This window comes from Macaca mulatta, chromosome 8 (genome assembly GCF_049350105.2).
Source record: "Macaca mulatta isolate MMU2019108-1 chromosome 8, T2T-MMU8v2.0, whole genome shotgun sequence".
NCBI lineage: Eukaryota > Metazoa > Chordata > Mammalia > Primates > Cercopithecidae > Macaca > Macaca mulatta.
This window is the reverse complement of record NC_133413.1, coordinates 94,692,997-94,765,085: the sequence shown is the minus strand read 5'-3', so window position 1 is coordinate 94,765,085 and position 72,089 is coordinate 94,692,997. Positions and strand designations below refer to the sequence as shown.

Sequence of the window (72,089 nt, the reverse complement as noted above, 5' to 3'; positions counted from 1 at the left end):
ACCTGCCCATGTAAGTAATCAAAACCTTTCATGGACTCTTAGCACTCAGATCTACATTTTCTCAGTTGGCCTCATATATTATACCATCTTTCTCTGTCAACAGCAAAAGTATCTTTCTTTGGTCGCATTCTTTCATAATTTTTTCTTTTTTTCTTTGATGGAGTCTCACTCTGTTGCTCAGACTGTGGTACAATCTCAGTTCAATGCAACCACCACCTCCTCGGTTCAAGTGATTCTCCGGCCTCAGCCTCCTAAGTAGCTGGGATTGCAGGTATGCACCGCCATGCCCACCTAATTTTTTTGCATTTTTAGTAGAGGTAGGGTTTCACCAGGTTGGCCAGACTGGTCTCAAACTCCTGACACAAATGAACCGGCGGCCTCAGCCTTCCAAAGTGCTGGGATTACAGGTGTGAGCCACTGTGCCCCCTTCATACTTTTTAATTTTGCTGTGGTGTTACTAGCTTCTTGCTCGGAAACATATCCTTTGATTTAGCAAGAAAACTATACAAATAACATCATAACCAAAAGGGGTAATTCTAAAGGTAGAAATTTGGGGTTATTAGTCATTGAATAAGAGTGATAATTTCATGTATGTGCTAAAGTTTTTCAACTCTAGGTTAGAGCAAACAAGTGGCTTCTAGGAAGATTGCTGGGGTGCTTATGTGGATCACATACATGAGATGTCTAGCATAAAAATTATATTCATAGATGTGTATTTTTGTATGTATATACAACCTTCCTGCTCACTAAATAGAATTATTGAATGACTTTAAGACAATTGTTAAAAACCAAAAGCAATAGAATTTGCATCTTAATTTTGTTAGTATCACACAGAGATATATTGAAATTATTGATAACATTTGCTGTAGACAATGTTAATCATTTAAATAATTTTGTGGTTATTAAATAACTTGTGGATATCAAGTTATTTAATGGATAACTATCTCCATTTGCAAAGTTTGCTCACATTTCATATATTATAATTCTAAATCAACACAACCAATGCAGCAGTATGCTATGCACATAATATTGAAATTGCAGGTAATTTAGTCAATGAAGCACAAGCGCTAAGCATAAAGTGTAAACTACATGCCGTTAGAACCCACAAGTTCAAAGCCAATTCTAGGTAACTAGGTCATCCAGGATAAAAGACACTTGTATTAATTGGAAGGATAAAGGGTAAGTGGCTGTGGCAAAAGGACACATAAAAATGCAGTGGCTTAAAAAAGATGAAAGTTTACTTTCCTTTCATATAAGAGTTAGGCATGTCTAGGTTGGTGGGCATGTCTGCTTCACATTATCGTGAGACCCAGTAGATTTCTCTTTCTCTATTTAGTCCACCCATTCATCGGCGTTGTCCAAGTCTCCTGGCTGTAAGCTTTATCCCTGACACTTCTGTATTCCAGCTCGGAGGAAGAGAAAGAGAAAAGAAGACGTCCTGGGCCAGCAATTTCCTTTTAAGCATGTGAGGCGGAAATCATACACATTCTTTGTGCTCACATCCCAGTAGAGAAAACCTGATCATATAGCCACAGTTTAGAGGTGTAAATGCTGAGCTTTTTTCTAAACTTTGTTTTATAAGGTGAAAAGCTGATCCGAAGCCTTTGGCTTAAGAAATTGAATGCAATGGGTATGGTAGTGCCTATCCCGTTGTTGTTGTTTGAGAAATTAACTAAATAAAATAATTTCTCCTTATGAAAGGCATGTTGTGATCATTCACTAAATTTTAGGCTTCCTTCTTTCTCCAGATGTTTCCATCAAGCCAAGTGATCTAGGATTTGTTTGGCAAATTGGTGATTGGTGATATTTTCTAGAGATACAATGACTCAAAGTCCTTTTGAGCACAAAGAGAAAGATGCCTATAAGTAAGTCAGGATTGGTAAGCAAAGGCTTCACTGCACAATGCCATAAATTTCTGCTGAGAAATAATTATTCCATCCTATGTGGAACCAGGTTATAGTCTCCAAATTGAAGAGGAATTTGATTTGGTATTCAAAGGTCACGGAATGTGACAGATTATTGCTAGGTAATATGGTCTAGAAAGCATGATATTAGTACTGAGCAAATGTATTTGCAGAAAATTCAAGAAAAACACAAAACATAAGAGGAGATCTGTCTTCTCAGGTAGAATAGTTAGACTGATTTATTATGGAAAGTCTTAGACTGTAACTATTTTGTGTTTTGGCAAACATCAATTCTAATTGAGGATCTATACAAAGTACTCAGTGCTTTTCTCTTAGGCATTTCACCTACCTGTGAAGATCTTCAAGAATATTATTTGTCGAATCAATGAAAGGTATTCATTTTCTGGGTTTATTTCCCCTCCTTTTTGCTAAATTGTTATGCTACGGCATAGGAGAATGATGATTTAGGCCGGGCGTGGTGGCTCACACCTGTAATCCCAGCACTTTGGGAGGCCGAGACAGGCGGATCACGAGGTCAGGATATCAAGACCATCTTGGCTAACACTGTGAAACCTCGTCTCTACTGAAAAAAAAGAAATACAAAAAATTAGCCGGGCATGGTGGCAGGTGCCTGTAGTCCCAGCTACCAGGAGGCTGAGGCAGGAGAATGGCATGAACCCGGGATGTGGAGCTTGCAGTGAGCTGAGTTTGCGCCACTGCACTCCAGCCTGGGCAACAGAATGAGACTCCATCTCAAAAAAAAAAAAAAAAAAAAAAAAAAAGGAGAGTGATGATTCCAAATCTATACCTATATGCACAGGAATTTACAATACTTACACATTTTAGCATCATGTCCTAAATATAATTCAGTATGCAAGGCATATTCAAAACCCAGTCCAAATGCTAAAAATAAATTCCTGTCAGCAATTTATTTCCTATCACACCATCAGTGTTTTCTCTCTTTTGTCAACAAACTATTTTAGCACATGACATTTTCTGTATCATTTATGTGAAGTTTAGTCTGTAATATTTATCCTTATGTCTTGTCTCCTCATCTAAGTGATGAATTAGTTGCCAAGCAGGGATGTGGCTTATGCTTCTTTTTCTAGACAGCACATGGGGGTTTTAAGCCCTATGTGCTTTACAGACTCTGAAGGAAACTTTTCAAGCATGCAACCTTTTTTTTTTTATTATATTTTTCCCTGTTATGTCTTAGACAAATATATATTTGTTTGTATTTAGGGAAATGAATTACAAATAGTTACACAATATTAATCAAAAAATTAACATGGCTAAATATAAAATGTTTTAAAATACCCATCTACAGAAGGTTTCCATCCAGAAATGTTCTAAAATGTGTTGATAATTATCTTGCAGATTCTATAAATCTCTTCAAACGGCCAGAAAATGAAAAGCCAGGTAAGGTAAGTGATAATCTGGGAAATTAATAGTGTTTCTGACAAGTAATGAGAACCAGAAAAAGTTATTAAAGGCTAAGATTTCCCATATATTGACAATGGTTAGCACTGGCATAATGTTTGCCATGCCCAAGCACTGTCCCTAAAACAAGTACTGAGGGGTAAATGCTAAATATCCCCACTTTGGAGATGAGAAAACTGAGGCACAGAGAAGTCAAGTCACCTCTCCCAGGATTCAAAGTCAAGATTTCAACTGAGACATTCTAGTTTAAATTCTAGCTTAATTTAAGGAAGAATCTACTCTGGCCAACACCCTTATATGCAATCTGTGTAATGTCATAGTGCTAATGCTGACTACTATTTGTTGAATGTTACTATCCTGTGACAGGCACACGAATGTTAGTATTTGAGGATTCGTGGGTGTTTGTGCTTTCAGTCCTCCCTGTGGCACCCCTCTTAGCTCCCAGGTCTTTCATTTCATAGATTTGGTTAATACTGAAAGTGGAAACAAAAGGCAATAAATAAGGTTAAGATAAAATTGATTAATTTGACAAATGACTCCAGGATAAGAAGAATAAATTCAGAAAGCAAAAAAGAGGAGTGGGATTGTGAGATGAGAAGCCAACAGGAAATGGAGGGGAGTTGGCAGTTGAGAATTTAGGAGATAGTTCAGAGATAGAGGGCCAGGCTGCTATACTCTTTTCCTTTAGGCCTTCTAGACCCAAGAGGGGCCCCAGATTTTGCACCGAAGGAGGCCTCATGCTTAAAAAAAACTTTGTTGATCAGAGGCATAAAATATTATTAAGGGAAAATGAAATATGCAGAATAACACAGAATAATTATGAACTACCTGTTCAACCTAGCAAACAATATTTTGTTATATAGGATCTATGGTATGGGATATGAGACATATTGACTATATCTATAGTATTTCAGCTAATTATTTTGGATTAGACAGGGTAGTTCTAGATTCTAATAGCTCAGGATCACCAAATGTTAAAAAGTCCTGGAAAATGTTGCACATTTACCTGGTGCTTGCTTGACATTTCCTCTAATATCATTTAAGTGCTCACAGATTTATCACTTATCCTATGTAAAAGAAATGCTCTCTTTTTTTATTTGAATTTCACCTTTGCCTCTTACATGTTTCATATCTGCATTTGTTTCAATGTGACATATTGCAATAAGCTTATTGCTAATAAAATTGACACATTTTCTGTTGTGAGTCCGCAAACAAGTAGAAAAGCCTCCCTCTTCAACATTTGTCTCATTGTCCAGTGCTATAAAAAAATGCTTATGGTCCTGGCTATTATAGAAATCCTTAGGAAGACGATAAAAAAGAGAACCATTTTTAGGAATGCAGTTACTATTGCCTAAAGATTTCAAAAGAAAATATGGCTGGAAGAGGTGTTCTATGTTTAGTCAATAAAATTACAATGGTTAAGTTTAACATGATCAGAAAATGAATTATTTTTCTCATTTATTCTTCATTCCATGGTTAAGATGGCATTCTGTGGAGACAGGAAGCACAGTAACAACTTTGGAGAGAGTTATTGGAAGCCAATATACCAAGACACCGTGATGGATGATCCAGAATCATGGGTAAAGATGTAACCAGTGTTAAGTAAACGTTATCAGGGAATTGTAGAGATAAGAAGGTCCATATTATTTCAATATGAATAGGTTCCAAAGAGCCACGACATTGTAAGTAATAATAGTGTTGTTAACTTTTTCTTGTGGGGGTAAATATGCAGTTCTCTAGTAATAATACATTTGAAAATAAAGAACAGGAAGAGATGGTTTCCGGACCTAAAAAGATGCCTGGAGGATCTTTGCATGCCCTGACTGAACAGTAAACAATTATGTAATCCTTGATTTTCCATCTGCTAGTCTAATTTGTTATTGATATATAGTAATACTTCATATAGGCCCATGAGTTTTGTGTTACTGATTTTAATTAAATTTTTTTTTTTTTTTTTTTTTTTTTTTTTTTTTTTTTTTTTTTGAGACGGAGTCTCGCGCTGTGTCACCCAGGCTGGAGTGCAGTGGCGCGATCTCGGCTCACTGCAAGCTCCGCCTCCCAGGTTCACGCCATTCTCCTGCCTCAGCCTCCGAGTAGCTGGGACTACAGGCGCCCGCCACCACGCCCGGCTAGTTTTTGTATTTTTAGTAGAGACGGGGTTTCACCGTGTTAGCCAGGATGGTCTCGATCTCCTGACCTCGTGATCCACCCGCCTCGGCCTCCCAAAGTGCTGGGATTACAGGCTTGAGCCACCGCGCCCGGCCTAAAATGTTTACATTGGCAGAGACCCACCAGAAGTATTTCTCCAGGTCCCTGCCTACCCTTCAGGATGCACTGCCCTTTGGAATATTGAGAGAGACAAAGGATTTTAGAAAGTTTTTGTTGCATATCATGAAAGGACTTTCCTTTTGGTACCTTTTCAAGAAATTTTATTCATGATTTAAATAATTTTTCTGCAGGTCAGATTGATATATCCTGTACAAACAATACCAGTTTTACAAATGAGAAAGTTCAGAGGAAAAAAAGATTTTCTAGAGATTGCTCAACACTAAAGAATGAAGCTAAGGTTTGTGTCCAGATTTATCTGATTCCAGAAGTCTTTGTCTCCACCATACTGAACACACCTTATTCTTCTTCTGATGAGTAATTCAGGCTACCCAGTTTTGGTGAAAGTGACCTTTTGCTTTACTATGATACCAAAACAATCTCACATTAATTTGATTGCTTACATGTTACTCACTAACAGAGAATAAAATCACTAGGATCGTTAGGTCGGATATCTTCAGCACTTGTCTTGTAAACCAATGAGCATTTGTTGCTGTAGGTTTCATTGGGTGCCCATATTCTCTAGAGTCCTACCATCATCTTGCAATGACGTAAGTTTCTCTGCGCAAATATTGAGGATTCGGGTCTGGACACATTTCTCTTATGTTAGGTTTCTGAGTTCTCAGGCAATTCTGACTATGTAGACATCTATTGACCTTTCGTTTAGGCAGCTTGACAGTATAGCCATCTATTGTCTTTTCTATTTATCTAATTTATCTAAAATTATCTTAATTTTAACATAGCCAGGACCTGCCCATATATGATTGGATAAATATGTGTTGAATAAATAAAAGAATGAATGAATAAATAAATCAGTCAAGTTACATCACTATCTGAATAATTTTTGGTCAATATTCTAACACACAGTAGAGAGCTATATAGATCTATGTTTTATAGATTAGATAGATTATATAGATCTCTACTATGGTTTATTTATTAAAATATTTAAAGTATTAAGTATTTCCTTATCCTTAATAAGTGCTTAAACATTGATAAAATAAAGCAAAATTAAAAAGTCTAATACAATCTAATATAAATTTTGCTAGAAAAGGAATAGATTTTTTAAAAAATTGAAATAGTTTTATTTCAGAGAATCCAGATTCTAGGTCATGGGTTCTGGCTTTCATATGTTAATGAATCATTTTACTTTTCAAAGGTATTTGTGGGTAAGTCTGGGAGCAAGGCTAAAACCCCAGTTGATCCAGAACTCAAGCTGATCAATGAGAAAACACAATGAACTTCCAGCAATGTGAACATTGTTTCTACCAGGTATTGATTATCTAATTTATAATTTAAAAAAAGAATGTCTTTGCTCTTATTAAAGGCTGTATTTCTTCTAGTATTAGGAGGGGAGTGCAGTAGAATGAATAAGCTCTGCACTGGAGGTTTACACTTAGAAGTTGGTAAAATAAAACACATGCTCTCCTTAGTATGAATCTCTTTAGGTCAAGGCTATTTTTATCCACACTGGTAAAATTGTGAGACAGCTTGTCACGGTCTACAGTTAATATTTTCAGGTGCTTTAAAAACATTATATCTTATTATAATGCATTCAATGCTGGGAATATGATTATCACCCATTAGTCACTCAAATAAAAATGTTCAATGAATGAATTGATTAAATGATGGATAAAACATTTTGAAACTGGCTTCATAACAGTCACTTTATTGATTTCTTTGTACTATGCAACCTTTAAATATTAATTATCCAGGATGCTTAGGTAGATGACTAATTAAAATGATAAAACTGTTCTATCATTTTGCTTTTTAATTACTTGAAATTATTTTGATGCAATTCCTATCTCACTTTGTATATTTCTTCATATATTATGAAGGCCAAATTCATATTCAAGAAGTTGAAAATAATTTCTGGCTAATGAGTAGAGACAGTATTCTTGCTATACAAAATATTGGTTCTGAATGATTTATTTACCTGATTTAATGCCATCCTGATAACAGATATGTACTTTCTCAGTTAACTGCTGTTGGGGAAATGTATTAGAGAAACATGTTTTCCTGACTCAAACATTTCTCCACAAAAGTAACAGATAATGAACACAGTTTTATGATTAAATAAGCATTAAACCAGAATGTGATATGCATCATAAGCAATCTGCTAAGAGGTTGCAAAGACAGAAAGAAACCTAACCGTTTTATACAGGCAAGCCCTCAAGAAAGAAGATTTGACAGCACCATTTTGTCACACACAGTTCATCCTAGATTCACCTGATAATTGAGATAATCATCTATGTTACCTAATGAGCTTTATCCAGAGGTAAAACAAACTTCTCAAATCTTTATGAAAAAGGTAGCTTTACAAGAGCAAGGTGCCCACCGAAGCTAAACTTGGCTGATAGGGATGCTATCTCCCTTGATATATACATTTCAAAGAGAATGCTTCCAGATTCTTGAGAAAGACATTCCTGGGTCATAAAGCTGACAAAAGTCCTGTCTACTTTCAAAAGGATTTATATACATTTCAAATAGAGTGGAAAGTACTTACAAGTTTTCTGAAGTATGTTCTCTAAGAAAAAGGAGGGGAGGGACATCTCTTTCCTCATTTTCAACAGGGAGATGAAGCTTCTTATTTATTCTTTAAAAAATAATTAGGTTGTTTTTTGCAGGGACATGTGCGAAGCTGGAAACCATCATTCTCAGCAAACTAACACAGGAACAGAAAACTAAACACCGCATGGTCTCACTCATAAGTGGGAGTTGAACAATAAGAACACATAGACACAGGGAGGGGAACATCATACACTGGGGCCTGTCAGGGGGTGGGGGTTAGGGGAGGGATAGCGTTAGGAGAAACACCTAATGTAGATGATGGGTTGATGGGTGCAGCAAACTACCATGGCACATGTATACCTATGTAATAAACCTGCATGTTCTGCATGTGTATCCCAGAACCTAAAGTTCTGGGATAATAATTAGATTTATTGAGGTATAATTTGCATAGAATAAAGTTCACTCATCTTTAATTGTACAGTTCAATGAATTTTGACAGTGTATATATATATTCAGGTCACCATCATTACAATGTAGATGTAGACTAGTTCTATCAATCCAAGTAGACCCCTCTGCAATTCCCCCCCTTCCCCTAACCCCACCTCACCTCCCTGGCAGTTTTGCCTGCTTTAGGTCTTTTTTTTTTTTTTAAGCTGTATTGAGATATAATTGACAAATAAAAATTGAATATATTTAGAGTGTACAACCTGATGTTTTGATATAAGTATGCATTGTGAAACAATCACCACAATCAAGCTAATTAACCTATTTATTATCTCACATAGCTACCTTTGTGTGTGTTTGTGTCTGTGTTAAGCTTCTTATTTTTCGTGTATTTGTTGTTAAAATTTTACTTGTCCTTATACTGGTCATATGTTGTGTTCTTTCAGAATTACCTTGCAGATGGCTATAAACTTGGAAAATAATGAATGCTATCATTTCTCTCTTGGAATTTCCTCATTTCTCTGTTTATTTCCTATTTATTATCTACTGATATTTAATTAGAATGCTTGGTAGCTTTGAGAGTAATAATAAGCTGTTGATTTGGGTTCAATTTGATTACTTTCTCTGACCCATACTTTTTAAACTTAGAATGCATACATTTAATGTGAGATCCCAGTTTCTACAATCTTTTTTCAATTTATTTAAATTACATTATTATTCTTACTTTCTAAATTTTCAGATACATTGTTTTTATAATGTACACGTTTTGAAGTATGTATACATTATGGAATGACAAAATCTAGCTAATTAATACATGCATTACCTCACATAGTTCTCATTTTTGTGATGAGAACATGACATCCACTCTATTAATATTTATCAACACTACAGTGTATTAACTATAGTCACCATGTTGTATAACAGATGTCTTGACCTTATTCCTCCTACCTAACTAAAATTTTGCATTCCTTGACCAACATCTCCTCAAACCCTCTTCTCCAACTGACAGGACCTCTGGTAAATAGCTTTCTACCTTCTATTTCTATGAGATTAACTTTCTTAGATTCCATACATATAAATGAGGTCACCTGGTATTTGTCTTTCTGTACCAGGCTTATTTCAGTTAACATAAAAAACTCCAAATTCATCTGCGTTGCTACAATGATAAGATTTCCTTCTTTTCATGGCTGAATAGTATTCCACTGTGTATTTATACAACAATTTTTCTTTATTCATTCATTGATGGACACTTAGGTTGATTCCATATCTTGGCTGTTGTGAATATCAATGCAAGAAATAAATGGGAGTGCAGATATTTCTTCACCATACTGATTTCATTTCTGTTGAATATATACCCAGAAGTGGGATTGCTGGATCATATGGTAATTCTACTTTTAAGGAACCCATATACTGGTTTTCATAACAGTCATACTAATTGATATTCCTACCAGCACTGTGCAGGCATTCCCTTTCCTTCATATCCTCAAATCTTCACGTGTGATCGTTTGTCTTTAGCCATTCTAACAGGTAATATCTCATGGCAATTTTAATTTGCATTTCCCTAATGATTAGTGATGTTGAGCATTTTTTAATATACCTGTTGGCCATTTGGATGTCTTCTTTTGAAAAATGTCTATTCAGGTCCTTTGCCCATTTTTAAAATTAGGTTGTTGTCTTGCTTTTGAGGTCTTTATATGGTTTAGATATATCAGATGTATAGTTTGCAAATATTTTCTTTCATTCTGTAGATTGTCTCTTCACCTTGCTAATTGTTTTCTTTGCTGTGTAGAAGCTTTTCAGTTTGATGTACTCAAATTTATCTATTTTTGCTTTTGCTGCCTATGCTTTGGGATCATATAAAAAAAAGATTGCCCAGATCAATATCAATCTCAAAAATGAGATTTTAAATGGTTAATATGAATATAGCAATTTCTTAGGCAGGATTCTAAGCACTTTACATCTAGTAATACATTTAATCTACAAAGTGTATAATATTATTGTCATTCTTTTTTTTACAGAAAAAAAAAACAGACACAGAGGGTTTAAGCCATTTTTCTAAGCTCACCTTAGCTAGCTAGCAGCAGCACTAGAAATTTGATTTTGAGCTCTACTTTTTAACAACTACTACAGTACACCCATCTTGTAGGCTGAAGTGATGAGAAGGTATATTAGATAGTCCACTTTGTGCAATGTTCAGCATATACTGAACACTCAATGAATTCTAGCCATTGATGCTATTTTGTGGTTGTTGCTGTTGTCAGTCTAAAACTGCCTTCTTCAGACTTGCAGGCCAGTCTTCACCCATGTTCTCCACTAATTAAAAAAAAACAAACTTTTATGTAATCTGCTCTACTGGCAATATTAATGCATAAATGTGGAATCTTAGGGTTGAGCTATTCTGAATTTTTGGTATTACAATTTATTTATCTTAAAAAAGTTAGCAAGGATTATACGTCAAATCTCTTCTAGACATAGAGATCGAGCATAGTTGGGGATTTTCTAATTCTAATTTTTCATTTGTTCATTAATTAATGCATCAATTCAGTCAACAGCTAACTAAGGAATGCCTCCTAAATACTAGTCACTATGCTAGGTGCTTGTACAGAAGTTCATGCTTTAAAAATTTGAAGGAATTAATGAGTATTAGGAGTTCAAGGCCCAAAGAGGCTGAAACCTATTATTACAGCTTAATTTTAAAACACAATTGGCATGAACTACATAGGAGAGTCAAAAGCTTTTGAATCTGACACTGTCATCTTTTTCTAAGTGATTTATCCAGAGATTTGTCACCATTTTCTTGAGGCAAGATAGATTTGAAATGACCTAAGGTGTTCATTAATGCTTTTCATTATTATTATTTTTTTTTTGGTCTCGACTAATTGCTTTAGAATACCTCTCCAGCTTGAATATTCTTACAGTTACTATTTCAGGATTCTCTGATAAAAATTTGACCTCCCCTTAGGAAACTCAAAATCTGCAAAAGCAAAATGTTGAGCTTATAAATGGTAAAATCAAGAAGTCAGACATAGTAAAAATGTTAAAACTTTGAATAATTAATCATAATGATAATTATACTCCAGCAATAACATACCTTGAACGTTTCTCATTTGCAACTCACCTCAAGACCAATTTTTGCAACATTCATCAGTGGTAAATGGAGGTGTGAGGGAGGGCCGTTGGGTAAGTACGACAGGATTTGGGCAGTTTGGTTACAAATTTTAGCTCTGCCTCTTAGTCATTGTGATTTTTGGACAATTTATTCAGCCTCTTTAAATCTGTTTCTGAATCTGGAAAATGGGTTGATATTTTTATGTATTTCAAAATTTAATTGTACTAGCAAGATGATGTAGATAATTATTAAACTGTAAGTATTAACTAATTTATAACTACAATAAATTGTGGGTTCAATAAAATTCATTTGTAATTCCCTAAGACAGTATATTTGTAAAATTCATTTGTAATTCCCTAAGACAGTATATTTGTCTTTTCATTTATTTCCATACAGCAGTCATAATTATCTTGTTGAATTAAATCAGATAAAAAAAAAATACCTCCCCATCTTGATGTGTGAATCCTTACATAGGCTGCATTATTTGCCCTCTTACTTTATTTCTTTCTCCTCTCTTTGGTTTCTCTGTTCAGGTCACATGGGCTCAGGACTTTCTTGCTGCTCTTGGAACAGGAGAGGTACACTCCTGCTCCAAAGCCTATGCACCTGATGTTATCTCTCTTAGAACACCCTTTGACCTATGCACTGCAAAGTTTGCTCCTCACCTCCTTCAGGTCTTAACTCATATGTCATTTTCTTTTTAGTGCCATCTCTAACCATTCTGTTAAAAATTGTGGTTCACCTTCCAATAGTTTCTACTCCTCTTGGCTTTGGTTTTCCTCATAACATTTATCAACATTTAGTATTAGGCTATAATTTATTTATTTATGTTGTTTATTGTTTGTCTCCACCACTAGAATATAAACACCATGAGGGCAGGAGTTTGTGTCTATTTTGCTCAATTTTGTGAGCCCACTTCCAAAACAAGTCTAGTATAAAAAAGACACTTAATAAGCATATAACAGTATAAACTGTTGGAGCCAAAAAAAAGAAATTATTAAGTGTGAATAAAAGACATGGAGGATCAGAATATATAGAAAGGCATTGTGATGAGGGAGACTTGAGTTATACTATGGTATGGTTTGTGTAAGACAAACCAATGGGAAATAAACCGCTTGGGAAGAATCATAAAGTTATTTTAGATCACCTTTGATATTTTTTTTTTCCTTTTTTTAAAAAAATTTACTTTAAGTTCTGGGATACATGCGGAGAATGTGCAGGTTTGTTACACAGGTATACATGTGTCATAGTGGTTTGCTGCACCCATCAACTCATCATCTAGGTTTTAAGCCCCACACGCATTAGGTATTTGTCCTAATGCTCTCCCTCCCCTTGCCCCCCAACCCCTGACATGCCCCGGTGTGTGATGTCCCCCTCCCTGTGTCCATGTGTTCTCATTGTTTAACTCCCACTTATGAGTGAAAATATATGGTCTTTGGTTTTCTGTTCCTGTGTTAGTTTGCTGAGAATGATGGCTTCCAGCTTCATCCATGTTTCTGAAAAGGACATGAACTCATTCTTTTTTATGGCTTCATAGTATTCCATGAGATCACCCTTGATTATCTTAATTGTTTACCAGTTATTTTAGGTAACAGATAACTATGTATTTAATCAGCAAAACAGATATTATCATTGGTCTTTGCTAGTTTGCTATATTATGCTTATGATTCCATCCTTTATACTTTCTATCAACCAGAAGTGTCTTATGGTTTGTAAATATAATACTAAAAAGCAGTGTTGCCAAATACCAAGATATAACCTGAGAAATTCTATACATTTATATGTATCAGATGAGTTCCAATTTTGAATTAAGCAGAGACCACATGACTTAAGGACTCTATAATTTTTTTTACCATGTCTATTTAAATTAACTTAAATTAACATTAAATTATATTACAATAAAAAATCCACAGGAAGGGTACTCTTTGCATTTTTCAAATAAAATGAGTTTATTTTGAGTCAGTGGAGGTTCTATTTTGCGGTGCTCCAGTGTATACAAAAATTTCTTGAGTGTTGTTCCTCCCATACTATGAAAAATAGTTATCAATTGTGCCATACCCCATCTCACTTTCAGAAGTATTTATGTCTAAAGGAAAAGTATGACCCATGCAAACGATCTCTTTTAACCAAATATATGGTGTAGGATATAAAAATGTAATACTGTGCTTTTTACTTGACCTAATTTTATTTCCTTGTTTACATCTTAGGTATTGGATGCATTAAATGAAATACTGTTATTGGTCTGAGACAGTTTCATTGCTATTAGCTATACTCTGCGTGTTATCCAGTAATTTATGTTCTCTGTGGCATTGCCAAATGATCCTTGCATTTGATAAACTGTATTAAGTATTACATTCTTATTGAATTAGAAGTAATTGCATCTGTTTCAGTTCTTGAGACCACATTCTGAATCATTTGTGGATTTATTTTTATTGTTGTAAAATCAAGGTTTTAGCTAAATAAATTAGTGGTAAGCCCAGAAATGTTTATGAAGAGTTTATAACATTAAGGAGTTGAGAGAGTTTTACAAATTATTTTCAATATTAATTCTTTTCAATCTTTCATATTAATGTGCAACCTGAAAAATATTTTTCTCATTTTGTGAATTAATCAGCTTTATGGAGTGCCTATAAAATTACTTTGTCTAAAATATATTAAATTCTTTTATTATAGAATGAATCACAATCTTTTGCCCTTGTCTGTGAAAGCAGAAATTATATCTAACTTAATCTCCTATCACAGAGTATTTGGCAGTGCTAAGTCCATAGTAGGTGTTCAGTAAATAGTTTTGACTAAGTAATAATCACACAAACAAAATTTTCTCTGTTTGCTATTTAGAAAGGAATTGCAGTACTAAAAACATTAATTGAAAAATGTTATCTTGAAGAAACTTAGTCTCATAATAGTTATAAATATTTTAAACTCTTGATTTTTCCTAAGATATTCTCAAATGTTCTCTTTTCATTTTCATGAGTTCTGATAATCAGTTCAACTCAGCATAGGCAAATCACCACGTGAGTAGATTAGAAGCAGAAAAGGCAAATGTGTTTTTGGGGTGCATGGATCCCTTTAGTGATTCATGTCACTTAGAGCTAGTCTGGAATTATACATTGCTTTTCCTCAGAAAGTCCTAGTTTAGATCTCTTGTGCTGGTGTCTAAATAAATTTTAGTATTTTTACTCCAAAATAGGCCCTGAATGAGATAATAAAATGCATAGCTTCCCTACCTATGACACCCTATTCCTATGATCAGCAGTTTGTCACTTGATTTTCCAAGTTCCCACCCCATGAATACCTAACAATGTGTAAGGATATTTAGAAAGCTTAACCTAGTAAAATAAATTATAATATTAAGTATACATAAGTAAAAAAAGTCATGCAAATTACCATTCCTTAATTCATTCAATAAGTGGGCCCACATAGCAGTGCCTGAGATCTGCTTCATGTAGTGTAAGGGAACATTCCGAAGCCTCAGTCCCAATGTACCAGATGCTTCTTATCAAGCACCATCAGCAACAATGCTATTAACATCATAATGAAGGACAAGCATGACAACACATTAGATATCAAAAGAATGGCTTATATATTTTCTCTCACCAAATTAGAGAAATTGCCAAACATCAAAACTGGCATTGAAAACTCTGCTTATTTCAGCGGAGGCTAGATATTATGCCTACTCTGCTTTTTCATACTTTATAAAATATTCTCAGTACATAACTATCTGGGCATGTGTACAAGTTTAAAATGTTATGATCATGTCTTTAAAATAATTTCTCTTTTTTTCTGTTACAATTTTGATTTGTGCCTAATACAAATGACTTTATTAATGGCCTTTTGATATTCAAAACTTTATTTTGTCCAAGCAATCAGAATAACAAATATAATTATTTGAACCAATTAATCTCATTTCAGGAGAACGAAATTGTAAACCGTGAAACTATAAGCCTAGTTTCAATTTTCTATGTATTTGATTTTCATGAGGACATAAGGATCATTTACAATCTGATGCATTTTTAAAAAGTTGTGTACCCTAACGGATAGAGGATGAGTTTTAAATTCACATAGATCTAGGCTTGAATCCCAAGTGAGTCGATTACTAGATTTGTGAGTTGGGCAAGTTATTTGCTCTTTTTTTTTTTTTTTTTTTTTTTTTTTTTTTTTTTTTTTTTTTTTTTAGCTTAATTCTTCTTGTTTGTAAAATAAAAATAACAATGCTCCCTTTCAGGAGGTTACAAGATTAGGTCAGATGGTACATTCAATAAGTCCAGCACAGCACATAGTACATAATAAGGGCTTAACCTTCTCCTTGGTTTTTCCCAACAAAATTATCAGTGTGCTGAGGGAAAGAATTGTAATTACTCTTGGTAACATCTCTTTCTTCCTCTTCTACTCTGCTCTATAAAAAGTGCCACATATATGACACCTAATAAATATATGCTACCTTCACTTAATAGATTCCAGGATATGATGATAAAGCTTAACATTTTTAGGCTTTTTCTGATTGTACGACTTTTTAAAATTTTCATATTATCATTTTTTTCATGTCTGAATATTTTTATTATTGGAGGAAGTAAATAAAGCTCTAATATTTGTTTTAACGGAATGCAGTTAAGTTGCAATCAACTTCATGTAACACTTTAACCTGTAGAACTACTGTGGTGGAAGTATTAAAACAAACACACACACAAAAGCAGCTGACATGGAGAAAAGTTAAGTGGGAAACAAGAGCTGTACACAAAGGGCATTTCAAAGTTTTTTGGAGGACTATTCTTCTATTAACCTCTCATATTTGAAAAATAGAAGAATATGAGTCAAATTGGGGACTAAATAATTGTTACTAATTTTTTCTTTAAAACTTTGGCGATGTTATTACTCTTTTCTAATGTATGGCCAAGGTAAAATATCTTTTGACTTTCTGTGCTGCAGTTTCCTCTAGATCTATCATAATGAGTGTAATATGCTCAATAAATTGCTTTGACATACATATTATATAGCCCTTATTGTTTTCTTTGGTTAAACAGATGTGGCTAAATAAACAAAAATGATCACTTAGGAAGCATAAAAATTATCAAGAAATACATTATATTAAAACTGGATGGTAAATTTCTGAGAGCATCAATTAGTTTTATGGATTTTTTATAAACACTTTAAAATACTAATTTTTTATATTTGTCGAGTGAGGTTATTAATACTGAATGATCAATATCAATACAAAAACATCTAGACATCTTTGCTGAAGTTGCAAATAGTTTAATTGACAATGTTAATTTAAGTAAATAGATAATAAAAACAGATGAAAGTGCAATAATCAAGCACATTCGTATTTTTTCTGTATTGGTTCACTTAACCAATGAAGGGAAAGTTGGGTTTTACCTCTGACTCAGGTATGTTAAGCATTAGACATGGAGAAGTCAAGTCAGTAGAAAGGTCAAGTAAAGAGGCAAAGCAGGATAAGGACTGACAAATATTTCAGATTTAGCAAATAGAACGTGATGAGCACTCTTGACAAGACAAAAAAATTAAAAAAAAAAATAAATAAAAAATAAAAAAATAGAGGGCAGAGCAAGATGGCCAAATAGGAACAGCTCCAGTCTCCAGCTCCCAGTGTGAGTGACACAGAAGACGGGTGATTTCTGCATTTTCAACTGAGGTACCGGGTTCATCTCACTAGGGAGTGCCAGACAATTGGTGCTGGTCAGCTGCTGCAGCCCGACCAGCAAGAGCTGAAGCAAGGTGAGGCATCGCCTCACCTAGGAGTGCAAGGGGGAAGGGAATCCCTTTTCCTAGCCAGGGGAACTGAGACACACAACACCTGGAAAATCGGGTAACTCCCACCCCAATACTGCGCTTTACCAAGGGTCTTAGCAAACGGCACACCTGGAGATTATATCCCACACCTGGCCGGGAGGATCCCACGCTGACGGAGCCTCCCTCATAGCTAGCACAGCAGTCTGCGATCTAACCGCAAGGCAGCAGCGAGGCTGGGGGAGGGGGGCCCGCCATTACTGAGGCTTAAGTAGGTAAACAAAGCCGCTGGGAAGCTCGAACTGGGTGGAGCCCACAGCAGCTCAAGGAGGCCTGCCTGTCTCTGTAGATTCCACCTCTGGGGACAGGCCACAGCTAAACAGAAAAAAAAATAAGCAGCAGAAACCTCTGCAGACACAAACGACCCTATCTGACAGCTTTGAAGAGAGCAGTGGATCTCCCAACATAGAGGTTGAGATCTGAGAACAGACAGACTGCCTACTCAAGTGGGTCCCTGACCCCTGAGTGGCCTAACTGGGAGACATCCCTCACTAGAGGCAGACCGACACCCCACACCTCACATGGTGGGGTACACCCTGAGACGAAGCTTCCAAAGCAAGAATCAGACAGATACACTCGCTGTTCAGCAGTACTCTATCTTCTGCAGCCTCCGCTGCTGATACCCAGGCAAACAGGGTCTGGAGTGGACCTCAGGCAAACTCCAACAGACCTGCAGCTGAGGGTCCTGACTGTTAGAAGGAAAACTAACAAACAGAAAGGACACCCACACCAAAACTCCATCAGTATGTCACCATCATCAAAGACCAAAGACAGATGAAACCACGAAGATGGGGAAAAAGCAGGGCAGAAAAGCTGGAAATTCAAAAACTAAGAGCGTATCTCCCCCTCCAAAGGAATGCAGCTCATCACCAGCAACAGATCAAAGCTGGTCGGAGAATGACTTTCATGAGTTGAGAGAAGAAAGCTTCAGTCCATCAAAATTCTCAGAGCTAAAGGAGAAATTACGTACCCAGCGCAAAGAAACTAAAAATCTTGAAAAAAGAATGGAAGAATGGATAACTAGAATAATCAATGCAGAGAAGGTCATAAACGAACTGACAGAGAAAAAAACCATGACATGAGAAATACGTGATAAATGCACAAGCTTCAGTAACTGACTCGATCAACTGGAAAAAAGAGTATCAGCGAATGAGGATCAAATGAATGAAATGAAGTGAGAAGAGAAGTCTAAAGAAAAAAGAGGAAAAAGAAATGAACAAAGCCTTCAAGAAGTATGGGATTATGTGAAAAGACCAAATCTACATCTGATTGGGGTGCCTGAAAGTGAGCGGGAAAATGGAACCAAGTTGGAAAACACTCTTCAGGATATCATCCAGGAGAACTTCCCCAACCTAGTAGGGCAGGAACATTCAAATTCAGGAAATACAGAGAACACCACAAAGATACTCCTGAAGAAGAGCAACTCCAAGACACATAATTGTCTTGGATTATGTGATTCACCAAAGTTGAAATGAAGGAAAAACTTTTAAGGGCAGCCAGAGAGAAAGGTCGGGTTACACACAAAGGGAAGCCCATCAGACTAACAGCAGATCTTTCGGCAGAAACTCTACAAGCCAGAAGAGAGTGGGGGCCAATATTCAACATTCTTAAAGAAAAGAATTTTAAACCCAGAATTTCATATCCAGCCAAACTAAGTTTCATAAGTGAAGGAGAAATAAAATCCTTTACAGATAAGCAAATGCTTAGAGATTTTTGTCCCCACCAGGCCTGCCTTACAAGAGACCCTGAAGGAAGCACTAAACCTGGAAAGGAACAACTGGTATCAGCCATTGAAAAAACATGCCAAAACGTAAAGACGATCGATGCTAGGAAGAAACTGCATCAACTAACGAGCAAAATAACCAGTTAATGTCACAATGACAGGATCAAGTTCACATGTAACAATATTAACCTTAAATGTAAATGGACTAAATGGTCCAATTAAAACACACAGACTGGCAAACTGGATAAAGAGTCAAGACCCATCAGTTTGCTGTATTCAGGACACCCATCTCACATGCAGAGACACACATAGGCTCAACATAAAGGGATGGAGGAAGATCTACCAAGCAAATGGAGAACAAAAAAAAGGAGTTGCAATCCTAGTCTCTGATAAAACAGACTTTAAACCATCAAAGATCAAAAGAGACAAAGAAGGCCATTACATAATGATAAAGGGATCAATTCAACAGGAAGAGCTAACTATCCTAAATATATATGCAGCCAATACAGGAGCACCCAGATTCATAAAGCAAGTCCTTACAGACTTACAAAGAGACTTAGACTCCCATACAATAATAATGGGAGACTTCAACACCCCACTGTCAACATTAGACAGATCAACGAGACAGAAAATTAACAAGGATATCCAGGAATTGAACTTATCTCTGCACCAAGCAGACCTAATAGACATCTACAGAACTCTCCACCCCAAATCAACAGAATATACATTCTTCTCAGCACCACATCACACTTATTCCAAAATTGACCACATAATTGGAAGTAAAGCACTCCTCAGCAAATGTACAAGAACAGAAATTATAACAAACTGTGTCTCAGACCACAGTGCAATCAAACTAGAACTCAGAACTAAGAAACTCAATCAAAACCGCTCAACTACATGGAAAATGAACAACTTGCTCCTGAATGACTACTGGGTACATAAGGAAATGAAGACAGAAATAAAGATGTTCTTTGAAACAAATGAGAACAAAGATACAACATACCAGAATCTCTGGGACACATTTAAAGCAGTGTGTAGAGGGAAATTTATAGCACTGAATGCCCACAAGAGAAAGCAGGAAAGATCTACAATTGACACTCTAACATCACAATTAAAAGAACTAGAGAAGCAAGAGCAAACACATTCAAAAGCTAGCAGAAGGCAAGAAATAACTAAGATCAGAGCAGAACTGAAGGAGATAGAGACACAAAAAAACCCTCCAAAAAATCAATGAATCCAGGAGTTGGTTTTTTGAAAAGATCAACAAAATTGATAGACCACTAGCAAGACTAATAAAGAAGAAAAGAGAGAAGAATCAAATAGATGCAATAAAAAATGATAAAGGGGATATCACCACCGACCCCACAGAAATACAGACTACCATCAGAGAATACTATAAACATCTCTACGCAAATAAACTAGAAAATCTAGAAGAAATGGATAATTTCCTGGACACTTACACTCTCCCAAGACTAAACCAGGAAGAAGTTGAATCCCTGAATAGACCAATAGCAGGCTCTGAAATTGAGGCAATAATTAATAGCCCACCAACCAACGAAAGTCCAGGACCAGATGGATTCACAGCTGAATTCCACCAGAGGTACAAGGAGGAGCTGGTACCATTCCTTCTGAAACTATTCCAACCAATAGAAAAACAGGGAATCCTCCCTAACTCATTTTATGAGGCCAACATCATCCTGATACCAAAGCCTGGCAGTGACACAACAAAAAAAGAGAATTTTAGACTAATATCCCTGATGAACATCGATGCAAAAATCCTCAACAAAATACTGGCAAACCGAATCCAGCAGCACATCGAAATGCTTATCCACCATGATCAAGTGGGCTTCATCCCTGGGATGCAAGGCTGGTTCAACATACGCAAATCAATAAACGTAATCCAGCATATAAACAGAACCAAAGACAAGAACCACGTGATTATCTCAATAGATGCAGAAAAGGCCTTTGACAAAATTCAACAGCCTATCATGCTAAAAACTCTCAATAAATTCGGTATTGATGGGACATATCTCAAAATAACAAGAGCTATTTATGACAAACCCACAGCCAATATCATACTGAATGGGCAAAAACTGGAAGCATTCCCTTTGAAAATTGGCACAAGACAAGGATGCCCTCTCTCACCACTCCTATTCAACATAGTGTTGGAAGTTCTGACTAGGGCAATCAGGCAAGAGAAAGAAATAAAGGATATTCGGTTAGGAAAAGAAGAAGTCAAATTGTCCCTGTTTTCAGATGACATGATTGTATATTTAGAAAACCCCATTGTCTCAGCCCAAAATCTCCTTAAGCTGATAAGCAACTTCAGCAAAGTCTCAGGATACAAAATTAATGTGCAAAAATCACAAGGATTCTTATATACCAGTAACAGACAGAGAGCCAAATCATGAATGAACTTCCATTCACATATGCTTCAAAGAGAATAAAATACCTAAGAATCCAACTTACAAGAGATGTAAAGGACCTCTTCAAGGAGAACTACAAACTACTGCTCAGTGAAATAAAAGAGGACTTAAACAAATGGAAGAACATTCCATGCTCATGGACAGCAAGAATCAATATCGTGAAAATGGCCATACTGCCCAAGGTAATTTATAGATTCAATGTTATCCCCATTAAGTTACCAATGAGTTTCTTCACACAATTGGAAAAAACTGCTTTAAAGTTCATATGGAACCAAAAGAGAGCCCGCGTTGCCAAGACAATCCTAAGTCAAAAGAACAAAGCTGGAGGCATCATGCTACCTGACTTCAAACTGTACTACAAGGCTACAGTAACCAAAACAGCATGGTACTGCTACCAAAACAGAGATATAGACCAATGGAACAGAACAGAGCCTTCAGAAATAATACCACACATCTACAGCCATCTGATCTTTGACAAACCTGAGAAAAACAAGAAATGGGGAAAGGATTCCCTATTTAATAAATGGTGCTGGGAAAATTGGCTAGCCATAAGTAGAAAGCTGAAACTGGATCCTTTCCTTACTCCTTATATGAAAATTAATTCAAGATGGATTAGAGATTTAATGTTAGTCCTAATATCATAAAAACCCTAGAAGAAAACCTAGGTAATACCATTCAGGATATAGGCACGGGCAAGGACTTCATGTCTAAAACACCAAAAGCAATGGCATCAAAAGCCAAAATTGACAAATGGGGTCTAATTAAACTAAAGAACTTCTGCACAGCAAAAGAATCTACCATCAGAGTGAACAGGCAACCTACAGAATGGAAGAAAATTTTTGCAATCTACTCATCTGACAAAGGGCTAATATCCAGAACCTACAAAGAACTCAAACAAATTTACAAGAAAAAACAAACAACCCCATCAAAAAGTGGGCAAAGGATATGAACAGACATTTCTCAAAAGAAGACATTCATACAGTCAACAGACACATGAAAAAATGCTCATCATCACTGACCTTCAGATAAATGCAAATCAAAATCACAATGAGATACCATCTCCCACCAGTTAGAATGGCAATCATTAAAAATCAGGAAACAACAGGTGTTGGAGAGGATGTGGAGAAATAGGAACACTTTTACACTGTTGGTGGGATTGTAAACTAGTTCAACCATTATGGAAAACAGTATGGCGATTCCTCAAGGATCTAGAACTAGAAGTACCATATGACCCAGCCATCCCATTACTGGGTATATACCCAAAGGATTATAAATCATGCTGCTATAAAGACACATGCACGCCGGGCGCAGTGGCTCACGCCTGTAATCCCAGCACTTTGGGAGGCCGAGGCGGGTGGATCACGAGGTCAGGAGATCGAGACCATCCTGGCTAACATGGTGAAACCCCGTCTCTACTAAAAATACAAAAAACCAGCTGGGTGTGTGGTGGGTGCCTGTAATCTCAGCTGCTCGGGAGGCTGAGGCGGGAGAATGGCGTGAACCAGGGAGGTGGAGCTTGCAATGAGCCAAGATCACGCCACTGCACTCCAGCCTGGGTGACAGAGCGAGAATCCATCTCAAAAAAAAAAAAAAGAAGACACATGCACACGTATGTTCACTGTGGCACTATTCACAATAGCAAAGACTTGGAATCAACCCAAATATCCATCAGTGACAGACTGGATTAAGAAAATGTGGCACATATATACCATGGAATATTATGCAGCCACAAAAAGGATGAGTTTGTGTCCTTTGTGGGAACATGGATGCAGCTGGAAACCATCATTCTCAGCAAACTATCGCAAGACCAGAAAACTAAACACCGCATGTTCTCACTCATAGGTGGGAACTGAACAATGAGATCACTTGGACTCGGGAAGGGGAACATCACACACCGGGGCCTATTATGGGGAGGGGGGTGGGGGGAGGGATTGTATTGGGAGTTATACCTGATGTAAATGACGAGTTGATGGGTGCTGTCGAGTTGATGGGTGCAGCACACCAGCATGACACAAGTATACATATGTAACAAACCTGCACATTATGCATATGTACCCTAGAACTTAAAGTATAATAACAAAAAATAAAAATAAAAAAATAAAAATAAATAAAAACGTTAAAAAACAGTAGCAAAAAACTGAAGAATGACTGAGAGACCAGGTTCCTAAGAGTTGAGGAACAAAATGAAAAACGTTGGTGACAAAGACCAGATAAGAATGCCAACTGTTATTGCAAAGAGGAAGGTTCAGGAGAGAAGAAAAAAGTTGAAATTCTAGAGTAGGATATAGGATGAAGTACCTGCTATTGCTGCTTCTGATTGGAAATACTAGTTTGAGAATATTCACATGTTAAAAATATGGTGCTGCTGCATAGACAGGTTCAAAGTAAAGGAGACAAGGGGCAATATTTGTGAATCAAAATTGTCAGAAGATGACTGGAAAGGATGGAATTTAGCACACAGGTGAAGTGATGAGTATTAGACAAAATGAAGGGCTCATTTTACTGTAAGAAAAAGAAAAGAAGTAAACATAGATGTTAATTTATTCTTCCTCTCATTTATTCAGTTAGCAAATATTGAAATATTATAATGACAGCTACTTTACTGCCAAGTCGTTTTCCCACAAACTGTACTCCAACAGTTTCTCTAATGACCTTTTGGAAATACAAATCAAGAATATGATTTTCCTTTTTAAAATACAGTCATGTGTCACTGGGGATATTTTCTGAGAAATGCATAGTTAAACAATTTTGTCACTGTGTGAACGTGATGGAGTGCACTAACACAAATCTCAATGGTACAGCCTACTACACACCTAGGCCACATGGTATACTCAATCATTCCCAGGCTACAAACCTGTTCCGAATGTTAATGTACTGAATTCTATAGGCAATTATAACACAATAATAAGCATTTGTGTATCTAAACATATCTGAACACACAAAAGGTACATGAAGAATACAGTATTATAATCTTATGGCACCACTGTATATGCGGTCTGATTATGTGGCACATGGCATGTTATGGGGCATGCAGTAGTTCACCAATGGATCATCAATATAAATTCCATGTGCTCTAAAAAGACACACGAGGATCTGAGTCCTGTCTTTCTCTCTAATCTTTTCTCACCACCCTTCATTTCACCCCCTGCCCCACAACCATCCTTTTCAAATACACTGACCTACTGGCAGTACCGTATATTTTCTTCTCACTCAGAATAAAGACCAACATTCTCATCAGAATTTTTATGACATTACATGATCTACACATCTCCTGACCCACCACCCACTCCTGATGTCATCTTCCACTACTAGTATGTGTCTTATTTTGTCATTTTTTTTTTCCTGCTGTTTCTTGAGCTGGTCGAAAATGGTTATCACTTGGGTCCTTCAAATGTGATGTTTCCCAAGATATTTATGTGACTCAATTTTCTCTCTTCAATTCACTGCTCTGAGAAGCATTTCCTGTCTATCCTACCTATAGAGCACCCTCTTCTCAAAACTTTCTGACTCCTTGCTTCGATTTACTGTTCTTCATATCTCTTATCACCATTTAATATATAGTATCTAGTTTTTGTACTATTTTCCTCTCCCTATAAGACTCTAAACAGCAAAAATCAGAGACTTTATTTTTCACGCAGCACTGACACATTTCTAGCAGCAGACTAGTGCCTGACACAGAACTGGAACTTTTCAAATATTTGTTAAATAAACAAAGAAGTAGATGAATAAATTGTGTGAACTAAATAACCTAATTCCTAGTTCAATTGTATTTTTCATTTTAAATTAATGCTCTGGCATTCTGATTTTGGAGGGCTTGTTTCAAGCCACAAAGAGCCATATCAAACAACCAATGACGGGGTTAATTTACTAGAGTACCATTAAAACAGGACCCTCAGATGTGCTGAGTAAAGGAATTTATTAAGTTGAACTTTTTTTGTTGTTTTGAAAGAATTGTATTTTATACTGTGCATATAAACCACATGTATAGCTTAAAAAGTGATAATATTCACACATGTTCACAAACTCAGCTTGATAAATCAGGCATTACTATACCTTTGAATCTCATGCACTCCTCCCAGGTCAGGTTTCCCCTAACACCCTGCAAGTAACCACTGTCCTCACATAAAGTGTGACCACATGTGCATAACCTTAAAAACACAGCATTTAGGCCGGGCATAGTGGCTCATGCCTGTAATCCCAGCACTTTGGGAGGCCAAGGTGGGTGGATCACGAGGTCAGGAATTTGAGACCAGCCTGGCCAACATGGTGAAATCCCATCTCTACTGAAAATACAAAAATTGGCTGGGTGTGGTGGTGGGTGCCTGTAATCTCAGCTACTCGGGAAGGTGAGGCAGGAGAGTCTCTTGAACCCAGGAGGTGGAAGTTGCAGTGAGCCGAGATCGTGTCATTGCACTCCAGCCTGGGCAACAGAGCAAGACTCCATCTAAAACAAACAAACAAACAAACAAATGCAGTATTTAATTCTAAATGTATAAGACCTTTATCAATCTTTATAATAAATAAATCACACTATATATGTTTTTCTGGAACTTTCATATTTTTGCCTTAAATTGTATTTTTAGAGTTATTCATATTTTGTTTCATTGATCTATCATTGCTGTATAGACATCAATTTAATATACTTCCATTTACAGTCTGTTCTATCAAAAATATTTGGAATATATACAGGTTTTGTTATTATAAAATATACAGACATCAGCATCCTTGCACATGTCTCCAGCTGTAGATGTGCAAAAATTTCCAGGGTATATTAAAAAGTCATGAGGCAAATAACGCCTTTAGCTTTTTAGCTGTGCCAGATTAACTTCCAAAGAGAGTTAGCATTTCAAACTCACAATGGACATGTTTCTCATTCCCACTTACACATGCTTTTGTCAAACTTTTAAATTTTTATAAATATGATAATTAACAAATGGTATTCTTCTGTAGCTTTAGTTAGAATTTTCTTGATTACCAATGAGATTGGGCCCTTTATATTTCCTCTCTGTAAATTGCCTATTCATGTTTTCTGCCAATTACTCCCTTTTACCCCATATCAGTTCACTATGATTGTTTATTCTAGAAATGGGACTTGTTGATTATGTCTATGGTAGATTGAATCATTGTTTAACAAATATGCTCCTCTCTCTTTTGGAACAGGACATGCTGAGTTTGGCCCTTTGTCATACTTTGGAGTGTGAATGGAAGTCACAATGTCTCTGTTCTAAGCTAAGGTGATAGGAGGAATACTAAGTAGCTGACAGCTGTCTTTCAATCCCATCTTCTGCCACAGCTTGCTGTATGTGCTGAGCAGCTACTTGTCTGAGATTGAGGAAACACGTGGAGCTGACCTAAAGCACTCCTGACCAAGTACAGCCCAACTCAGATTTCCTACCTCTCATTACTACCCTGCAGACATATGAGTAGAAAATAAATGCTTGTTATTGAAAACTACTGAAATAATTTCAGTAGTTTGTTACTAGAATTATTTTTTACACAGCATTATCACAGGAAATAATTACTATATATTTGTTACAATATTTTTATTAAATCTTTGTCTTTCTGATCCTTTTTTAATGGTATCTTCATGAACATAAGTTCTTAAATATAATTCCTCAAATATCACTTCAGTGATTTGAGTCTTGATTAGGAAATCGTTTATTTCCAAATCAATTTTTTTCTTAGATTTCTTCCTAATAATTTAAAGTTTCCCTTTCACTCTCAAGTACTTAATGTATTTGGGTTTTATTTCTTTTCATGAATAGCGAAGAGTAAAACATCAATACCTCCCTTCCCTTCTTTTCTACCTTTCCTTTATTTTCCTTTCCTTCCTTTTATTCTCCTTTCTTTCTTTCCCCTGGCCTCTCTTAATCTTGTTCTTTCTCTTTCTCTCTCATTTTCTTTTGTGGTTATTCATTTGCTTATTTTTTCTAACTTTCATTATTGAAAACTATTTTCTCATTTCTGATTTCGCTTATATGTTAGTTTGCCACATATGTTTGGGTTTTCATCTTTATTGTCTTGACCCCTGTGATAATATCACACAGCCTTCATTTCCAGAGATTCCTACCCAGTCTTGATATCTGTTAGGTGAAAAGTCATAGCCTGCTCTTCAAAATTGTCTTGCCTAATCTTGCTCTTTACTTATTTTTTATGTTTATTTTTCTCAAAGTACTGTATTTATACTGATTAGGAATGCATTTTCTTTGATTAGACAACTAGATAGGCTGTTAGGAAGAATTAAAACAACAAAACAAAACAAAAACCTTGTCTGTGGGATGCATTTTAGGGGACAGGTATTTTTCTGTTCCGTTGTCTATGTCTGGATATGTTCTTTGTTTTCAAGCCAATTGGTAAACAGATGAAATAATTTTATTCTCTCATAGAGACAGACAGAATATGAAGTTACCTTGTTTGTTACTATTTAGTGATCTAAGAAATTATAAACTAATTTGCCCTATTTTGCAATTATGTACATTTGATTGAGGTGTTGGAGACTTTGTCAGAATATTGACTTCTTTTCTAATAAAATATACTATAGCCATAATATATCTCTGAATTAATTATAAATTAGTAAGGTTTGGACTTTATTTGGGGCATTAGTTGCTGAAATAACTTGTGTAAGATAGTTCTCTAGAGCAGGCAGTCTCCCTTCATGGACTTAGAGGACACCCATGTAGCCAGCAGAGTTCCAGTATGCTACCACTGTTTCTACTCTTTAATTGTTCATATGTATCTAAGAATCAGCTTTTCAAGCTTCATGAAAATAATTGGTAGAAATTTTAATTGAAATGGAATTGAATTTTAACATCATTTTCTTGGAAAATATACACTTTTACATTCCTGAATGTTTCTATATATGATTCAAGTTATTTAGTTCTTTAACGTGTTTCAGTAAAGGTTACGATTTTCTAAAAAATGTCTTTTACATATCTTGTGAGATTTATTTTTACTACCTTATATTTTTTGTTGTACTCAGAGATAACAAATATTTTCATATAAAAGTTTATTTTATTTTCTAATGTGGACAAATGCCATATAATTCATCTTATATCTGTAGCAACCATCCCAATCTCTATTAATTCTGTCTGAAGAGTCTTTTGGGGCTTCTGTTTTGAAAATAACACACCTGTATATGCTGATAGCTTTGTTTCCTCCTCAAAATCTTATGTTTTTTCCTTTCTTCTTATTCTGGCTAATCCTTTTAGAATGATATTGAATAGCAATTAGGACAGTGGGTGTCATTGTCATATTCTTTATTTAAGATATAAATTATTTTAATATTTTACTATTAAATGTTATTTTTCAAGATTTTTATCACATTAGAGAAGTTTTCTTTTATTCTTATGTTACTAAACATGTTTTAATTCATGACTGGTTATTTTATGAATCTGTGGGGTTATCATACTTTTGTCTTTAACCTGTAAATGCAGTAAATTATAATAATATATTTTCTAGTGCTAAACTAACTTTGCATTTCTAGAATAAATCTAACTTGGCTGTGTTATTATTTTTACTAGATTTGATTTGCTAGTATTTAAAAAAAGATGTTCCCATCTCGTTTTATACATAGGAGAGATCAGCTTGTAATGTTTCATTTTTACAGAGTTATTTTCTGTTTGCCATCAAAGTTAAACTAATGCCATAAAAAAAGGAAAGGTTGGAAAAAGGCTTTCCTTTTTTTTTATTTTATAGACATGTACAAGATAGTAATTTTCCATTTCCGAAATCTGTGTTCAAAACTAGTCTATAAACTGATCCTAGTGTTTACTTTGTGGATAATTTTTAAAATATTGCTTCAATGTCTTTAATGATTGTGTAGTTCAAATTTCTGTAATTGAAGTCCTACAATCAGAAATGTGTTTGATATGAACAGTGTTATACAATAGAAAATATATGCAGCATATCATGTTCTAAAATCTGAGAAACTCTTAATTTCAAAACAAAAAATGTTCCGAAGAGTTTTTGTTAAGAAATCTTAGGCTTCCGGTTAATATTCTATTTTTTGGCTCAATTGAGGTAAGTTACATATTTTTAAAAATTATTTGTTTCATGTTTTAAAAATTATTTCCATCAAGTTTCTCATAGTACTCACTCATAATTTTAAAAATCTCTGCTGCATTTATATGCCTGGGCTTTACTTCTAATACATTCTCATGTATATTCTTTAATTTATCAATCTTGCAAGATTCTGTTTGAAACAAATTTAGCTTTCCAGATCCTCTTTACTGCATCATAGTTTTAAAAATTAAATTCTGTGCTGGGTGCAGTGGCTCAAACCTGTAATCCCAGCACTTTGGGAGGCCAAGGCGGGCGGATCACGAGGTCAGGAGATCCATACCATCCTGGCTAACACGGTGAAACCCCGTCTCTACTAAAAAATACAAAAAAAAACTAGCTGGGCGAGGTGGCGGGCGCCTGTAGTCCAGGCTACTCGGGAGGCTGAGGCAGGAGAATGGTGTAAACCCGGGAGACAGAGCTTGCAGTGAGCTGAGATCCGGCCACTGCACTCCAGCCTGGGCAACAGGGAAAAAAAAAAAAAAAAAAAAGAAAAGAAAAAAATTAAATTCTGCTTTTTTATTATACTTTTTATATTCTGTCTTTGCATTTGTTTTAGTATTCTTTTTATAGCTCCGTAAATTAGATGCATAAGCCATTGTTTACAGACTTTCTCCTTTTCTGATGAAAATATTGTTTTTCTTTCACCGCATACCACACGTTTTGCTCTGAATATTATTATCACCAGTCCTAAGTGTTTTCTAAATGCTTACACTGATTCTAAATTGACTACTGATTATTTAGAATTATTTAATATTTTTTTTAGTACTTTAAAATTTCTGACTTAATTTTATTGTTGTCAGAAAGTTCTGTATGTTTTCAATTTTGAAATTTTCCGCATTTAACTATATTACCGCTTAATCAAAATGTAATTTACTGTTACTAAAATGAATGAATTAATTCCCTAATGCTAAAAGTTAACTTTGTATCATCAAAAATCTGAGCTTCAGTTTCTGCAAATGTTAAATGAGGATAAAAATATCTACCTTGATGGATTAGAAATGACATATATGAAATATCTATCACAGTGCCTTGCCAATAGTGGATATTCATAAATGGCAGCTAAATAAATGATCTCTTTTTTATGTGCATATATGACATATGTATGTGCTTTATTTGATTAGATTAAACCTTCCTGCCTGCCTGCCTGCCTTTCTTCCTTCTTCCTTCCTTCCTCCCTTTCTTCTTTTTCTTTTCTTTTCTTTCTGTTCCCTCCTCTTCCCTCCTTTCTTTTCTCTTTTCTTTTCCTTTACTTTTCCTCCCCTCCCCTCCCCTTCCCTTCTTTTCAAAAGGATCTTTCTCCGTTGCCCGGGCTAGAGTGTAATGGTGCCGTCACAGTTTACTGTAAACTTGAACTGCTGGGCTGAAGGGACACCTTGCCTCAGCTTCCCAGTAAGTTATGACTATAGGCACAATCCACCACACTTGGCTAATTAAAAAATAAATTGTAGAGACACGGTCCCTCTCCTCTTGCCCAAGTTGATCTCAGACTCCTGCTCAAGCAATCTTCCAGCCTTGGTCTCCCAAAGTGCTAGAATTACAGGTGTGAGCCATCACACCTAGCCATAAAAGTTTCTTGAAGGGAGGAATGACTCTGATTCTTTTCTGCATCCGACAGTGTTTTCTAATGTTATACATTGCATAAGATAATACTAAATATTATTATTGACTAATTGATCAATTAGGTAATTAATTGTAACTCAATCTTTTAGAAATTTCTATGTTTTATTCAGGTTTCAAATGTTAATATTAAATATACAAGAAAGGCGTAATGATGAATAATGGCCTGTCACTAAGATTATGTTGAATTGACTACACATGACTTTGTTTATGGAGACTCCCTGAAAAAGTAGTCCAAAAAAAATCTGCTGTAGAGGAATGTTAAGGGTGAACCTTAATACAAGAGGCCCTAGATAGCTGGAGCTGGGCGCGCGCGCACACACACACACACACACACACACACACACACACACACACACACGTACACAAGCATGCCCTAAGCCTTCAGTTAGGTCTATTGCATATATACAACTTTCTATACTGATATTATGAGAATTAAAGTATGGAGACCTAATTTCCTCCTGCAACACAATTAGAAAGGCAGTAATGGAATTACAGCAAATGGGCCAGGCGCAGTGGCTCACGCCTGTAATCCCAGCACTTTGGGAGGCTGAGATGGGTGGATCACCTGAGCTCAGGAGTTCGAGACTAGCCTGATGAACTTGTTGAAACCCCATTCCTACTAAAAATGCAAAAATTAGTGAGGTGTGGTGGCAGGCCCCTGTAATCCCAGCTACTTGGGAGGATGAGGCAGGAGAATCGCTTGAGCCCAGGAAGTGAGGTTGCACCACCAACACCTGCAACACAGGAGGTTGCAGTGAGGTTGCAGTGAGCCAATATCGTGCCATTGCACTTCAGCCTGGGCGACATAGCGAGACTTTGTCTCAAAAAAAAAAAAAAAAAAAAAATTGCAGCAAGTGGACAATGATCCCATTGTTCCACATAGACGACCAAAAATAAAGAAAAGGAAACCTCAGCATTTGTGGGAGATATTGAGATGGATGTGACATAAAGAAGTAAATGTAAATGGAAGAATTATGACAAATGTTAGTCTTCCCCTGTTTTCAATTATACTGCAACTAGTCATTCTTAAAGATGACACTGACCCTGGGTCACTCAGCTCTATACACTTAGTCTGTTTCTATTGCCAGACTGATTTTATTCCTCATAGAAAAAATTAAATTGTACATCGACTGTCCCCACCCATACAAACAAAATTGTGTGCTTCTTCTCAGGCTCATTGGCAAGCTTCTCTCTCTGTCCATTAAATCTTGCCTTCCAAAAGCTCATTTTCTTTTACTTATCGGAGACATTTTATCTAGCTCTCAGTCTTCAACTCCATTACCTTGGGTGACTTTAGTGTTGATATGCATGACCAGTCCCATGTTTGACCCCCACTGTCTTACCCTGTGTCAATTTCAAATTCCTTCCTTCTCCTTTTGCTTTTCTCCTCACTTTCTCAATCTTTGCCATCGCTGCTCCTTTCATAAGTCATGTATTCTCTCTAATCATAATCTAGTCTCCTTCCACATTAGTTGGTCAATTATTCCCACTCTTGCTGCTCCATTAAATATTTTGAAGCAACACTTTATGCAGCACTTAGCATTATAACCCTTATACTAACTCACTGGCTACTTTCATGTTTAATTTTGTTTTCTAAGTATGTCTCAAATTTGTTTGTAATTCTAGTCCTTAAAACTATCACAATCATTTTCCAGGACTACTATAATAGCATACCAACATTTCTTTGGACTCACTATGGTTCCTTTTCAATCTGCAGTGAAACTGATGCTTTTGTAAAGCTTGTCTGTTCACCTCTCTCTTACCACTATCCCCAAGCACAAAGTACTATACCATAGACTTCCATTGCTTTTCCAAAAAAAGGACCTAAACTTCTAAGTGCTCTAAGTCTTGACAAAGTCTATTATCTAATGTGTTCTCCTGGCTCACAGGCCTTCCTTCTTTCAGTTTTAGAAAGCCCCATGTTACTTCCCGCCTCGAACCTGAAGTCTGCAGCCTTCATCACCACCCTTCCACCTCAGCTTCTCTCTCCAGTCAATTCTTACTCTCCTTTCAGAATAATATTTGGTTATTATTTTATCTGAGAAGCCTCTCTGATCTACGAAGTGACTAGTATGTTTACTTCTCTCTGAACTCCATGCATTTTATTTATAAACACTAATCAAAGTTGTAATTTTATGTAAATTTGTGTCAATCTTTGATTAGTAACTATAAGCTCCATGAGAGCAGGGATATTGTCATTTTTTGTTTTTTGAAATGGTTGTGAGGGGGGCAGTTGTTCATCTCTGTATCTGAAGCCCTTAGAAAAATGTACATGTAAAAAATATACGTGTAGGAACAAATAAACAATACTAATTCTCTCCAATGCCCCTCTTCCCAATTTAAGTCCTCTGAGCTGTTTCTCATCTTCTTCATCTCTGCAGATGCTCTTACTTATATTATTTTAACAACTTTTCTTTCCTTCTTTCTTTCTTTCTTTCTTTCTTTCTTTTTTTTTTTTTTTTTTTTGAGATGGAGTCTTGATGTGTCGCCTGGGCTGGAGTGCAGTGGCATGATCTCGGTTCACTACAACCTCCGTCTGCTGGTTCGAGCAATTCTCCTGCCTTGGCCTCCTGAGTAGCTGGGATTACAGGTGGCTGCCACCAGGCCTGGCCCTTTTTTTTTGTATTTTTAGTGGAAGTGGGGTTTCACCATGTGAAACCCTCCCCTGCCTGAGCCTCTCAAAGTGCCAGGATTACAGGCATGAGCCACAGCATCTGGCCCTATTCTAACAACTTTTTAACTGTTTTTCCCTCAAATGCTAATATTAAAATACATTTAAAATTCAATACTGTTGTAAAAGTTATACACATGTGATAACATTTTATGTGAGAATAGTAGTTACTTGTAGAGGAGCAGGGGGTTCATGATCTGGAAGGAGCACATGATATTCAAAGATATAGTAATGCTCTATTTACCAAGCTGGGTTTGTGAACATGTGTGAATATTATCACTTTTTAAACTATATATGTGCTTTATATGCACAGTATATAATACAATTCTTTCAAAACAAAAAAAATCAACTAAATATATATTTCTTACTCTTAGGATATTAGAGGATCCTATTTTAATGGGACTCTAGTAAATTGGCACCATTACTGGTTATAGTTAATCAATCCAAAAGTCTTATGATCAACTGGAGAGGAAAGAAGAGTATCAGGTGAAGAAAAAGCAACCCATGGAGTAGAAATCCTAGATGGTTTCTAAAGACATAAGGAGACAGAATGCATTATTTTAATGACATCTGTCATTATTTATCATCTACCTTCGTCTTGATGACAAAAAAATGTAATTTATCAGCACTTGAAACCAATGTGTCTATTTGTGGCTTTAAACAAAGCCTCCCAAATCAGAATTTTAAAAAATACATATTTTGAAAAATGTAATTGTACTAGGAATTGGAACACTTAGTTTATACAATGTATTCATCTACTTACTCATTTATTTAACAAATATTTGTCAAGCTTCAGTTATGTATCAGACACTATTCTGCTGCTGGAAATGTAGTAGTACTGTGTAAAAAGTAAAATCTCTTTTTTTCTTTTTTTTTTTTTTTGAGATGGAGTCTTGCTCTGTCACCCAGGCTGGAGTGTAAAGGTGAGATCTCGGCTCACTGCAAACTCTGCCTCCCAGGTTCACACCATTCTCCTGCCTCAGCCTCCTGAGTAGCTGGGACTACAGGTGCCCACCACCACGCCTGGCTAATTTTTGTGTATATTTAGTAGAGACAGGGTTTCACCATGTTAGCCAGGATGGTCTTGATCTCCTGACATCGTGATCCGCCTGCCTCGGCCTCCCAAAGTGCTGGGATTACAGGAGTGAGTCACTGCACCCGACCAAATCTCTGTTGTTGTTTTTTCCTTTTGCTGAAATTGATCATTACCTCTTTGATAGAACACTTTTTTCATTTAACTTCCAAGACAGTCCACTCACCTTGCCTCTCCTCTCCTCTCCTCTCACCAATTGGTTATAAATTTTTATAAAATTTATGCTTCTTTGAAGGGGGAAATGTAGTCATATAAATATCTCAGAAAACATCATGTGTGAATGATCCAAGTGAGAAACACTTTTGACTCAAGGATCAGAGGGAAAACAATGGATAATTGAGACAAAGACTGACGAGTAGAAGATGAGGTCAGGGGTGGGTGGTGGGCGGAGATGTGCAGATTATATAATATTTTGAAGGTTCCAATATGAATTCTGGACTTTATTCTGAGTGAAAAGGCAATTTACAGGTGGTTTTGAAGAAGATCTACCTCATGATATGACATATTTTTAAATTTATTTTTTAAAAATTATGGTTAAAGTGCATAAAACATAAAATTTACCATCCTATTTTTGTGTCTACAGTTCAGTAAAGTACATTCACAGTGTTGTGCAACCAATTTCCAGAACTTTTTCATCTTGCAAAATCAAAACTTTATACTCATTAAACAATTACTCTCAATTTTCCACTCCCTCTAGCTCCTGGCAACCACCATTCTACTTTCCATTTTTAGATACCCCTAGATATCTCATGTCTAGAGTAGTTTAGCTACTCTAGAAACCTCATGTGAGTGGAATCATACAGTATTTGTCTTTTTCTGAGGGGCTTATTTCACTTAGCATAATATCCTCAAGGTTTATCCATACTGTAGCATATATCAGAATTTCCTTCTTTTTAAGGCTAAATATTATTCCATTGCATGTATATATTACATTTTGTTTATCTATTCACCTGTAGGTGGACATTTGACAATAAGTTTCTACCTCTTGGCTATGGCTGCTATGAACAGGTCTTCATAACCCTTTCTTCAATTCTTTTGAGTATATATCCAGAGATGAAATTGTTGGATTTAATCTGATATATTTTAAAAGGATCATTCTGGATGCTGTATGGCGAGGAGACAAGGTGAAAGCTAAAATAACATAAAAACAGGAAGACCAGCCGGAGGGCCATTGACAAATTCAACAAAGAGAGTGATGGTGCTATCTCAGTCGGAGATTGTAATGATGTAGATGGTGATAAAATGGCTAGATTTTGGTAGGACTAACTAAATGTGTTTCTGGATTAGAAGTGGAGTCCGAGAGAAAGAGAGGAGTTCTTGATGACTCTAAGGAGTTTGGCTTGAGCAATTATAGCAACAGAGGCAGGAAGAGGAGGGATAACAAGGGAGTTCACCCTAACGTGTGAGAGTGAAGAAGTATGTGGTTTAATGTTGAAGAAGATGTCAAACTGTCAATTATATATTTGTATATTATTTAAGGCAATATTAGGGTCTAAAAGTATAAATCTGGGAATGGCCATCAGTGTGTGGATGGTATTTTAAGGCCACAAGACAGGATGAAATTCCCTAATGAGTGAGTATAGATGGATAAAAGATGTTCAAATACTGAGTTTGGGGACTACCTGATATTTAGAGGTTGGTAAGAGAAGAATCACTTGGTAGAGGGAGGAGAGAAGAAAGGGTCATGAAGGAGAGGAGAGGCAAGGTGAGTGGGCTGTCTTGGAAGTGAAAGGAAAAAGTATTTTATCAAAGAGGTAGTGATCAAGTGTTTCAAAAGCCGCTGACATCAAAAATACTTAACAGAAGAGGAAATAAAACTGTCCTTTCAGCATCTGAAAATAAAGTAATTATGCCTAATAAAAGAAATACAAATTTGAACTATATTGAAATACCACTTATTATCTATTAGTTTGAAAACCATGCAAAAAATTGACAATATTCCCTGATACGAAAGCTGTGGGGAAAAAAAGCTCTCCTATTGTTGGTGGGAATAAACGATATTATAACCTCTACAGAGACAAACTGAGCAATAATTAAAAAATAATATATGCATTTATTCTTAACCCAATCACATTTAGGAACCATTCCAAAAATACACAAGAAAAAAGCACATGACAACTAATCTTCAATGACATAAAAGCAAAACAAATTAGCCACCTCTCCCCTTCAACAATAAAACATTCAGAAGGAGCTGCTTATTTAAAAACACCATAAAACACCTAAAAAACAAATACGTGTGAATCTTGTCTGGATTCTCTTTAGAATTAATCAACTATGCAGACATAGTTTTGAAACAATAGGCAAAGTATGACTACCAAATAAACATTAATTTTATTGTTAACTTTGTCATTGTTTGTTCTATTAGATGTGATAATGTCTATAGCAGAAAATTGTTTCTATTTTATAGAAATGCATATTGAAGTAGAGAGTGATGAAATGCTATAACATGAAGGATTTGCTTTAAAATGCTTCAGCCCCATGTTCTTTAAATACTTCAGCAAAGGAAAAAAATGCAAATGTAAAAAAATCTTGATAATGGTTGAATCTGAGAAATAGGTGAAGAGCATGGTTTGAATATGTATGGGCTTAGAATCATGCCTTCTAGGTTTATCTATGATTTTGCACAAAGCAAGATTTCCTTCTTTTATGAGAATGAATAGTATTTTATGTTATATATATCTCACAATTTATTTATCTACTTATAATGGACATTTGGATTATTTCTATACCTTGCCTACTGTGAATAATGCTGCAATACACATAGGAGTACAGATATCTCTTTGGGATATCTGTATATATACACCCAGAAGTGGGATTACTAGATCACATCATAGTTTTTTTAATTTTCTGAGGAACTTCCATACTGTTTTTCATAATGGCTGTACTATTTTACATTCCCACTAACAGTGTACAAATCATAGAAGGACAAATACTACATGATCCCTCTTATATAATGTATTTAAAATAGTCAAAATCATAGAAACAGATAGTAGAATGGTAGTTGCCATATATAGGTTAGAGAGAGGAGGAAATAGGGGTTGCTTTTCAATGGGTAATGTACGTTCAGTTACACAGATGAATAAATTACAGAGACACATGATAGTGTTTGGCTGTGTTCCCACCCAGATCTCATCTTAAATTGTAAGAATACCCATGTGCCAAGGGCAGGGCCAGATAGATACAATTGAATCATAGAGGTGGGTCTTTCCTGTGCTGTTCTCGTGATAGTGAATAAGTCTCATGAGATCTGATGATACTATAAAGGGGAGTTCCCCTACAAATGCTTTCTTGCCTGCCACCATGTAAGACCTGACTTTGCTCCTCCTTTGTTTTCCACCACGATTGTGAGGCCCAGCCATGTGGAATGGTGAGTCAATTAAATCTCGTTCCTTTATAAATTACCCAGTCTTAAGTATGTCTTTATTAGCGGCATGAGAACAAACTAATATACCTCTATACAATATTGTGCCCATAGTCAACAATATTATATTGTGCACTTAAAAAATTTAAAGAGTAGATCTCATGTGAAGTGTTTTTAGCAAATTATAATACATAATAATAAAGGAATATGTAAGGGTTCTATGGGGTCTTGTATTTTTTTATTTGGTATATGTTGAAAATTATTAATAATCTTAAAGCTGCTAATATCACATAATAAGAGGACAAATTGACTGTTGGTCGTGGCATTACAGTGGTCACCTTAACAAGAACAGTTTCAGTGGCAAGACTAGGATAAAATTGTGCTTTGGGTATGTTCAAAAGAAAATAACTCAAGAAGAATTATCAAGAGACTCCAGAAAACTATTAAGAATAATGTAGAAGGAAACAAAGAATTGGAGAATAATAAGAAGGGGTATTTCAGATCAAACTAAAAAATGCTGTGAATTATTTCAATGTATTTTGATAGAATCAGCTGATTCTCTCTGCACCAAGAATCTATAATTAGAAATTCTGTTGAAAAACATGTCATAAGGATGAATGGGGTTAGAAAAATTAATATAGACCCTTTGTATTTATTTTATAATAGTAATGTTTTTCAATGGGACATACTGGGAGATCCTTAGGTAAAATGCTGCCATTCCTGAGAAGATGGATATACCAGTGTTTCCAATGCTGTTTTTTTCTCTAGTATTCCATAGATTCTCAACCTCTTTCCAACTGACACATTCTTTCTTTAAATATGTGAATACATTCAGTTTTGTCACAGAATATCTTGACCTCAGGAGTACTGTTTCCTAGCGAAGCATCACATAACTCTTCTCTGGGTTATAATCAGTGAGTCTCAAATTTTACTCTCCAACAATGCTATTGGTCTCTTAAAAATAATGGCATTAATTTTATCCTCTGTATACTGAGAAGATATGAAATTTGGGAAAAAGCTTTATGAAGCAATTACTTTAAAATGTAAGTGAGCAGTAATTGAAACCTACCAGACTATTAATCCTTCTTAACTTGCTGAACATAACTGATATTTAAGCTTGCATTAAACATTATAATATTGAATGTTTTTGATGTTGCTACCTTGTCTATAAAATGTTATTGACTAGAAGGGGTTGGGTAGTTTTAAATTTCTTCCCTTGTGGGTTATAAAGGTATGTGTAAATACAGTTATGTCCCTGAAATTCCAGAGATTAATACAAATGTTTAAATATTAGATTGATACATTTTACATGGATTGAAAAATATAGAGATTGCTAAAAATTTGGGTCAGTGAATAACTGTTTATTTTTTAATGTATTTCAGTTTGTTTTTGTTTTTATTCCCACGCAACCAAAAATTATTACTTTGAAAACAGAGTAGCTTCTTATGTTTGTACTTGCAATGCTTTTCATATTAAAAGGTACTTTCACAATTACTTTATTTTGAACAAGCTAATACTGTTTGGGTAAGACATACTCTTCTAAAATAACCTTAATCAAAACCAGTGTTCATTTTAAATGAGATCATCAGTTTCAATTAGAAAAAAATTCAAAAGGACTTTACATGTTTGAATAATATTTTCCTAAAGTGTCAGTATCTACATTGCAAATGTGCATGGTGTTTTAATTCAGTCCTTTAAAGAATACTTTATAGAACTCTACAAAATTTATTTTACTATAATAAGTGGTTTATATTTTGAGATCACATATTCACACTTATAAGACAAATTTTTCAAAAGATTGTCTTAATACTTTTTATATGGGATAAAATCTCCAGGGACAATATCACACCTAAATTGAAAAGGTGATATTTTTTACAACTCAGAAGAAAGTGAAGATGATGCTCTCTTAAAAATGTGTGAGATGGCTTGAAAACTCATTCTTATTTTGACAAAGCCTCTAACGTTAAAGATGTATTTTTAAAGATTGACTATAGTTTTTAATAAAATGTAGTACAAGAAAGCAATATTTCAAAATGAATATATTTTACACAATTTTAATAATAACCATGGTGAGAAATTAGTGCAAAATCTAACACTTGGTTTTTCCTGTCAACATTTGTACCTCTGAGTCCTCATATTTCAGGAATTACCGGCTCCAGTTTTGTATTTGCTTAGGTCCACAATCTTGAGATTGCCTTTAATTTTGCTTTCTTTCACACCTTGCATCTAGCCATCACAAAGCCTCATTCATTGTAACTTCAAGAGATATTGGAATTCTGCCACTTCTCACTCACCACCACTCTCTCATACTAATTTAAGCATCCGTGAAATCTTTCCTAGATTACTACAGTAGGTTCACCACATCCAGTCTCCTCTCTCAATAGTCTAATGCAACATAGCAGCTAAAATGACCCTTTTAAAACAGAAGTCAAATCATGTTACTTATACGATCAAAATATTCCGTAAGGTATTTCTCTGAAGGAAAACACAAAATACTTAAAATGACCTACAGAGTAATTCATGACCTGGCACACTTCCAGTCCATTGTACCATTGACTACTACTCTTGACCTCACTTTCAGAGCTATGGCCAAGAAAACCTCCCTACTTACTCTCAGTACAACAAGCACAGTTCCACATGTGGACTTTGCATTTGTTGTACCCTTTATCTAGAATGTTCTTTCCCAGAAACTCAGGTTATTCTCCCCCTTGTCAATGATATCTCTCTTCAAATACCTTTTTATCAGAACAACTTTCTCCAGAAATATTGTAGGACAATAATATATTGTAGATTTTATGCCTCAGACCTGGAATTAGCCAATTATCCTAGCGTTTCTGTTTCCTTTTCATGGGAAACAGTATTTAGAAAACACAGTTTGGACAAAAGAGTGTCATTTCTAATGGCAAACAATATTAGAACTTCTGTATGTATGTATGTGTGCGTGTGCACATGTGTTATCTAACCTTTATACTTTTCTATCTATCTATCATATGTCTACATTAATATAGATATGTATGTAGAAGAAGAAATACACATGTAGGTATTTTAAAAATAAAATGTCATTTGATGTTACTTGAAATTTCTACTCATATTCAATAAAACTTATCCTCTTCAATGTTATGTGTATAACTCCTTTTCCCCATAAAGAAGATAAAGAATAGCAAGGATACTGAAAATGATAAAAGTAGAATTGTGGCCAGGCGTGGTGATTCACGCCTGTAATCCCAGCACTTTGGGAGGCCAAGGTGGGCAGACCACTAGGTCAGGAGTTCAACACCAGACTGATCAACATGGTGAAACCCTGTCTCTACTAAAAATACAAAAATTAGCCAGGCATGGTGGTGCGTACCTGTAATCCCAGTTACTCAGGAGGCTGAGGCAGGAGAATCACTGAAACCCATGAGGCAGAGTTTTCAGAGCTGAGATCATGCCACTGCATTCCAGCATTGATGACAGAGCAAGACTCCATCTCAAAAAATAAAAAAAAAATAAAAAAGTAGAATTGTTTCTTGTAATCTAGCTTACACACAAAGCTTCTTCAGAATAATAACACCAACATTGCCACTGATTTATCTTTTAAAAGTGTGTTCTGCAAATGCTGTATCCATTCTCTCCTATTATACTCATGACTAGAACATACAGTTGTCAGGTCTCTGAGCCCAAGCTAAGCCATTATATCCCCTGTGACCTGCACATATACATCCAGATGGCCTGAGGCAACTGAAGATCCACAAAAGTGAAAATAGCCTTAACTGATGACATGCCACCACTGTGATTTGTTTCTGCCCCACCCTAACTGATCAAAGTGCTTTGTAATCTCCCCCACCCTTAAGAAGGTTCTTTGTAATCTCCCCTACCCTTAAGAAGGTTCTTTGTAATTCTCTCCACCCTTGAGAATGTACTTTGTGAGATCCACCCCCTGCCACAAAACATTGCTTCTAACTCCACCACTTATTCCAAAACCTATAAGAACTAATGATAATCCCACCACCCTTTGCTGACTCTCTTTTTGGACTCAGCCCTCCTGCACCCAGGTGAAATAAACAGCCTTGTTGCTCACACAAAGCCTGTCTGGTGGTCTCTTCACATGGACACACATGACAACAGTCAATACAAATTATACTCTCTCCTTTTCATCCTCTGTCAGTTTTCATTTTACAGGTAAATTGCAGTGTCTGTAATGCTCACCGGAAGTCTTTATGTCAAAGTATCTCCAGGCATTTTGGTTGTCTGAAGCTTATTCTTTAGTAGATTTTAAGAAAATACTTTTTAAAACAACATTCTGTGAGACCTTCCATGCTGATGATGACAAATTTTCTGCAACTTTTGTGCTTGAAAATAAGTTTGGTTAGATATAAAATTATCATTTTCTTCACTTTTTAAATTTAATCTTTTTTCCTTTTAAACATGTTCTATTTCCCTGAACATATTGTCAGTGTATTTTCTCTTCTTGGTCTTTATTTTAGAAAGATTCCTTCTTTTATTTCTAATTCTTTCCTGATTTCTATCCCCTCATTTCTGAATTATATTGTTCTTAAATTTTGAATGACTTTTCTGTTGCAGGAAGTCAGGGACCCCAAATGGAGGGACCAGCTGGAGCCGCAGCAGAGGAACATAAATTGTGAAGATTTCATGGACATTCATCAATTCCCAAATAATAGTTTTATAATTTCTTATGCCTGTCTTTACTTTAATCTCTTAATCTGTTATCTTCATAAGGTGAGGGTGTACGTCACCTCAGGACCACTGTGATAATTGTGTTAATGGTACATATTGATTGTAAAATATGTGTGTTTGAACAATATGAAATCAGTGAACCTTGAAAAAGAACAGAATAACGGTGATTTTTAGGGAACAAGGGAAGACAACCATAAGGTCTGACTGCCTATGGGGTCGGGCAAAAAGAGCCATATTTTCTTCTTGCAGAGAAACTATAAATGGATGTGCAAGTAGGGAAGATATCGCTAAATTCTTTTCCTAGCAAGGAATATTAATATTAATACCCTAGGGAAGGAATGAATTCCTTGGGGGAGGTCTATAAATGGCCACTCTGGGAATGTCTGTCTTATGCAGTTGAGATAAGGACTAAGATATGCCCTGGTCTCCTGCAGTACCCTCAGGTTTACTAGGATGGGGAAAAACTCTACCCTGATAAATCTGTGGTCAGACTGGTTCTTTGCTCTCGAACCCTGTTTTCTGTTATGTAAGATGTTTATCAAGACAATATGTGCACCGCTGAACATAGGCCCTTATCAGTAGTTCTACTTTTGCCCTTTGTCCTATTCCCTTAGAAGTATGTGATCATTGTTAGACCCTTACTGCTTTTTGCCTTTTGAAGTATGTGATCTTTGTACCTACTCCCTGTTCTTACACCCCTTCCCCTTTTGAAACCTTTAATAAAAACTTGCTGGTCTGAGACTCAGGTGGGCATGACAGTCTTACCGATATGCGATGTTGCCCCTGGTGGCCCAGGTATAAAATTCCTCTTTTTGTACTCTTTCTCTTTATTTCTCAGCCGGCCGACACTTATGGAAAATAGAAAGAACCTATGTTAAAATATTGGGGGCGGGTTCCCCCGATACTTTTCCTTTATCTTTTAAGCTATTTTAATATATTAAAGTTTTGTAGAACTTTCTTCTGCCCTATTTTCATTGTCTCTATGGACATCATTCATTCTTTTTTAGACTCTCTCCCTCTCTTTTTTCACAATAATTGTTGTTGATGAAAAAGCCAAACTCCATAATATATTAGAATAAGTATATTCTGAGCCAAATGTAAGGAGCTTGGCCCATTATGCAGCCTCAGGAGGTCTCGAGAACATATTTCCAAGGTGGTTGGGATGTGCCTTGGTTTTAGATATTGTGCAAAAACCTAAGACCCCAATGAATACATGTGAGATATGCATTACCTTGGTCCAGAAAGGCAGGACAACTTGAAGCAGGGACTTACAGGTCATATGTGGATTCAAATATTTCCTGATTGGCAACTGGTTGAAAAGGTTGAAAAAGTTAACTTATTATCTAAAGAGGTGGAATCTTTAAGGCCTGTTGTCTGTCATGTGATGTTTAAGCTGGTATCTTATTGCTATGAAGAGTATCAGTGTCAGTCTTAGCATCTCTATTTTAATGTTAATGCTGGCCAGTTACATGTAAAATCCAAAAGGGAGAGAGTATAATGAGATATGTCTGACCTCTCCTTCCCATTACGGCCTGAACGAGTTTATCAGGTATTCTTGGAGTCCCCTTGACTAAAAAAAGGGGTCCATTCAGTTGGCTGGGGGGCTTATAATTTTAGTTTTGATTTGTATTTTATTTGTGAGTTATTTTTGTCAATTTAATTGTATTAAACCTTAGAATATAATTTCTAATTTCATAGATCTAAATCTCTGTCTTCTGCTGTTTTGTAAAGAGTTTAAAAATAGCAACTTATTTCCTTTTTTCTTTTTTTTATTATACTTTGTAAATGATGAGTTAATGGGTGCAGCACACTAACATGGCACATGTATACATATGTAACAAACCTGCACATTGTGCACATGTACCCTAGAACATAGCAACTTATTTTCTAAGAAATCCTGGCTGTTTCTCCCTATCAATTTTATCCTAACTCCTTTTTCCTTTGCCTCTATATTTTTCTAATTTATTTGAGTTCTAGTTATAGAAACTTCTGCTCATCATGCAGTATTATCATGGAAAAGAAATGAAACTAGTTCCAAGAGCTCTTAGGATGCAGAATACCCCATACTTTGGACTTCATAGAGACTCCTTGTTCTCAACCACTATTGGTATGTATACCTTCCCAATTACAGCAACTAGTCTCAAAATAATTTGCTGTACTTAATTTCAATTTAGTACTCTTTTTGTGTGTGTATGTGATTTCAGGCTTATTAGATGCCCTTTGCTTTCTTCTGTTCTCATGCAAAGAGCCTGTCAGAGGTCTGCCTCCACCCACTTGCATTTTGGTAATTATGAGGATACATTGTCAATTTTTTTTTCTGAAGACATTGTCAATGTCTTCATTTGCTAGTTGCTCTATATGGTTGGTCTGCTTTCTTTCCAGAATTCTCCTCTCATTTTTATAAGTTGAATTGACTTTTCTTGATACCAGATATCGGAGGAGAATAAAAATAAAATTGGAAATAAGTAAGATGCTTTGTTCAAATGTTGACAAATTATGGATGCCTGTGGGCATCTTGTTTATTGATTGATATTGTTTAATCATAGCTGCTATCTTATATAGAAAATAAAGTTAAAAAAATCTAGGGATCTTCATCAATGTTCAACTACCAGCATCTTTCTACTCCTTTACTTGCAATGTCCCTGGGTCAGAGAAATGACATATTTGCTGCTAAGTTAGAGGAAAAAAAAATAGAGTGCATGTGCAGTGCCTTTACATTATTCCTTCTAGTTATGAGAAACACACTTTCTCCTCAAACCTTCAGACTTTGAGTTTTACAGGGACATGACCTCAAGTGAAGGAGATGGAGTACTCTTCAGTTGTCAGTTCTGTTGTGACTGGTAAGGGGTCTAACTCCTGGCCTAAATCCTATGTATGATCACCCTACTGATTGCTGCTGCTCATCTCAAAATGATTTGCTGAACAATTGCAATGTCTCCACTTGTAGACTCCTCAGGAAAGCTGCCCTCCCCACACCAACGTGGTACATAACCCGTACATTAGAGTTTTTGAAGGAAATTGTAGTCAAGCACCCAGCAGCTCTCTCCATACCTCCTTCTCCTCTTCACACCAACCATGATCTTAGATATATCTGTATTCCTAGCCTAGGTACCTTCATTTATTGGCTTCTTTATTGAAGCCCTTCACCAAGTCTCTGATATAGTTTGGATATTTGTTCCTGCCCAAATCTCATGTTGAAATATAATGCTCAATGTTGGAGGTGGGTCCTGTGGAGAGGCGATTGGATGATGGGGGCAGTTTCTCATGAATGGTTTAGCACCATCCTCTTGGCGCTGTCCTTGTGATTGTAAGTGAACTCTTGTGAGATCTGGTCACTTAAAAGTGTGTGGCACCTCCCTTACTTCTCTCTCCATCTTGCTCCTACTTTTACCATATGATGTGCCTGCTCCCCCTTCTCTTTCCACCATGATTATAAGCTCCCTCAGGCCTCCTGAGAAGCTGATCATATGCTAACGCCATGCTTCCTGTAAAACGTGAAGAATGATGAGCCAATTAAACATCTTTTCTTTATAAATCAGCCAGTCTCAGGTATTTCTTTATCACAATGTAGCAACAGCCTAACACAATTACCGTATCTGACAATTCAGTCCTTTTCAGCTCACTCCAGCTCTTGACAGCTGAGTGAGTAAATTTTTCTAATTCTGGGCATCAGTATTAGGAAGCCTACCTGCTTAAATATATGTTACATGTACAGTAGCAATCTCAATATGTCTTATTTTTCTTTTTTATTTGGTTTGGACTCCAAATGAGGAAACCAATAGTGTTATATATTGACTCCCTCAAAACCATAATGTCTCCTGCCTTGGACTGAAATCTTGAGGAATAAACAAAATTTGTGTAAAAAAAAAAAAATTAAGACTCAAATATCAAGCTTTTGTTGGTCTGGGCATATGGCGTTAGGACCCTGGAAGTTCACAATAGCCCATATTGTGCATTACAGCTGGTCTTTATAGTAGTCTAATTAAGTTATTTTTTAAAAAACTGATACGGCCTGCACAAACACTTTTAATCCTCTGGTCACGTGATTTTTTACTTCAAGGTACACTTCAACTTATGGCAGCTTTAACCACAGGCTAGAAGTTGTTTCAATATTTGCTAAATTGACTGTGAGCAAGAGTATACAGGCCTCAGCAACATTGTGGTACACTGAGACTGCATGAAAGGAATGGAGAAAACTGTAGGAAATAAAATGATTACTCCATGCCCACAGCTTTAGAAAAAACCGTGGCAGAAAGAAAAGATGCTGAGAGACTAGCATGTGCAAAAGTTAAGGAAGAGTGAAGTTTTAAGTATCCATCCCTGAAGATTCAAAATGTATTTGATTTGATAAAACAAAGCAACTTCAGATCAGGACTTTGCTGAGGATGTTTGTCCAGTGAAAAAAAAATGGGAAGAGAGTAGAGAAATCACCTTTAGTGTTGCACAGGGCTAAGAAATTCCAAAGGCAGAGGAAATCATTCAAACTACTGTGGCACATGAATAAAAATGCTCACAAAAGATAATTAAGCCTCTCTCGCTTGTAACCACCTTTCATGCAGTGTAGGGGTTCAGTAAACACCGGCTGAAAGGGCAAATGCAAACTAATAAGCTTTTATTACATGACAGGTACCTCAAACAAGTCCTAACCATTGGGTTTCATTTGCTGCAAATTTCAAAATTACTATATAAAAGGGCTAGCTCAAAGGCCCCTGATCCAGACTTAGCTTAGGGTGGCTTCACTAGCCTACATTCCTGGCCTCTATTTGCTTCTTTGCTCTCTTCTTTCTTGGTAAAGACAAGAGATTTCTTCTTTTTCTTCTTTTTTTTTTCTTTTTTTTTTTTTTGAGATGGAGTTTTGCTCCTGCCTCAGCCTCCCGAGTAGCTGGGATTACAGACATGCGCCACCATGCCTGGCTAATTTTGTATTTTTAGTAAGATGGGTTTCTCCGTGTTAGTCAAGCTGGTCATGAACACATGACCTCAGGTGATCTGCCTTCCTGGGCCTCCCAAAGTGCTCGGATTACAGGTGTGAGGCCACTGCACCCGGAGACAAGAGACTGTTTTAGATGGTATGTTCAGGAGAGAAATTGAACGTGCCTACTTTACTCTTCTCCTATTTTTTGAGCCAGTTATCTGTGGGAAGTATACATTCTGTTCCACTTTTCTATGTTTTAGCTTTAATTTTATTTTTTAAAGTGACAATGAATTTATTGAGAAAGTAAAGGAATAAAGAATGGCTACTCCATAGACAGAGCAGCCTGTTTGAGGTTTTACATGGTCACAGGCTCTTGCATGGAGAGACTTTCCATTACCTAGTGCTGCCCATGACTGGATATATCAGTATTGAAAAATTCCCTTACATAACGATATGAGTAGTGTAACTAGTATGGGTCTCATAAATAGCAAAATGATCAGCTTTGTCAGTAATAAATATGCTATATTTTTAATCTGCCTTACTTTTTAATCTTATTTTTAAATTGATTCTAATTTGTCCATTCAACAAGGGCTATTACGTATTTACTCCCACAAAAGCCCAACACCTACCACTTCCAGCTCCTCTTATGTTATACACTCCTCTCCTCTTTCTGCTCCTACTCTATTCTCTCCACATGCTCATACCTGACACTGCAATCACCACAAGTGACCCATAGTTCTCCATACATACCTCATATTTTGTGCCTTTGTTCAAGTTAATCCAGTTGGAACATTATTCTCATAGAAAAACTGCTCATCTTTTATGATTCACTGCAAAGGCATCTTCTTTTTCTCCTTGGCTCTGTTCCCAAGACAGAATTAATATGTCCCGTATGTACGCAGTGCTCCCTAGGACATACATGTAGCCTACCTGGTGTGCTTAGCTGTAAGCCTGCTGTCTTAGCTTGGGCTGTCATAACAAAGTACTGTGGACTGCATGGTTCAAAAACCAGAATTGTATTTTCTCACAGATCTGGAACCTGGAAGTCCAAAATCAAGGAACCGGCATGGCCAGATTCTGGGGATAATCCTCTTCCTGGCTGGTATATCACTGCCTTTTCACTCTATTTACAGGATGGAGATGAGAAAGAGCAAGTTCTCTGGTGTCTCGTCTTATAACACTAATCTTATTAGATCAGGACTCCACCCTCATGACTTTGTTTTATCTTAATTACTTCCATAAAAGCCCAAGTCCAAAATATAGTCAGTCATACCGGGGGGTTGGAGCTTCAACCTATGAACTGGGGATAGGGAGCACAGTTCAGTCCATAACACCTACTTTTCATGGCAAGAATATTATACACTTCACAAGGGCAGAGATTTTCTCATATAACTTTGCTTATCGCACAGCCACCAACACAGCTCTGCACGATCAGGAACATTATTTTCTTATGGATACCTACCATTTTCAACCTAATTCTAATTACACATGTTAAAGCTATCACATATCTCTTTCTAAGTCTTTTTGTGCTGTGACCTGTATATATCAGAAATACATTACTATATATCTGTTCAAAAGTTATGTCTTTCATAATTATGTAGGAAGAAGCATCATCAAAATTAAAATAGAAATAAAAATAAAGGTGAAAAGTAAATCACAAAAGCAAAGCCAAGAAAAGCATTTAAAGAAAGGCTCACTCTAAGAAAAAGACAAAGTGCTTCTTTCATTACATCATAGTAAGAAACACAAAAGGTAAGTAAATAAATGTGGTGCTATTTAATACAGAGCTGATAGCCTGTGAACAGAGAAACCCATTTTATTTATCTGCATTTCCCATGTCACTGACCACCTTGCTTGGTGCTAACATTTCACAGCATTTTATTGAATAATGTCCCAGGCATCCTTAGATTTCTAGAGCACAACAGAAAATCTGGTTTATATCTACTATGTAAGTCAATGTTAAACTAAAAGTTAAATGAAAGTTTGAAATAAGTAGAAAGCGTTTGCTATGACATGGACTTTTATTATAATAAATTAACACAGAACATATTAATTTTAGAAAGAAAAGAAGAAAAGTATTTTTTTGGAAAGTACTAATGCTTTCTAGCCAAGTTTATAACATGATTTCAATATTTTAGGCTGATTTCCCAAAAGGTTAATTTCAAAACTTTGTAATTTCCGCAGGAATTCTCCTCTGAGGTCTACTGCTTCTGAGAGCTAGAGTTCATGATTAATTTTAATATTTCAAGACATTTAAAACCATGCTAGATAAAAATTCTTTACAAAATATGATGTGAAAACATGATTGTTTTCTTAATCAATAACCAAAAATTGTCAAATGTATTTTTGATGTTTAGCTTTTGTTTTAGTTTTTTATCTGTATTATTTTGGTTTATTATAATGTGCTCACCTAAGGGTAACTTATCATCTCTTCTTCCTGCTTCCCTTTACCAAACATGCATATCCAGCAGTGTTTCTATATTGATTGTTACAATGTCAGCAAATCAATCAAGCAATTTGGAAACTTGGAGTCATTCTTCAGTTTTTTTCCTTACATGCTATATTCAATCTATCACACAGTTTTGTGGATGTTTTTCATTAAATATTTCTTGATTTTTCCCACTATTTTCTATCCCTGCAACCATTGTCAACAATTATGAACATTATCTCTTATCTGAATTACTGAAAGAAACTTCCATTATTGTCACAGCTTTATCTGCCCCCTATTTTTTATCAATGTATTCACCTACCTATTGGCAGGGTGATCTTTCTAAAATAAGAATCATCATGTTAATCCTCTGATTTAAACCAACAGTGGATCATCTCTGTTAATAGCAAAAAGTTATATTCATTAGTACATAAAATACTCTCCAAAATCCAGTAATTTTCTGCAATTCCAGTCCCACGCATCATCTCTCTCTTTTATAGCCCGCACTTCAGATATAGGTAATCCTCTTTAGTTTCCTGAAAATACACTTATGATTTTCTTCATATTACCTTTGGCCAGACTTCTTTCTGTCTTCTGATTGTCCTCACATCAATTCACACTTCAATATCTCTATTAAACTTTTTCTCTTCTTTGATGATGCCCTCTCATCCCAGTCAATGTCAGATAATTTATAATATTTGTCTATTAGTTTGAATTTTTATTCCATTTCTTCTGAGCTCTACCAATTCCTGGTTTATTTATTTTTGTCTTGCCATATTTTCCCTGAATTCTTGTATCTGTGCCTTAGTTCCTTATTTTAGAATTATGATTTCTGTATTGTTTTGTATATTCATGACCATATGTAAGGGTATACATTTCATTTTGGTATTAAAAGATTTTTCTGGCTAAGATTTTTACTTGCCACGTGTCTTTCTTGTTTTCTTTATCCTTTTGCTATGAAACATCTTATGTTGCTGTAGGTTTCTTTATGATCATGACTTATCTTTCTATGAGATCGTCTTGGACCAAGAAACTTATATCGAGGAGAAAAAGATAGAGCCTAGTTTCTGGCTAGCAAGAATTCTCTGTAATGCAGATATGTGTGTGTGTGTGTGCACGTGCGTGTGCGCCTATGTCTGTGTGTGTGTCTGTGTGTGTCAGAGAGAGAGAGAAAGATCATTTAGGCTTCACTCCTCTTCATGCCACAGAGATTGGAAATCATAGGTCAGCTTATAGTGTGTTCTTTTTCACCATGCTTCATCTGTAAATCTCTTTCTGTAAATTTGACTTGTTTATTTCATTTAGGAAAGTTTTTCAAGCAAGTGACTGCAATGATTTTCATTGTTGTAGATAATAAGGTTTTCTTTTTTTTTTTTTTTTTTTTGTCCTCAGGTATGTGCCACATTTCTCAAAGTATGATTCTCTGCTAGCATTGTCTGATGTCAGCAGTGATAAGTATCCTCTCTCAAAGTCGTGTGACACTTCTTTTGGACCTTGATCGCTACTGTAGTCCAGAGATATAATTATCTATCTATTTCACAGAAGATATTTGGGTTTTTTATTCATGCTCTTCTAACCACTATAAGTGATTTCTGAGAAGGGAAGTGGGGAATGTTATCTTTCCTTTGCTTTGTATTAAATAAAAAGCAATTATACAGTATTAAAATCATTATTACAAGTGAAATTGGTCTTACAGATTGAGAGTATCTTGAGGATAGAAAATATCTATATTACAATTTTTTTTTTTTCTTTTGAGACAGAGTCTTGCTCTGTCGCTAGGCTGGAGTGCAGTAACACGATCCCAGCTCACTGCAACCTCTGCCTCCCAGGTTCAAGTGATTCCCCTGCCTCAGCCTCCTGAGTAGTTGAGACTACCGGCATGTGCCACCATGCCTAGCTAATTTTTTTGTATTTTAGTAGAGATGGGGTTTCACCATGTTGGCCAGGATGGTCTCGATCTCCTGACCTCGTGATCCACCCGCCTCGGCCTCCTGAAGTACTGAGATTACTGGCATGAGCCAGTGTGCCCGGCCAATATTATGTATTTTTCAATTCACAGTTTTTATTCTAGATTATGCTATATTGCCAATATTTAATGCATCTTAACTGAAGAATCAGCTTAGACAAGTAGAGAGGATATCAGTGGCACTATAAGTTGAAGCCATTACAGCCAAAGTAAAAAAACTGCAGTGCAGATATAAAATAAAATATGTATGGTATCTGGGAATTAGTTTATCTTATAGCCTTTACTCAACTTGCACATGTACCATCTGAACCTAAAGTAAAAATAGGAAAAAAATTACTGATTTCTAACTACATAGTTATAACTCTCTTTGAACTTTAAATACAAGGTATCATTACAAAATGTATTTCATGCTTAGCTTTATTTCCTCAATATTATATTTTCTACGAGACTTAATCATATTTTGCATGTCATATTTTATAATCATTACTGTAAATATACTGTTTATAAACATTTGGGTAGTTTCCACTTAGGAATATTATGAATTATGTTACTATAAATATTTTAGCATGTCTTTTTGTCAACATATGAACTAATATCTATTTGAATATAAACTTAGAATAGAATTGCTAAATCATAAGTAAGTACATATCCAGCTTTAGTAGATACCACTAAACAGTTTTTTCCAATGTGGATGTATCATGATAAGGAGTTCTCTTTTGGGTCCTTGTGTCCTCTTGACTAATAACAGTTAGAATCTTCTCATAAAAAATCTAATATTATTGAAATCCAAAGGGAAATCAAATTATCTCTGTTTGCCAATGATATGATTCTACATTTAGAAGACCCTAAGAACTCCACCCAAAGGCTCCTAGAACTGACAGATGACTTCAGTAAAATCAATGTACAAAAATCAGTAGCATTTGTATACATCAATGATGTGTAAGCTCAGAGCCAAATCAGGAATTCAATTGCATTCACAGTAGCCACAAAAATAAAACAAAATAAAATAAAATAAAATACCTAGGAATGCATCTTCCTAAGAAGGTGAAAAATCTCTGCAATGAGAATTGCAAAACAGTGCTGAAAAATTTGTGAGATGACACAAATAAATAGAAAAATATTTTATGCTCAGAGACAAGAAGAATCAATTTTGTTAAGCTGACCACACTACCCAAAGCAATTTATAGATATAATGCCATCCCTATCAAATTACGAATGCCATTTTTCACAGAATTAGAAAAAAAAATTACTTCATAAGGAACCAAAAATGAGGTAGAATTGCCAAAGCAGTCCTAAGCAAAAAGAACAAAGCCAAAGATGTTACACTGCCTGAATTCAAATTATACTACAAGGCTACAGTGACCAAAACAGCATGGTACTAGTACAAAAACAGACACATAGATTAATCAAAAAGGCTAGGGAACCCTGAAATAAAGCCACACACCTGCAGCCACCTGATCTTCAACAAAGCTGACAATAAAAAGCAATGCAGAAAGGACTCCCTAGTCAATCAATGGTGCTGGGATAACTGGTTAGCCATATGCAGTAGATTGAAACTGGATGCCTTTCTTTCACCATGTAGAAAAATTAACTCCAAGACAGGTGAAATAATTAAATATAAGACCTAAAATGATAAAAACCCTAGAAGAAAAACTAGGAAATACGATTCTGGATGTTGTCCTTCACCAAGGATTTATGACTAACTCCCCGAAAGCAATTGCAATAAAAACAGAAATTGACAAGTTGAACCCAATTAAAAGAAAGAACTTTGGCACAGGAGAAGAAACTATTGACAGACAACCTAGAGAATGGGAGAAAATATTTAAAAACTATGCATCTGATAAAGGCCTAATAAACAAGCAAAAATCAAATAGCTCCATGAAAAAAAAAATAAGCAAAGAACATGAACAGAAACTTCTGAAAAGACGATATACATGCAAACAACAAATACGTGAAAAAAAGGTCATCATCACTAATTATTAGAGAGATGCAAATCAAAACTATAATGAGATACCATCTCACACCAGTCAGAATGGCTATTACTAAAAGGTCAAAACACAACAGATGATAATGATGTTGCAGACAAAAGGGAATGCTTTGGGAATGTAAATTAGTCAGCCACTGTAGAAAGCAGTTTTGAGATTTCTCAAATAACTTAAAAAAAACTACCATTCGACCCAGCAATCCCACTAGTGGTTATGTAGCTAAAGGAAAAATTGTTCTACCTAAAAGACACATGTACTTGTATGTTCATCACAGCACTATTCACAATAGCAAAGTTATGGAATCAACCAAGATGCTCATCAATGGTAGACTGGATTTAACAAAATGTGGTACATACGCACCATGGAATATTGTACAGTCATAAAAGGGAATGAAATCATGTCCTTTGCAGCAACACAGATGCAGTGGGAGGCCATTATTCTAAGCAAACCAACGCAGGAACAGAAAATGTTCTCTTTAAGTGGGAGCTAAATGCTAAATACACGTGTGCACAAAGATGGAAACAATAAACTCTGGGGACTGCTTGACAGGGAAGATTGGGAGGATGGCGTGGGTTAGAAGACTACCAATTAGGTACTATGCTTACTTCCTGGGTGACAGGATCATTTGTACACCAAGCCTCAGTGACATGTAATTTACCCAGGTAATGAGCCTGCACATGTACCCTCTGAACCTAAAATAAAGGTAGAAAAAAAAATTCACTTAAAAAAGAGTTGCTGCAGATCTCAGGATTCAAACCAATTAGAATAATATTAAAACAACTTAAATTATTCATATATTGAAAAATCTCTATTACTTTAGCAAAAGTGGACTTTAAAGGTTTGGATTTAAATTTTCAAAAAAAGTGATAATTTATATAAGAAAATAGGCAAATATCAATAGGTAAACAGGTAAATATTGTATCTAATACAATATTAGATAATTCATCAATGGGGTAAATATTTTCTCTAATTCACTTTCAATTTCATAATTCTGTTGGTAAAAAATATTATAATGTGATATTAAAATGAGCCAAAAAAGGTGAGACAAATGTGCTTTAATTGATATACTTTCCTTACTCCTAAAATTTATCAGTAAGAATTTTATCATAACTAATGAGAATTTTTTTAGTTTATGAAAAGATTGTTTTAAGGTGTTACTAGAGAACAACTGTGTTCCTATATTTATTTATTTATTTACTTTTCTTCTTTTTGAGATAGAGTTTTACTCTTGTTGCCCAGGCTGGAGTGCAAGGGCGCAATCTTGACTCACCGCAACCTCCGCCTCCCAGGTTCAAGCAATTCTCCTGCCCCAGCCTCCCGAGTAGCTGAGATTATAGGTATGCGCCACCATGCCTGGCTAATTGTGTATTTTTAGTAGAGATGGGGTTTGTTCATATTGGTCAGCCTGGTCTCGAACTCCTGACCTCAGGTGATCCTCCTACCTTGGCCTCCCAAAGTGCTGGGATTACAGGCATGAGCCATTGCACCCCGCTTATTCATTTATTTTAAAAGCTGAATTTTATGGAATAGTTATTGGACTCTAGGCAGTATTCTCCCCAAATCTCCTTCAAAAATAAAGGAACATCATATTAAACAAAGGAATAAATTTAGATTCAAGGTTTCTTTACCTTTTCTGATAAGATACAGTTAAATTTAAATGACTTTCAAAATTACTACTATAGCAATACATTTATTTCCACAATTCAGAATTCTTGATATGCCTGCTATTAGTATGATTTTTCACAATTCAACTGGTGCAAATAGGGAGTAAATCAGTACTATTATCTCCAAACATGCTCCCTGGGCCTTGAATCTAAAACCATCTGGACTCTATGACAGCATTCTATTTATTACATACAAAAGCCTGGATTCTGCTGATGCATAAACAGTAATTAAACACACAAGCCAACCATGCATGCCAGTTCTGTGAGAACTATCCTTTGAGTATCTTAGAGTTTCCATGCCAATGAGCTTATTCAGAAATTGGCTGGTGATTAAAGATTAATGATTTATGGTTGCAAGCGAGGTTCATTTACTGCTTACTGAAATATGTTTGACAGTATCTTTTTAATTTTTCTAGGATCCTTAGTCAGAGAGATATTTATCCTTAAGACAATATCTCAATTAATTTTAAACATGAGCTTAAAGTGGCAACATATAAAATCTCTAGTATTGTAATATCTTGTTACTCATAGAGCAAGCCTCTTTTCCTATATCCTTTTTGATAATCAAGTGTACTTTGTGTGCATTTGAGTATAACTCTTACACTTCATATGTTGGAGGGAGTAACCATTTAGTATATTTTTTTCTTTATAATTTTTCTTCTTTAATTCATATCTTCTATGGCTGGTCACAGGGTGCTTAAAGCAAGAGGACATGATGGATGAAAAAGGAAAACAATAGAGGCATTTACAAAGAAGCCTGGTTGTACCTTTAGCTTATCAGCATTTTACTTTTTAAAGGTGGTTAGATTTCTCAGAATTTGTTGATTCCCAGGAGAAAGCAGATGTTGGGGAGAATAGTCAGTTATGTGTAAAAATAAACTAGTAGTTACAGCTGGGATTGTGAAAACTCATGAGTTGTTTCAGAAGAGAGTAGATTTTTCAGTGCTATATTCTTACAGCTATTGGAATCTGTTAATTCACTCATACCAACATAACATATAATTTGCTTTATAAATGTAGTAAAGTATAACTGAAAATATGACTGACCCTTTCATAACCTTAATGGTTCTATAAATACAGAACTAAAGTAATTTATAAAGCTGTTAAAATTAATTATGCCATTAAAATAAACTCCAAAGTACATTACATTATTACTGTAGTAACCTAACTATGAACTTCTCTGAGTCAGCAAAGTGAATCAATGGTGATGAATGATTATTACTGCTGAGCACTGCATGAATTAAATGCTTTCCTGGTCAGGAAGGTACTTTCTTCCAATACAAACAGGTGTGTCTTCATTGACTATTTGTTTCTAGCCTATGGTCCTTCTCTTTTATGAAGTTATTTGGCTTGGGATGCTACGCTTTGGCAGGCACATATTTGGCTAAAGCTGCTTCTCTTGTTAATTTCTTTTTGAAATTCTGACATCAACTTTTATTTATGGTAATATGTTGTTCAGAAAGTTTATGATTATGTACAGATTCCTAGTTTTCACTTGAACTGTATTTTCTTTAAGAGAGAGGCACGTGCTGTCAATATCCTTAAAAACCAGGTTAGTCAGTTTTAAACTCTCCATGGTTTCACCTCTATATTTGAAGAACTATGTTGTCAAGGCCCTTGCTGAAAAGTGCAAGAATTGCCTTGATTTCTATACTCAGCATGGAGTAAATGTAAAAATAGCTTAGATAAGATCTACAACCAAATTAGAATTTCTGCCACTTGATTTAACCAAGACTTCCATTTTTTGAACAATATCCATAACCTTTTGGAACTCCATTATTTTGTGTGTTGTTTCTGCTCCAATTCTATCAGGTGAATTTTTTCCTAGGTCCTATTTCTCACTTTCTCACAGTAAAAAGAAGAATTAATCCCTCCCTAGAGACAGCAGAGAAGAGTCTGCCAGTGAATCAAATGTGCAGACAGAGGCAGACACATTAACTAAATGACTCACTCCCAACCTAAACTAACATTGCCCCATCCAAATATTGCTTCTCAAAATTATCAATAACTTTATGACCTAGACCTTCATTGTTATTGTCTAATTGTTGAAAGCAGAAATACTAAATCTCTGAATCTATGCACTCTTAAATAGTAGTTGAAAGCCATTCCAGGAAAAAAAAATGTGTATATATATATATATATATATACACACACACACACAAAGAAGGCAGTGATTAAATACTAAAGAGCCTGGATGTTTTCCATAACTGCTGAAACTACTTAAGCTGCTGAATCTGTCTTAGAAATTTTTATATTAAAGACCTATAACATAAAAATGAGCAATAATTACCTATAGTCTAAGTTGAGAGCTAACTAAAATTCACCAAAAACTATAAAATGGACTAAATCAGCCCACAATAAAACTAGTAACTTGACTAAACAAGATCTGAGAAATAAGAGGTGAAAACATTTTAGTAGGCAACACAATCAAAATCCATAAGCTTTCCAGAGGGACTGTTGGTAATATATATTAGCAGCCCTAAAAGTATTCATGTACTTTGATCTTCAAATTTGATTTCTAAGAATTTTTCCTAAGAGATTACAGATGTTATTAAATATTCAAACCCATTTGGACCTTTGAATATCAAAGAAAATCAGAGACACCATAAGTGCCAAATGTCATTAAAATGAAATTTTTATAAATATTTAAAATATGAGGAAAATAACATAATTATAACTGAAGACATATGTTATAATACACTTATTCTTGGCCAAAACGAGAGAAATTATAAAAGTGTTTTATAATATATGCTGCATGATTTATTTCTGTTGCATGTAGGTGACAGGGACAAAACATTAAATCATAAGTACTAAAAATGACACCCTACCCTCACCGTTATTAAAGGTGAGTCCTTAGAAGCGTTCTTTTTTAAAAAAGTATTCTTAAAAATTTTACAGGTCATGCACAGGAATGCACATGAGAGATATTAAAGGAATGGGGAGATCAAATTCTTTTAGAAAGTACAAGCATTCACTCTGAGTGTGTGTGTGTGTGTGTGTGTGTTTGATGGGAAGAGGCTGGGATCCTGTATGTTAAAGTAAGAAGAGAGCAATAGGGCTGATGGCGGTTTTGTGGCTTGAGGAGAAAGGGAGAAGGAAAGTAAGATGAAGCTTTATTAATAAGAAAAGATAACTAAAGAGGCCTGTAGGACAGGTCTATAGTCCGTACCAAGATTATTCAGTTTTGACTTTTCTGGACTTTTCTTTCTTGTATTGTAGGAAAGTGCTGAACCTGGTCATGTGATGACCCAGTTTTATTTAAAACAATCCATTACATAGATAGATAGATAGATAGATAGATAGATAGATAGATAGATAGATAGACAGACAGATAGACAGAGATAGGTAGATAGAGAGAGAGAGAGAAAAAAAAAATAGATAGATAGATAGACAGATAGATAGATAGAGAATGTTAGTCAATTCCTGGGTGACATTTTATTTTCTATCTGTCCTAAGGTCTCCCTAAAACTTTTAATTGTTTTTATCTTTAAAATATAGCCAACGATAGTGATGTTGATTTACCACAATCTGATAAAGTTAATACTGGATGATTAACAGACATTACAAAAAGTACAATTTCTCCCTTTCCTAATTTTTCGTTTATGAATTCAATATGCTCTTTATTTTTATAGCACGTTTTGCACTTGGGAGATGGATAACATAATAGAGGCCCAAGAGCACATACTATGTAAAGCATGTTTGTTTCCTTTTCTGACAATTTATTTTTATTTAAAAAATCTGGGCTGGGTGACGCGGCTTGCGCCTGTAATTCCAGCACTTTGGGAAGCCGAGGCTGGCAGATCACCTGAGGTCAGGAGTTCAAGATCAGCCTGGCCAACATGGTGAAACCTCATCTCTACTAAATATACAAAATTAGCTGGGTGTGGCGGTACATGCCTATAATCCCAGCTACTGGGGAGGCTGAGGCAGGAGAATCGCTTGAACCCAGGAGGCGGAGGTGGAAGTGAGCCAAGATTGCACCACTGCACTCTAGCCTGGGCTATGGAGCGAGACCCCGAATCAAAAAACAAAACAAAACAAAACAAAACTCAAATCTGATCCAAAATTTTAACTCCTTTGTGAAGAAATTATTGTAGTATTTGGTAAGTAATCTATTGTAATCTTGCCACTAAATTTGACAGATAACATTATTGAGAATCAGATAAATACGTAGCACATTTTGGACTGACTTACTGAACTAATGTTCCATTTTGTAGCCCAGGCTTGCTTTTACTGGACAGCTTCTTCTAAAACTCTTAGAATAATTTAATTTATTCAGAATGCTAAATAGAAAAAGGATTAGCTCAGGAGTGTCTTCAACTATTTTTTTCTTTTGCTTTAGATTTTATTTTCTTAATCCATAATCTATTGAAAAAATATGTAACTGAATATGGTTTTTTTGAATGAAACTATGTATTTATCTGGGTTTAGTGGAGAGACAATAGGTTTGAGAAGCTGTTATGCTCTCCTGAACCCTGAATGGCCCCAGTGATGCATCAAGGATTGGTACAGAGGAAAAAATGTCTAACCAATTTGTGTTCTTGTTCCCAAATCCCAGCTTTAAGTAAAGAAGCTTTGCTTTTGACAGTTTTATGTATTTCTCTCCCTAGTAAGATATTATTTGCTCAGTGAATTGACTTAAAATTTAAAACAAAACCAAAACCCCAAATACACTGTTCCAGTATTTGAGGTAAAGGCTTTTACTGTATGAATTTATCTTGTACTCTTTCAGATACTAATTGCTTTTATTTTTACATTTTGTACATACATAGTGTTTGGCTCTGTGTTCCACCCAAATCTCATCCTGAATTGTAATTCCCATATGTTGAGGGAAAGAGCTGATTGGATCACGGGGGCAGTTTCCTCCATACTGTTCTCATAATAGTGAGTGAGTTCTCAAGAAATCTGATGATTTTAAAAGTGTTTGGAGGTTTCTTCTTCATTCTTCTCTTCTCTTTCCTGCCACCTTGTGAAGAAGATACTGGCTTCTTCTCCGGCCTCTACCATAATTGTAAGTTTCCTGAGGCCTCCCCTATTGTGAGTCAGTTAAACTCCTGTTGTTTATAATTACCCAGTCTTGGATAGTATCTTTATAGCAGCATGAAAATTGACTAATACATACATGTTTTGTATTTTCCATTGCTCTTTAATAGGCATATATTATATTATACTTATTTATTTACTTATTTAGAGACAAGGTCTCACTCTGTCCCCCAAATTAGAGAGCAGTGGTGCAATCATGGCTCACTCAGACTCGACCTCCCCTTCCTGGGCTCAAGAGATCTTCCTGCCTTAGTTACCTAAGCAGCTGAAACTACAGACATGCACCCCATGCCTGGCTACTTTATGTATAGTTGGGTTCTCACTATGTGCCCAGGCTTGTCTCAAATTCCTGAGCTCAAGGAATCCTCCTGCCCTTGCTCCCAAAGTGCTGAGATTACAGGCATGAACCACCACGTCTGGCCATACGTTGTATTTATCATCAAAAAACAAAATTTAAGAAAATCCCTCTATTAAGGTAGCATAAAATTCATTTCCTACATTAAGGAAATCTTATAAAGGTTTTCTCCTCTTTCTTGTTCAGTTTTTCTTCTACTTTCTACTATATTGACATAATACTGATTCCCTCATACCCTAGCTCTGCCTTTTTCCTCCCTGTGGACTATTGAATCTCTTTTGTAGATGGTCCATTATTTCGTTACATATGACAAATTATATTCCAGAAAAGAATACTTTTCACTTCCTCCATCACTACCACACTGGTCCAGGTCCCCACCATCTCTCACCTATGCTATTGCAATAGCCTTCCAATTGGTTTCTCTCTTTCTGCCCTTTGACTCCCACAATCTACTCTTAAAAATCTAGAATAATCTTCTAAAAAAGGAAATCAGCTTATGTCAGCCAATGCTCAGAAACCTCCAATAATGCCCATATCAATCACAGTAAACTTCAAAGTCTATAACGCCCTTTTCTTCTGCCTCCATGTATTTCTGCTGGCTTCTCTCCATCAGACTGGGAATGCTCCCACCACAAGACTTTTGAACATACTGCTTCCTGCCTGGAATGTTTTTCCCCTAAAAATCTCTGTGACTTACTCTCTCACTTTTTTTTTTTTCCAAATAGTGTCACACCATCCTATTTACCTTGTCTTACCGTCCTGTTTTACATTACCATTTCTAATCCTGCATTCCTTTCCCCAATTTCTTACTTTTATTTCATGAAAAGAATTATCAGGTTCAGCATACAATATATCCTACTTTTTTTTTATTGTTTCTATCCCACTATGGTATAGTTTAAAAGAACACATTTTTTTTTTAGTGCTTTGTTCACTAAGGTGTCCTTCTGCCAAAGTAAAATGACTCATATGATATTGAATAAGCCTGTATTAAAAATTTATTTGACTTTTTAATGAAGGGACCGACAAGGTGGTAAAACTGGTAAAACACATTTAAGAAACTGAGTATATTAGGCACTAAAGATGGAATAATGTGGATAACTTAGGTATAAAAGTAGTTAATGTCATTCAGGGAAATGTAATAATAAAATTGTGGCTAAATTTTTTATCAGAAAAATATATTCAAATCTCTACTAGACAAAAATCTGCAAGTACCGACTAATTTCATAACATGTGAGCCCTGGTTAACAGGAAATGGCAAGTCAAAGGCACATTCACGTAGATAGCTCAATAATCCAGGGTGTGCCTGTGAAACAATTCTCTGATATGATGTTGAAAAGGCAGGCAGTTATTCTTGAAACTAAGTAGAAGATTTATTGTCTTGTAGTAAGAAATCAATAAATAATTGTTGATTATGTAAGTGAATGTTATTATCTTCAATTAAATTGGAGAAAACCTTATTCTGTATTGAAAGTTAATACGTGTCTTACAGGTGTTCTATTATGTCACATTTTAAATTTATTTTTCAACTAGCCATGTTACCTCCATTTTTGGTGCAGTAGTTTGATTATCCTCTATGTACAAGGAATCACATCGTTTGATAGATGGAATATGGATAGTGAGAAACCTTATCTTGGGAAGAGGAAATTCTGTGCCAAATGTATGCAGCATGGTTTCTACAAGTGTAAACTAAAAATATACTTCCAATTATTTGTGACAAGTTGACCCATGGTTTGTAGGGTATACTGATTTTTACACTACTTATGAAAGAAAAGGGTGTTCACTGTACGGTAAGAGAAAATGTAAACGGGAACAATCTTTTTAAAAAGCATTGAGTAGAAAGATTTATAAATACACATAATTGATGCCCAGGTAATTATAATTCTATGCATTTACAACAGACAGAATTCAAATTTCCTTTATATTTCTTTTAGTTACTGTTGTCCTATAAAGAACATATATTAACAAGTGAAATGTAATAAAAATAATTATTTTGAATATTGGTATATATTAGTTGTAAGTATATTCAGCTTATAAGACCATTGACATACTGCCAAATTACTGTCAGATATTAGATATTATGCATTTACAAATTTACTCTGTTACCTTTAAATATTAAAATTTATTTTTGAAATATTTACTTAAATGTAACATATACACTGAGCATCAACAAAGAAGAAGGCAAATTTGTCTGAATTTGAACAATATGAAAATCCGCATGGAATAGCTCTGCTTTCCTCTCAAAATATAACGCAGCCAAACTTATACATTTTCTATTCAGTGGAAGAATCACATTGAAGACTATTACTAAGGACAGTGATGTGCTTTAAAATGTGTTTTACTCTTCTCTCTCCACCCTAACTGTTGGCTATGTTTAGTGGCTTATTTCCAGAGAGTAGAGTACGGAAAGAGGAAAAACTGAATACATGTATGGTAGAGAAATCTGGAAAACACTACCTTGGCCAGGGAGGTGTTCAAGTTTAAATATTATCAGTGATAAGTCAAGTCGATAACATGTTATCTTATTATTCTACAAGAAGATTTCACTTTTACATTTTTCTTCCTAGGAAAAAAACCCTAAAACTCTGATTGAACCATGATAAAAAAAAACATCAGACAAACTGAAATTGAGAAATATTGTACCAAATATTTTACTGGTACTCAAAAAAAGTCAAGGTTATAAAAAACAAAGAAATCTGATGAACAGTCACAGATCAGAGGAGACTAAAGAAACAAGATGACTAATTGTAATGTGTTATCCTAGATGAGATGCTGGATGGGATTCCTGGAACTGAAAATACCCCAAAACTTGAAAATTCAATAAAATCTAAGTACAGTTAATAGTAATATGCCAATGGTAGTTTCCCAGTTGTTGCAAATGTAAGATTTTACAATAGGGAAAACTGGGTGAGGGGTAGAAGGCAACTATTTTTCAAAATTTTCTGCAAATCAAAAACTAATCTAAAATTTAAAATATCTATTAAAAATATATTCCAACATACTTGAGTACTTTTATCAACTCAGTAGGACACAAAGGAAAGAGGGAAGGAAAAGAAAAAGAGAAGAAATAATTAATAGAGAAATCAATTGCTGGATGGACAAACTTCAGAAAATTCTAAACATTTTTGCTCCCATTATAAAGTGGTAAATCAGTGTAGTAAGAATGCCCTGTGTCTTCAGATCCTTCTACTATATTTCAGTTCTTTTTGCATATGGTCATAAGTGTTTCTTTCTGTAAAAAGACGCTTGCCTTCAGTAACCATATGTTAAACAAAAAATTGTTAAAGAGAGCCTTGTTCCCCCGCAAAACAGGAGTACTTCATTGCCAAACAGTGCAGTGCTGGTTTGAGATGATGCCTCTCTCCAGACACTTTGAACTCATAGTCTGTAATTGTTATTATCTGAATATTTTGTGGATTTATTTCAACAAATTAGTCACGAATGCTCAAGATAATTGTTTCAATTATCCACTTTGCTTTTTTTTACTACACATATTTTGTGTTTGGTTTTGCTTTCCTGTGGTATCCCAAGTTCCAGAGTCATTACCCAAACCTTTAGAAACACTTAGAATCTTTATGTTCTGAACCATTTCCAAATCATGAGAAATAATCATCAATTTGATCAGCACAGCATGTCTTCATATGTCAGATGCGTGGTGTGAGTATTGGAGATATTATAGTTCAACTTCAGGAGATATTACAGTTCAACTTCAGGGAGACAATTGCTTGAGTTTAAGATTTGACCTTCAATCTTTCTTGTAATATCTTGCTTATTAAAGTTAAGTATATTAATAAGAGGTGATTTATTATTTTACCAGTATTATATATATATGTGTGTGTGTGTGTGTGTGTGTGTGTGTATGTGTGTATATATATATGAATATCTGGTTCCCAGAGGGGTGTGTGTATAAATATACATATATATTTATACATATATGTCTATATAATATATAATTGTATGTCTATATAATATATCTATATAATATATAATTATGAATATAACAAATAATAATATAATATAATAAATAGTAAATATATATAATATAATAAATAATATATAAATAATATATAATTTATGATTATATATAGGTTATATATGAATATCTGCCTCCGAGGGATCACACACCTCATACCAATCATCAGTGTGAGCAATTTAATAACCCCACAAAGCCTGCTCTCTGCTGCCTGGTCTCTTTTAGCCACTGTCACCTCTAGTTCAGTTTGTTTATAGATGTAAGTCAGGCATTTGTCTACTGTCTTTCAAACACGCAGAGACACTACAGACAAGCATTACTCTACACCAATAGTTTTTTCTGATGTTTCTGAGTTATTTCTTAATATCATGAAGGGACTCTTCCCACTTACGGTCTTCTCTCTGTTCATAATCACATTTTCATTTCAGATAGTTTTCTGGCACCACTGAAAGAGAATTATTTCATGTGCACAAAAATCATCTTTTCCTCATTAATTAATATTATAAAATGTAAAATTGTACTATTTTTCTCGTACTTTTAGTTGAAGCCCAAAGGACACATACAAACCTGCAGGTGGTTAAGTGTTTCCACATTCCAAATATACTTGTTGATTTAATTATTCCACCTTGTATTAATAAATTATAATACCACTTTGTATCCCATAAAATTATATAATTATAAATTGTCCCTGTACAATCTAAAAAAAGTGGTAGGACTTGGAAAAGGGACATCTGAAGACTGGTTTTGTAGACACTCACCCACTTGAAGTATTAAAGCTTTGAAGTTTCATTGCCCTGGGATTAGGGAGAGGATTCCTTTAGATAAGTTGTTTAAGTGTTCTGACATGATCCATAGCCTTACTGCTCTGTGGGGAAATACTTACTAACCACCCTAAGCCTTGGGAACAGAGCTTCCAAGGGAACACTGCTATGATAATTAACTTGTGTCCCTGGGTGTTTGAAAGACAGTAGACAAATGCCTGACTTACCTCTATAAACAAACTGAACTAGAGGTGACAGTGGCTAAAGGAGACCAGGCAGCAGAGAGCAGGGTTTGTGGGGTTATTAAATTGCTCACACTGATGATTGGTACGAGGTGTGTGATTCCTTGGAGCTAAAGGTGGAATGGTGTCATGATCAGGAGAGGTGACAAATGCAGACCCTGAGGGGAGAATTTAACCAGCAAGCCAAAGACAAGATTGCCACTTCTATGGCAGCTGCAGTCAGTACACCTGAGAGAAAAGCCACTAAGAAGCACAGTCAATATCATACTGAAAAAACAAAAGCTGGAAGCATTCCCCTTGAAAACCAGCACAAGACAAGGAAGCCCTCTCTCACCACTTTTATTTAACACAGTATTTGAAGTTCTGGCCAGGATAATCAGGCAAGAGAAAGAACTATAATGTATTCAAACAGGAAGAGAGGAAGTCAAACTGTCTGTATTTGCAGATGACATGATCCTATATGTAGAATACCCCACCATCTCAGTCCAAAAGCTTCTTAAGTTGATAAGCAACTTCAGCAAGTCTCAGGGTACTAAATCAATGTGCAAAAATCACAAGCATTCCTATACACCAACAGTAGACAAGCAGAGAGCCAAGTAATGAATGAACTCCCATTCACAATTGCTACAAAGAGAATAAAATACCTAGGAGTACAGCTAACAAGGAAAGTGAAGGACCTCTTCAAGAAGAACTACAAACCACCGCTCAAGGGAATCAGAGAGTACACAAACAAATGGGAGAACATTCCATGCTCATGGATAGGAAGAATCAACATTGTGAAAATGACCATACTGCCTAATTTAGAAATTCAATGTTATTCCCATTCAAGAAGCATTTGACATTCTTCACAGAATTAGAACAAAACTATCTTAAAATTACATGGAACCAAAAAAGACCCCAGATAGTCAAGATAATCCTAAGCCAAAAAAAATAAAGCTGCAAACATCATAGTACCCAACTTCAAACTATACTACAAGGCCACAGTAACCAAAACAGCATGGTACTGATACAAAAACAGACACCTAGACCAATGGAACAGAATAGAGAACTCAGAAATAAGACTACACATCTACAAGCCTCTGATCTTCAATAAGCTTGACAAAGACAAGCAATGGGGAAAGGATTCTCTATTTAATAAATTGTGCTAGGAGAATTGACTAGTCATATGCAGAAAATTGAAACTGGATCCCTTCCTTACACTTAATACAAAAATTAACCCTAGGTGTATTAAAGACTTAAATGTAAAACCCAAAACTATGAAAACCCTAGAGGAAAATCTAGGTAATACCATTCAGGACATAGGCACGGGCAAATATTTCATGATGAAAATGTCAAAAGCAATTGCAACAGGAGCAAAGATTGAGAAAAGGGATCTAATTAAACTAAAGAGCTTCTGCACAGCAAAATAAACTATCATCTGAGTGAACAGACAACCTATAGAAGGGGAGAAAAATTTTGCAATCTATGAAATCCATCTGACAAAGGTCTAATATCCAGAGTCAACAAGGAACTTAAACAAATATACAAGAAAAAAACAAATGACCCCATCAAAAAGTGACCAAAGGACAAGAACAGACACTTCTTAAAAGAAGGCATTCATGCAGCCAACAAATTATATATATATGAATAATATATATATATATGAATAAGCTCAACATCACTGATCATAACAGGAGTGAAACTCAAAACCACAATGAAATACCATCTGACACCAATCAGAATGACAATTATCAAAAAGTGAAGGAACAACAGGTGCTGGTGAGGTTGTAGAGAATTAGGAATGCTTTTACACTGTTGGTGGGAAAGTAAATTAGTTCAACCATTGTGGAAACAGTGTGGCAATTCCTCAAAGATCTAGGACCAGAAATACATTTGACCCACAATATTATTACTGGGTATATAACCAAAGGAATATAGATCATTATATTATAAAGATACATGCATGTGTATTTTCACTGAAGCACTATCCACAATAGCAAAGACATGGAATCAACCAAAATGTCCATCAATGAGAGACTGGATAAAGAAAATGTGGTATACATACACCATGGAATACTACACAGCCATAAAAAGGAACAAGATCATGTCGTTTACAGGAACGTGGATAGAGCTGGAGGCCATTATCCTCAGCAAACTAACACAGGGACAGAAAACCAAACACCACATGCTCTCACTTATAAGCGGGAGCTGAACAATGAGAACACATGGACACGGAGGGAAATGACACACTCTAGAGACTGCCGGGGTGCAGTGGGGGAAGGGAGAGCATTAGGGGCTTAATATGCATGTGGGGCTTAATACCTAGGTGATGGCTTGATAGGTGCAGCAAACCACCGTGGCACACGTTTACCTATGTAACAAACACGCACATCCTGCATATGTATACTAGAACTTAAAATAATAAAAGAAAACAGTTTGCTTTAAACATTTGCAGAAGTCATCAGAAATGGCAGTCAGATTAGATTGGCACTTTCATGTACGACATTTTCTTTACCTTACCTCTACTTTCCATCCCCCGCTACCCCTTTCTCTTGAGCCTTGGAGAATCCAGAGGCCTCCTGGGTATGAGATTGCCACCAGGAAAGAGAGATGAGCTAAGGATATCTACTCTCAACCCACCAATTTGAAGCAGGTCCAAGCAGGGTGGGGAGCTCTACCTCTAAGTGAAGTTTAGATATTTATCTTCCTTTTCCTTGACTTGCTCTCTATTCCTTTCTCTTTCCTTTTCTTTTTTCAACTTTCATTTCTTCAGCTTTTCCCCCCTTCCTTTCTTTTCTTAAAGAATTGGAGATATAGGATCTTGAACCTAAACTGGAGATGAAAGTTGAAGTTTACTTCAACAAGTTTATTTATTTTTGTTACACAGGACTGTGTATACCCATTACTGAACCTGGAGGCCTGTTTATTATCTGAGAATGAGTGGAAAAGTTATTGGGCTTGTGTTAGATCTCATCTAGGGGAACGGGAAGAATCTTTCCACTAAATGGGTTTAAATGAACAAAGAGAGAACAATTAAGTTTTCTAAATCCAATCCTGCTCATTCAACATACTAATTGCATCTGTGTGCATCACATTCTAGCTGGTTTATATCATTTGGAATTAGTCTTGCTTCTCTTCAGTTTAGTATTTTATAGATATGTCATGCTTAAGTTTGTTCTTATGGCACAGTTGCCTGTACATATGGTTATAGTGTATATTAGGTACCTAATGCCATTTCCAATGAATAAACTGATCTTTAAGGACTTATAAAACTTATTTTGCTTTTCCTGGACCTTATGCATCTCATAGTCATATTATACAATTTTGCTTTCAAAATCTGAGGATTTTTTTTTAACTGTAAAGTAGTGATTATGAAAATGTATTCTTCTTTAGCTTTATTGCCATACAGCATTGTTATTTTTTTTCATTAGCTGCTGCCAACATAAATCTCTGCCCTTTAGCCAGAATAAGCTTCTAGGCTTTAGATATTTCTTTTGATTTTTTTTTCTCCTTTCTTTTCTGTTATTGTTCACAGACTCATCTCAAGGATTTGGGATATTTTATTATCCACGGAATTAAATAATGCTTGTATATACCATGGCTCGTTTGTTACTAACATTTTCAGTTCTAATTTTATTGCTCTTTCCTATATTCCAGAAAAGTGACATTTAGACTGTGACCAGGTTTATCATAGAGGGGACTGCTGGCCAGTGTCACCTCAGCTCTATTTCAACAATGGCAGCTTGCCTTTTATCTGCTTTATATTTAAAGTTTTCCAGGTATGATTCCTTTAAAGGTCCATAACTAAATAGGTTGTGAAAAACATTATTTTAGAAAGGCAGCCTACAAACTTAATTGAGCCACCTTTCCTTTTTCCTTTCAAAATTTGCTAATTATAAAATGACTTTTTATAGTTTATCTTAACTTCAACATGTTTTATAAAAAATTCTTTTCTTTTTTTACATTTCTTCATATAGCTTTTAATGCCTAAATCAGCCATTTCATTGAATGAAAGAAGAAATCCTTTTTCTTCATTTTAAAAATAATATGCCAATGACTCCTTCAACTGCTTTAACTGTATTTAAAGTAAATAACTAAAAAGATATAATTATATTATTTTAAAAAGGGTAATTTTTGGATATCATGGAATTTTTTCTTATTATAAGAATAATACATTCTTACTGTGAGAAAAGTGAAAATGTGAAGTGTTTAAAAAAATTTCAATCCTGTAACTTTGAGAAAACCACTATTAACATGTCCATGTATATCGATCACTTGTTTTATTTGTGCAGTATACTGTTCTTAACATGTTAAATTCTGATTTATTTTCACTTAGCATTTAAAAACTTCCCTGAGCTTCTTATTGGAAAAAGTTGTTTTCATTTTTCACTGAACTATGTGAAGAATTGTGAAGGATCTGAGATTTTACGCAAGTTAGACTACTCCAGTTTCACAAATGCTAGAGGAAGACAGGATATTCCTGGAACAGAGACAAAGGACTTTATAACTCATGGCATAATAAGAAGCATGAGTATCATCTTTGTTTAAGTTGTTCTTGCCTCCCAAGTTCCATGGGTGACATGAGGGGGCCCAGGTGAATGCACCACATACAATAAATTTGTGTTACAGATGAGAAACCTTTAGCTTAGGAATCCCCTGATCTTCTAAAAGGATGCTAGTAAGTCAGCCCAGACTTTGCTCAGATGAAGGCATTTCTTTATTCTTCTAGTCAGCAAACAAATCTACCCTCTGGCTTGGAGGGAGATCTTATTTTTATCTTCCCAGTATGTCTGCTATAAAAATATCTTTATAGGGAGCAAGATGTTTGGATAGAACCCTCCAGCAAGTGTCTCCCCATTGGAACACCAAATTGAACACCTATCCACACAAGAAAATACCTTCATAGGAACCAAAAAAATTAAGTGAGTGAAACAGTACCTAATATTAATATAATATTAAGAAATGAGGCATTGAAAGGGGTAGAAAAGACAGTTGTGCATTTCCTACACCACACTTACCCTATCATCCATCAGTGCCACAGGGAGAGAAAATCTGTATTCTTGGGAGAGGGAAAGAAAAGTAAATGTAAAACTTTGCATTGGAACTCAGTGCTGCCTTCTTACAGCAGAACACAACGGAATTCTGCCAATTCCCACAGAGAGAGCATTTAGACCAGCCCTGGGCCAGAGGGGAATTCTCAGCCCCAGCAGGAAGAACCTAAGCCTGGCTCCACCTGCTGCTGACTAAAGTGGTCTGGGGCCTGGATTCAATTTTATTGGCAGTCGGACCACAAGGACTGCAGTATTTGTGTAAACACTGGAGCTACACTGGGCTTAGAGGCAGTGGACTTGTGGTGCCTGTGACTCAGTGCAACAGCAACTGTGGTAGCCAAGGATGTGCCTATATCACCCCTCCCCCAAGTCCAGGCAGCCCAGCTTGGAGAGAGGCTCCCTCTGACTAGAGGAAAGAGAAGGAAGAGAGCCAGAGACTTTGCCTGGTGACCCAGGGAATTCTCCCTTTTTACCCAGCCCAACCAATAAATGGTACCTCTAGAACTCCGCAAGTGTTGTGGCATTCCTAGGCCTAGCGAACTTTTAGTACTGATATGGTTGCA

General features: G+C 35.6%; 1 long non-coding RNA gene across 1 annotated transcript; it reads right to left on the bottom strand.

Annotated features, from left to right (window-relative positions):
- Positions 1–25,598: 25,598 nt before the first annotated feature.
- LOC144330542 (uncharacterized) lies at positions 25,599–49,192 on the bottom strand. Its single transcript, XR_013396838.1, has 3 exons — positions 48,833–49,192; positions 43,933–44,015; positions 25,599–26,128 (listed from the first exon to the last, which is right to left on the bottom strand). It is a non-coding gene; the product is annotated as an uncharacterized LOC144330542 (long non-coding RNA).
- Between the last annotated feature and the right edge of the window lie 22,897 nt (positions 49,193–72,089).